Below are 72,089 nucleotides of genomic sequence, written 5' to 3'. Positions count from 1 at the left end.
ATTAAAAAAACCCAAAAATCTTTGCTTTTAAAACAATCGCTTTAAAAACGACAAATTTTAAATTTTGTCGAGGGACGGACTAGGTAAACATACCGAAACTACCTAAAGTAAAATGAAACAATATTTTAAAAATTTATTCATTTAAATTATTTTAATAAACAAAGGGTTTTAAAATATATATATATATATATATATATATATATATATATATATATATATATATATATATATATATATATATATATATATATATATATATATATATATATAATAAAAATATTATGTTTGTAATTTATCTTATGTACAAAACAGGGTAAAACAGCGCACTTTTAAAGACTGACATTAAGTTTAGCAAAAGCTACTAATTTTGACGACAAGACGCAAATCACCCTAATCACCCTCATGAAATTATAATTAAAGGCTGATTTCATGCAAATGAGGGCATTGCATGATCTCAAGTGTGGGGAAGGGTTATAAATTCTCTCGGGTTTACACTTAGTTTAATTGCCAAATTTTGTGAAAATTTGAAAAATTTTCAACTAAATGAATTCAAAATCATGTTTATACATATTTATGAACGATAAAACTAGGTGTTAATGCTGAAATTATTGTTACCTCGGAGAGAACGTAAATGGAGAAACAAGCCAAAACGTTAGAATTCATTTAAAATGGAATAGAGGAGAATAAAAAGGCAAAGAAAAAAATAAATAAAAGCTATGTGTGGGAAGAATGCACTAAGTTCTTTAAAACAGATATCACATATTTTTGTACAAGATTATTGCAGGTACTTTTGCTTTGGACTAAACTAATCAGTTTTACCCGAGTTACTGTAATATATTTGAAAGAAAAATGGATCTACACGATGAATCAATTCCATCATTAAAAGGAAGTAAAGTCTTCCAAAAAAGACACGCGCTTCTTGATTTAGGTCAGGAAGTTGTCGTCCAGACCAGCTGTAGGTTGACGAAAAATCTAGAAAAGTCATCTCCAAAATCAGCAGGAAATTCACGGACCTCAGCATCAAACAGGGTCGCCAAGTGGTCAGACTTATCCTAACGATGAGAGGATCTATCTCGTAAAATGGGAAGGGTGTCGTGCAAATTAGCTTGATAAGACTAATGAATCATATCCCCAGAAAGGATAATCTCCTTAAAGATTAAAAATCAGCTTTTAAGCCTGATATTACTCAATCCTTGAGATTGACTTTAAAGATTGAGAATTACAAACTCATGGAATTCGATGATATCTAAACTCGAGCTTGAACGAGAGAATATTTTTGATCAAATTAAAACCGATTTGTTTTCTGAAAACCTATTTTCAATGCGTTCATTACCATTGAACGTAAATTCCTAGAAATTCATCTGGAATCCATTAGGTCACCTGAACCAAATCGGGTGTCAACCGTAAGAACGGTGGTTGCATAGCATGGTCGAAGATAGGACCTTGTTCCAGACCGAAAAACTATAGGGTGATCTTTAATATTTCTCCTACAAAGGATAGTAATTGCATCCGACAAGTTTTTGACCATAATTAAATGAATGTCATTAGACAATGCCTTAACAGTTGCTTGTTCATTGCTTTCTTTTACAATCGGACGGTAGTTTACTGAAAGGTAATATACAGAACAAGTATACTGGACGTGTTGCTTTCCTAATACAAGGATTAGCAAGTGAGTGACACAAAACCGTAAGTTTTGAGCTATAATTTGAAAATATGAAACTCACGCAACCCACAAAAACATTTTGCAAACACCAGTGAAGGGTTATTCCGGAAAACTTATCTAGGGTAAAAGCTAGAATGAATTTTCAAAAGATCAAATGTTTTCATAAAGATCCAATTTTCTTAAAGGATCTAAATTTTCATAGTCATGTGGGACTGTAAACCACATCGTTACTACCATTGTTTATACCGCCGTACCAAAATCACTGATGTATAAAGTGTGATAATAAAAAGTGATTCGAGTGAAGTGTGATTTAATTTCAAGTTCTGTAATGCTTGAGGACAATCAACGTTCAAGTGTGGGGATATTTGATAGTGCTCTAAATGAACATATATTTAGTCGCAATATCATCCCAATATGTAAAGTTTTTAGTTGTAATTGTTCTATTTTTAAGTTGTAATCGTTTAAATAAATAAATGCGAAGACGAAGCACGAAGATTGAAGAATTAAAGAAAAAGTGCCACTAAAACTGGAAAAGGGTCCTTAAAGCCATAGTGCACTCAAAAGCGTCCTAAAAAGTGAGTTAAAAGACTTGCGCGGATTTTGAGAGTTAAGGAAAATAATTTTTTGTGCAAATTACAAGCCGCGGAACGCAAAGTACAAGATATTTACGTATACAAAAGGACGTTCGAAAATCCGGAACCGAGACATAAACCGAGCATCAACACGTGAGACAACGGACCTAAAATTATAAGTCTACTATGCACAAGAATATAATATAATTATATATTATATTATATATTATAATAATTCAGCAGCCGCCCATGTTTTAATTGCAATGTGAGCTGGATTTACCTTCCATGCGATCGCATGGTAACAAGGCATCAAAGCCATGCGATCGCATGGCCCTGAAAAGTTGGCCAAGTGCTATAAAAGGCGACGTTTTCTGCCGAATGAATTACACTCTTTCACTCTTATTCCTCTGTAAGAAATATATATATTTATATTTATAATATTAAGTTTAATTTAAGTTTAATAATAATTGGGTTAATTTAAGAAATGTTTTAAGGTTTTGTAAGTCGGAACTCTGTCCGTGTAACGCTACGCGATAAATAATCACTGTAAGCTATGTTCTTCCTTTTTAAATTAATGTATCATAACTAAGTTATTATTATGCTTATTTGAGCCTAAGTAATCATGATGTTAGACTAAATATTAAGATGGGGTTATTGGATTTTGTACCATAATTAAGGTTTGGACAAAAGACCAACACTTGTGAACATTGGACTATTGACTATTAATAGGTGGGGGTATTGTCTAATCGAATGACAACTCATGGGAACCTGTCGAACCTATCTTCAAATTAGTTAATCTAATAATTATTAAAATGATTATGTATGTCCTATTTAGTGACATTTATACGACATCTTTTACGATCATTTAATTAATTATTCGGGTTGGGTAATTGATTATTCATTCTGATCAAGTGGGTAATTAATATTCATATCTCATTAAAACAGGGGTGGATTACATACAAGGATAATTGGTGTAATTGTTAACAAAGTAATAAAACCTTGGATTATACGCAGTCGATAACCTGGTGTAATCATTAAACAAAGTATTAAAACCTTGTTACAGTTCGAATCCCTAATTAGTTGGAATATTTGACTTCGGAAATAAGGTTAATTTGACGAGCATTATATAATTATGACCGATGGACTATTATGGATAAAAACCAGATAGGTATCAAATAAATCCAGGACAAAGGACAATTAACCCAGATAAATAAATTAAAATCAAAACGTCAAACATCATGATTACGGAAGTTTAAATAAGCATAATTCCTTTATTTTATATCTCATAGTACTTTTAATTATCACAATTTTATTTACCGTCATTTTATTTATCGCACTTTAATTTATCGCAATTTTATTTATCGTTATTTACTTTACGCTTTAAATTAAGTTATATTTATTTTTAATATTTTACATTAGGTTTTAATTGTGACTTAAGACATAAAATCGACAAACCCGTCATTAAACGATAAAACCCCCTTTTTATAATAATAATACTACTTATATATATATATTTATATACAAATATAGTTTAAAATAAAATATAGCGTTAAACTTGGCTAGTTCCCTGTGGACGAACTGGACTTACTAAAAACTACACTACTCTACGATTAGGTACACTGCCTATAGTGTTGTAGCAAGGTTTAGGTATATCCACTCTAATAATAAATAAATAACTGGTGTAAAATTGTATCGTATTTAATAGTATTTCGCAATAAAAATATAACTATTTTGTGCTACACCTCGCACACATCAAAAAGATAACGTGACACAAAGGTCGTTACAAAGCTATTATTCAAAATAACATAAGTTGCGAATGCAAAATAAAAGTTCCATGATTGAGACATCTCTAAGTAATGCAGCGGAAGTCTAACACAGCGAGTCTGTAACAGCAAGTCTATGACACCAAGACAGCAAGTCTAACAACGGAAGCAACAACGTCTAAGCACCTGAGAAATACACGCTTAAAAGGTCAACACGAATGTTGGTGAGCTATAGTTTGTATTCAGTAATGTAATGTAGACCACGAGATTTCGTATTCAAAACAGTATGAAAAGTATATACTTATCCGTGGGCACTCGGTAACTAACTTAACGTAATAATATTACCCCCTAAAAGTACACTTGGCGAGTGCGTATGTCCTCGAAGTATTAAACACCCGTTAAATGCTAGCGCGACTAGCCCGAGTGGGGATGTCAAACCCTATGGATCCATATCTAAGATTCGCGTCTATCGGTTCAAAAACCAATATTTAAACGTTACCGTGCTAAGGGAAAAGTTTATGCCGTTATATAACCCACACATATGTAAAGTTTAAGTACTCGTGTCAAGTAAGTAAAACATAAAAAACGCATGTATTCTCAATCCCAAAAATAGTAAAGTAGAAAAAGGGAAGCTATAACTCACAGTGAATAAGCAGTAAAAGTCGATATGAAAGGTATGCAAGTAGTAAGTCGGTCCGAAAGGTCGTCAACCTAAGTCAAAGGTTACTAAGTTAGTATATTGTCCCAAAAGGTTTAAAAGTATGTAAGTAAAGTCCTAAGAATCATCATCGTCATCATCATTCGTAAAAGATAAAGTAAGTTTTAATCAAGAATAGAGATCGAAACAAAAGGCTGACTTCAGACAGCTGCTACGACCTCTATACAAATCGAAAAGACGTGTGGTCAGTGGCCAAGACTCCGTATGTGAGTCCTCTAACCGCTTTCTAATTTTCAGAACCTAACTCGATGTCGTTTGACCGTGGCGACGGTTCAAGCGCGAATAGATCAGAATTTTCAGCACGTCGTTACAAAGGCGTAGTGATTTTCGGAAGGCTATAAATCCTAAACCGTATATCGGATTTAAGCGAGGCCTAAACGAAAAGTCATCTAATCGAAACGAAATATCTAAAAATAAATTTTTCAGAAGTCTAGGAGTCTGATCAGACCCCGAAAAACAGCAAACAAGTGCTCCGGTGGGTTTCTTGGTGCTTGATGCTCATCACGGTTCTCATCCTTGATGCGTGTAAGCTTCAAGTGTACAAATCTTTGATGTTTTAGCATCACTTTGACCAAGTTTCAACCATCAACACACAACTAAGAGTAAAAGCTATCATTCTACAAGTTTTGAACATCAAGGGTGACACTTTATTGCATAAACACAATAAAGCTTCAACCTTTGTCCTTTTTACACAAGTTTTTGCATCTTCATGATGAAGACTTGATCTTTATCATCACAACAATCACAAAAAGGTTCCAAGTAAGTGAGATCTACAATGATAATTTAGATATCAAGTATTAAGAAAATCCTAAGCTAGAAAGCTTGGATCTTTACAAGATTAATGAGACCATAAGCTAGAAAGCTAAGATCTAGTAAAAGTAATGAGACCATAAGCTAAAAAGCTAAGATCTTTAACAAAAATAATGAAACCCTAAGCTAGAAAGCTTGAATCTTTAATGTTTTTGAAGACCCTTAAAGCAAAAGACTAGATCTTCAAGTTACATGAAGATCATAAACACAAGTTTTGATCTTTTTAGCAAAATAAAGGAATCATAAGCTAGAAAACTTAGATTCAACAAGTAAATGAAGATTCAAAGCTAAAAAGCTTGAATCTTTCATGTTCTTGAAGGATTCAAACCAAAGTTTGAATCAACAAGATATAACAAGATCAAGAAGCTAAAAAGCTTGATCCCTTAATGATGATGATGATGATGATGATGTTGACAATGAGAAGAGAAGAAGAAGAAGAAGAAAATTTAAAACTTACACTTTTTAGAGTGAGAAAGACTAGAGAGAGAATTAGAGAGTAAGTGTGTGTAAATTGTGAATGAGATCAAGTGTAAAATGGGTGAGGTTTACTTGGTATTTATAGGGTGGATGGTGGTGGTGGCCATGGACATGGGAAGAGGACAAGGGGGACACCTTTTTGCTTTTTGGTTAGTGGTGGTCTAAAATTGGTGCTTATGTTGGGATCCTATGCAACAATTGTGATTATGGTTAACAAAAATGCTAGTATGTTCTCTCTAATAAATGAGTTTTTGTCTTACATTTATATGGGTCACTAACTTATTAAAATTGGGCTAATTAAATAGTCCACTAGCTAGAGTAGGGTGGGCTAAAGTCCAACAAGGTAGAAAGTCCAACAAGACTAACTAGTGAGCATAAGTAAATTACTAAACGTAATTAAGCAACCAATAAACCAAGTAATTGTCATTGGAAAATAACAATTAGTATTACGTAGTCATAATATTCCAATTATGACCAAAGTTAAACGTGTATCAAAATACATAGCTCGTTTTAAACGTCAAGTGACACTAATGGTCATAAAAGCATTCAGGGATCAAGTTAAGTAACTACGTACTTAATAACACCTTGTAAGGTATTAACGAAAGTAATTAATCATGAACTAAGATCCCAGAATATAATCTAACACAGTACGCACAAATACACAGTTTCGAGAAAGTAACAAGCACAAATACAAGTCGAAAAAGTCAGGTCGTTACAATACTATTGGGCGATAACCTACAGCGAAGACTGACCACATCGACTCCAACCTTTCTGCCAGAGAAGAACTTCCGTCGTGAAGGCCACCCGACGTATATGGGTCAACCGTACACATTAGAACCGTTCAAACTTCTAACCGCTAATGAAGCAACAGAAGACTCGAGAAAGGAGATAAAAGCATACCGACGATTCGCCTAGTGTTTAATTTCTCCAATTGAGCCTAACTTAACGAAAACACTCTCCAACATATTTCTGTTAACTTCTTTCTCAAGTCGACCAATAAAAATCGTCAAACCATTAGGATCAATCTCCTCATGATCTCCGTTGTTCGCAGCTACACCACCGCCGTCCACCCCATTTCCTTCACCGGAAAGACCAACACCAATCGGAGATCGTACCGAAAAGTAGTCATTGTTTAAAGAAGGATTGTTAAGATCCTCATATCTGAAAGTGGAACGACAATTGGGTATTGGATTTGAAAAAACTGAATTTTGAAAGATGGGATCAGTTGTAGTTAACATCTGAGAATTTGAGAAGAAATGTGTATAAATATTAAAAGGAAAAGGTGGAATAGGAATTAAAGAGCAAGATGGAAGGGATTTACTGAAAGTTTTAAAAATCTGACCGGGAGAAAGGATGGAAATTAATGGTGGTTTGAGGTGGAAACATAGGTGAGTAAGGGAGGAAAGGAAAAGTTTTGAAAAATTCGGTCAAAGAGATCCATTACAGGGCAAAAAAGTGGAGCTGTACGGAGAGCAAATTTTGAAATGGGGGATGATTCTCACACACACTTTTTTGATCCTCACACACCAATTGAGTATTATTAGAAGAGTAAAAAGTTAAAATAGGTGTGTGAGGATCAAAAAAGTGTGTGTGAGAATCATCCCCCTTTTGAAATATACTCTATATAGTGCAGTAATAATAAATAGAAAATTTTGGCTTTTCAAAAGAAAAAAAACAATAAATAGAATACGTTATTCCATCAAAAAATAAGAATTCTTACCTTGGTATGTATTTTCGATAGTAGAGAATAGAAAATGGTATTGATTAAATATAATGATTGCGGCACCACATATATACGACATAAGTGAGTATGTAAAATTATTTTGGAATGGATATATTTGATGAGTTTAAGGGTTTAAAATGGGTTTATACAAAATTATTTTTCTAAGTGGGTACCATGGGCGTCTTTGAGCATAGGCAAGATAGGCAATCGTTTAGGGCCCAATAGAATATTATTAATTAAAGTATAATTGTAATTTTAAATAGTTAAATACATTATATGTGAAAAAATAGATAAATTTAATGTAACAACCCAAACCATCCAACGACAAAACCACGTGAAAACAGCAAAATAAAAATAAATAAAAAATTCCTGAACAGCATGTGGCGCGGCGCGCCATATAGGCCGCGCGGCGCGCCAAAGTGGACTGTCCGAAAAGTTCTTAAATGCGAAAATGTTCGACTAGTTCCCGACGTATTTAGACAAAACGCTTTTAACCGCATGTTCAATATATGATAACTAGCGCGTTCCATTAATAAAATTTAGTTTACGAAGCGGGGCCCACATCGACCCAAATTACCCTTTAAGTATCGAAATACAATTTTCGACCATAAGACTTTTAATACAAAACAAAGCCGAGCATGACGATTGGGGATACGCTACCCAATCCTAATAAATCCAAAAGCAAGCCTTCTACGCAAACTATGCAAGTCCTCTAATCCTCGCGCTCACCCGAGCCACCATCCGCATGCAATCTATAAAAAGAGTCAACAACGAGAGGGTAAGCTAACGCTTAGTGAATGATAATATACTACATACATATATATGTATAAAATGGACACGCCACAAAATAACAAATACCGCATACCGAGGCATCCATATATAAGGTACTACACTAAGCATACCGTACGATCTCTAAGCAACGTGCTAAAGATACAACAACAATATAAGTTCACCAACGACGATGTGAACAACGCCAAATAGCTACACCCGGAGGGTTAGCTACAACACAACAATACATTAATATATAACAATATAAACGAACAAGGTTAACACCTTAACCCAATACCGAGAACCAAATACCACAATGAAGATTGGCCGAACTACACGAGCCTTAGTAATCCGAAACCACACGAGATTACTATCTTCACAACATCGAGGTTGGCCGAACTACACGAGCCTTAGTAATCCGAAACCACACGAGATTACTACCTCAATAAGATGACCGAACTACACGAGTCACCATGAATCCGAACTACACGAGATTCATTTTGATAAGATGACCGAACTACACGCGTCATCGTGAATCCGAACTACACGCGATTCACTTCTCCAACTCAAAACCCTTCGCCATTGGGGTTATATCATCCACATCACAACCACGTGTGATAGTGTACACACAAAACGTGTACCTCGCCAAGGATGGTCAGCCAAACGCACAACCGTGCCAATTGGGCTTATACAAAAGTCCATCAAGTCCACCTACATGTGAAGTGAGCTCTATAGCCGAGAATCACTCCACCCGACCCGCACCCATCCTACACATACATATGTACATAGGATAATATCACTCACCTTGAAGTCTTGAAGAGTGCTTCCAAGTAAACCGCCACTCGCCAATGGAAAATACCTATTCCATTATCACAATTACAACAATACACTTAGAGTGGATTTACAAATCAACCCAATTCGTCACTTAGTGCAATTGCGACCCAAATGCACTTCCAAGCACAAACCGTGCCCAAAACTAACCAATAATCACTAACACAAGTGAGAATGGTCATAATACGCCAATTAAACCCGAACTCAAGTATTAAACACGTGTCATACCCATTTTGACACTTAAACCCTAATTTTGACCCATAAGGTCAAAATCTCACCATTTACAAGTTTTGACACCAAAACACTTTTAACTTGGTTTTATACTTCAACTTAATCCATTTCAAGTTTATAAACCTCATTAAATCGCCAAATGGGTCATAATCACCACCAAACCCTAATTTGACCCAAAGTCACAATTAGTCAACCAAATAACCTTAAATGGGTTTCTCTACTTCCATAATCACTAACTTAAGTGATTAAACTCAATTTCAAGTCCTAAACATGGCCAATTAGTTCACCAACCCAAAATCCACCAACAATTAACAATAAACCCAATTACTAGCTTCACTAAACCCATTTCATCACCTAAAAGGGTTTTACCACAAACTAACTCAAAACACTAACTTGAATATCAAATCAAATAGATGAAATTCGGAGTTTGAGCTTACCAATACTACCACAACGTAGCTAGGAACGAAAGGAACAACTTTAGAACTCGAGCTTTTGATCCAAACGGCCTCCTTCTTCTCCAAAACCCCAAATCTCTCTCTAGAATCTCTCTCTCTCTCTAGATAGTTGGGAGTGATGGATGGATGTGAAAATGATCCAAAACTGATCCAAACCAGCTAATATGGCTCACAAATCCGGCCCCAAGTGAAATTACCAAATTACCCTTCATTTAAAATAATTAAAAACAAAGGATTCTGTCAGCGCGATTCGGCGCGGCGCGCACCAGACCCGCGCGGCGCGCAAGTAGTCAGTTTCAGGTTCTTTTGCTTTTTAACTAAATATAAATATTAAACGAAGCCCGTTCTCGTATGTCTTTTATAAACAAGTATACAAAATAAATATTCGGGTCTTACAACTCTCCCCCACTTAAACTCGATCACGTCCTCGTGATCCTCGTCACTTAACCAAACAGACCCCACTTACGGTCCTAGACATAAGTTCCAACCCGACTTTCCTAGGCAACTATTCTCATTGAAGCACCTTTAACACTAAAATCGTCATCCGCGATTTTCTTAATCCACAATCCGAGCACTAAAACCATGCTCCTTCCCTAACATCGGGAAAACTCAACCAATCTCGTACCGAGATATAAATCCCTTAGCGTACTATTACCGAGTACAACGCTAAAAGCACCCAAGTCCCAACCTAAGGTCAACAACCCGAACCGATGAAGACCGATCCAAACGAATCCTTACGGATAACACCACTCAATAGACATCCCTTGTAGTGCGCAATACGACCAATACGCAACTACCGTAACATCATAATCCAACGGTTAAAAACCGATAGCGCCCAAACGACTATGGAAACGCAAATCCCAAGGTGTACGAAATCAACCATCGTCACACCCGTAACCAACATGTGAGCGAAACACGGATATCGCCTCACTAATCCCACAACATGGTCCTCACGACCCCACCATCGACGTATAAAACGACCGATAGTTCCCGTAACATGGTCCTTATGACCCTACCATTGGTGTATCAAACAACCAATAGATCACACGACACGAAGGCTGGCCGAAAACACACGCGTCCTAGTGAATCCGAACTACACGCGACTCACTACCTTCACCACAACAACAATCGGGAATGGCCGAACTACACGCGCCATAGTGAATCCGAACTACACGAGAGTCACTATCCCGGAGGAATGACCGAACTACACGAGTCATTTGTGAATCCGAACTACACGAGATTCACTCCTCAATACAATGACCGAAACCACACGAGTCATTCGTGAATCCGAACTACACGAGATTCACTCCTCAATACAATGACCGAAACCACACAAGTCATTCGTGAATCCGAACTACACGAGATTCACTTCCATAACATCGAGGTTGGCCGAACTACACGAGCCTTAGTAATCCGAAACCACACGAGATTACTACCTCAATAAGATGACCGAACTACACGAGTCACCATGAATCCGAACTACACGAGATTCATTTAGTTAAGATGACCGAAACCACACGCGTCATCGTGAATCCGAAACCACACGCGATTCACAATCTCAACATAGGAATGGTACTCGCATTTCCCACCGGTACTTCGCATTTCCCGATAGTGTTACACCATACCGACATAACACTACTCCCTTGATGAAGTCAGCGGACCCCGAAGGTCATGCTCCACCAATCACAACACCGGATGAAGTCAGCGGACCCGAAGATCATGCTTCACCGATATAACATCACGCTCATGATGAAGTCAGCGGACCCCGAAGGTCATGCTCCACCAATCACGTATTCCCATGATGAAGTCAGCGGACCCTAAAGATCATGCTTCATCAAACAACCATACCATAATCGAGCAAGAACCACCTATACCAAACATAGGTACCAAACAATAATTCTCCACAAGAGAACCCGACACACACCTCCCTTAACCGGAGGATTTCACCTTGCTCGCCAAACACGTCCATTATCTCTCTACGAGATTTACCACGTTACCACCTCAGTGATGATTTAAATCCAAACCATAAGTACAATTTATCCGAAATTGTACTCTACCACAAATCGACCCAACCAGGTCTCGACAGCATTTTCCGGATCTACCAATAGCATCATCCGAAATCTCACACTAAAACTTCCTCGTGCGGGAGCGTAACTCCCCCACTTAGAACCACGTTCCATATCCACAACTCGTACAACCGTACAATGCTACCATAGGTAGACTTTACCAACAATTGGGCTCACACGACCCATTACCACATCTTGCTCCAACCTTGAGCACACGAAGGATTTTAACCAACCCTTAAACACTTTGTACGAAAAGTGTACCGCAACACAATCGGAGTCGAACACCACGCTAGTAGGTATAAAAGAGGCACCTAATGTCGCGTCATAAAGACTCCATTACCAACACACATCGAGATTTAAAACACTCGATCTCAAGGGTTCCAACCAACCGACGAACCACATGATTCGTCACTTCAACATCAAAGCGAACACGCGCTTAACAACCAAACACCAAAACCATTTCCGTGGCTTGGTAGAAACGTTTCCCAAATACTAAGGAATGCTTGGTTGCACCAAGTCTTACGCCCTTCACCCGTCAATCAATCATCAACATAGGGTACTTCCATTAGGAACGTCACCCATTGCATAACGTGCACAACAAAGGCACGCAACTCAAACTCAAACGGCATTTAATAAATAATCAAAAGACATATTTATCAAAATTAAACGTACCTTAACGTCTCCTGGCCGCACCCGTCCCCGCTAACTTGGGACATTCCGACTTACGATGTCCTTCTTTTTGGCAATTGAAGCACAACATACCATCACCCCTTGGTACCGAACATTCCCAAGACTTGTGACCCCTCACGCCACAATTGTAACATCTAGCCGCACTAGAATCTGACATACCCGCTCGCGTACCACCCGTGCTAACACTCGGACCCTTAGCCCTCTTACTCGGAGCACCATAAGAAACAACCCTTCGCTCACTTGAAGGTTCACCATTTTTCGATCGTGAATACGACTCGAAACCTCTAGCCAAGTCGAATAATTCCGAAAACGATTTCGCTTGACCCCGACTAATTTTACTTTTCAAGTCATCATTTAAGGTCCGATAGAAATCTCCCATCAACAAACGATCATTCCCCAAATACTCTGGACAAAAACGAGCCTTCGCCATGAAGGTCGTCTTGAGAGTACTCAAATCCATAGATCCTTGTCGCAAATTTCGTAACTCATTACGCAATTCCCACAAATCGGCCGAAGTCCGGAACTCCTCGAAGAATTCCTCCTTAAAGTCGTCCCACGATAAAGCCATAAACGTCTCGCCACCGACAAGATCAATCTTACCATCCAACCAATCCCTTGCCCTACCCCGCAACAAACTCGTAGCGAGTCTCGTCTTTCTCTCGGGAGGGCAATCAATAGTACGGAAACACCCTTCGACATCCGAAATCCAAGTTGTGCTTACCAAAGGATCCGGCTTTCCGTCATACATCGGGGGTTTAGTCCTCATGAAGCTCTTAAGATAACGCTCCATTTCACCACTACTTTGAAGTTCGGAATACCTCCTTTCCATTCTTTCTTCTAACGCACCCATTCGCTCCGCAACGGCGGCCGCAACTCTAGTGTTAAACTCCACGTCATTCGCCTCGGTCTCGTTTCGCGTCGTCATTCTAAAGGATGCAAAACGATTAGTCCATGAACGTGTAAAACCGTACGCACGACACATCCCCATCTTGCTAAACACTCATCGTACATCACTTGTTAGACACGATTTGCACCCTTAATAAGGTTTGCAAGTTCTTATTACGCACACATGCCGCATCGACTCGTTAGTACAACGACCGTCTCGCTCGATGATATACACAAACACAACCAAAATTCTATGCGGTACAAACACACGCGAGAATTATTATCACAACACAACAACATATTAATAATATCCGCATTACTAATATAAACGTTAGTCAACCTATAGCCAAGGCACTAACCAAACCCATTCCGACCCGTAATCCTACAAGTCCCGCAACAATTTAAGCACGCACAAGTCTAAGTCTAGGCACCTATCTCAAGTCACCTAAATCCCTTAGACCATGCTCTGATACCACTTGTAACAACCCAAACCATCCAATGACAAAACCACGTGAAAACAGCAAAATAAAAATAAATAAAAAAATTCCTGAACAGCATGTGGCGCGGCGCGCCATATAGGCCGCGCGGCGCGCCAAAGTGGACTGTCCGAAAAGTTCTTAAATGCGAAAATGTTCGACTAGTTCCCGACGTATTTAGACAAAACGCTTTTAACCGCATGTTCAATATATGATAACTAGCGCGTTCCATTAATAAAATTTAGTTTACAAAGCGGGGCCCACATCGACCCAAATTACCCTTTAAGTATCGAAATACAATTTTCGACCATAAGACTTTTAATACAAAACAAAGCCGAGCATGACAATTGGGGATACGCTACCCAATCCTAATAAATCCAAAAGCAAGCCTTCTACGCAAACTATGCAAGTCCTCTAATCCTCGCGCTCACCCGAGCCACCATCCGCATGCAATCTATAAAAAGAGTCAACAACGAGAGGGTAAGCTAACGCTTAGTGAATGATAATATACTACATACATATATATGTATAAAATGGACACGCCACAAAATAACAAATACCGCATACCGAGGCATCCATATATAAGGTACTACACTAAGCATACCGTACGATCTCTAAGCAACGTGCTAAAGATACAACAACAATATAAGTTCACCAACGACGATGTGAACAACGCCAAATAGCTACACCCGGAGGGTTAGCTACAACACAACAATACATTAATATATAACAATATAAACGAACAAGGTTAACACCTTAACCCAATACCGAGAACCAAATACCACAATGAAGATTGGCCGAACTACACGAGCCTTAGTAATCTGAAACCACACGAGATTACTATCTTCACAACATCGAGGTTGGCCGAACTACACGAGCCTTAGTAATCCGAAACCACACGAGATTACTACCTCAATAAGATGACCGAACTACACGAGTCACCATGAATCCGAACTACACGAGATTCATTTTGATAAGATGACCGAACTACACGCGTCATCGTGAATCCGAACTACACGCGATTCACTTCTCCAACTCAAAACCCTTCGCCATTGGGGTTATATCATCCACATCACAACCACGTGTGATAGTGTACACACAAAACGTGTACCTCGCCAAGGATGGTCAACCAAACGCACAACCGTGCCAATTGGGCTTATACAAAAGTCCATCAAGTCCACCTACATGTGAAGTGAGCTCTATAGCCGAGAATCACTCCACCCGACCCGCACCCATCCTACACATACATATGTACATAGGATAATATCACTCACCTTGAAGTCTTGAAGAGTGCTTCCAAGTAAACCGCCACTCGCCAATGGAAAATACCTATTCCATTATCACAATTACAACAATACACTTAGAGTGGATTTACAAATCAACCCAATTCGTCACTTAGTGCAATTGCGACCCAAATGCACTTCCAAGCACAAACCGTGCCCAAAACTAACCAATAATCACTAACACAAGTGAGAATGGTCCTAATACGCCAATTAAACCCGAACTCAAGTGTTAAACACGTGTCATACCCATTTTGACACTTAAACCCTAATTTTGACCCATAAGGTCAAAATCTCACCATTTACAAGTTTTGACACCAAAACACTTTTAACTTGGTTTTATACTTCAACTTAATCCATTTCAAGTTTATAAACCTCATTAAATCGCCAAATGGGTCATAATCACCACCAAACCCTAATTTGACCCAAAGTCACAATTAGTCAACCAAATAACCTTAAATGGGTTTCACTACTTCCATAATCACTAACTTAAGTGATTAAACTCAATTTCAAGTCCTAAACATGGCCAGTTAGTTCACCAACCCAAAATCCACCAACAATTAACAATAAACCCAATTACTAGCTTCACTAAACCCATTTCATCACCTAAAAGGGTTTTACCACAAACTAACTCAAAACTCTAACTTGAATATCAAATCAAATAGATGAAATTCGGAGTTTGAGCTTACCAATACTACCACAACATAGCTAGGAACGAAAGGAACAACTTTAGAACTCGAGCTTTTGATCCAAACGGCCTCCTTCTTCTCCAAAACCCCAAATCTCTCTCTAGAATCTCTCTCTCTCTAGATAGTTGGGAGTGATGGATGGATGTGAAAATGATCCAAAACTGATCCAAACCAGCTAATATGGCTCACAAATCCGGCCCCAAGTGAAATTACCAAATTACCCTTCATTTAAAATAATTAAAAACAAAGGATTATGTCAGCGCGATTCGGCGCGGCGCGCACCAGACCCGCGCGGCGCGCAAGTAGTCAGTTTCAGGTTCTTTTGCTTTTTAACTAAATATAAATATTAAACGAAGCCCGTTCTCGTATGTCTTTTATAAACAAGTATACAAAATAAATATTCGGGTCTTACATTTAAGTGTTATCTTTCTATTGTTGACGTAGTGTGCACATCATAACACAAATCTATACTACCGCTTATATACAGGCCTATGAGGTCACACACTTTTATATGGAAAACGAAAGTAAAGGATATATGGCTAGATTTTGGTTACATAAAGAGTATGATAAAGAAATAAAATCAACCGTCATCCTTTTCATGTATCAATTCATTCATTTGTTAAATTCAAAAGAAAGTTGTTTTCTCTCTTCATTTGCTAAATTCAAAAGAAAGTTGTTTTCTCTCTTCATGTGAGTCAGAAAGAAAAAAAAGAAGCCATTAGGTTTTGTTCCTTGTTTGCTTTTCAACGTTATAAACAATACTGTATTTAGTATTGTTTCGGGTTATATACGGACTAGCATCCGATTGGTGTTGTTTGACGTGTTTGTGGATCAACTATAGAGATATTCATACACTTTTAATATTTGTTTCATCCTAGACGTGGACAATTGTTTCTACCGTTCTTGCATCGCTCGCTAAAGGTATATCTAAACTCCGCTTTGTGAACAAATTAATTGACAATTATTAGTGTTGTAATTGGATCTTGTTGGGAACCGTTAATCGTGTGAATATTTAATTGAAAGTTTTATTAAAATAAAAATATGTTTATTTTATCGTTCCACTGCGTTTATAAAAATTAAAAGTACACACGATTTTCCTTCAGTGTAATTAGAGCCGCTTTTACACCGTTTTAATTGTCGCGTGATCATTCTTTAGATATAGCTTTGTGGTGTATTGGTGAAAGTTAAAACCTTTTTGGTTTTTAAAGTCAACTCTGTTGATTTAGACTTAACCTCATGACGCACAAATATGATTGAAAGATTATCACTATTTTAAATTGTAGTTTAATTATTATGGCTTGAATTATTATTATATAATTGTTGATTGTTTTATTTCATGGTTATACACATGCATTGTAACCATGGACAAGCCATATATAGGTTTTAATAATGTAGTTATTAAAATTGTGATTGCATACATAGCCCGTTATGCCCCGTATGTGTTTGATTTTGTGTGATTGTTTTGATTGTTGGTCATGGCATTTTAAAGCCATCTTGGTTATTGATTTATTGAGAGGCCATGAAGCCAAAGTTGTATTGTATTTATTTTCAATTTCATAGTTTTCTAATTTGGTTTATTTCAAATTGTAAAAGTATTAAGTCGGTTGTATTTTTAAATTTAAATTAATGTAACAAGATAAAGATTGAAGATAAAGATGCAACATGGAGATTAGCTTAGAAGATGACGAATGGATCAAGTTAACAACAATGGTGTTCGACATAAGTTTTCACTTGGTTCTTGAATCAAGTGAGATCTATGGTATTGTCCTTAGTTTGACCTCTTGATCCCATGTCGGCTCATGGGATCAAGCATAGGATTTTGGGCTAGGCTATATATGTGTGTGATGCATGATTGTGTTTTATATTCGCATTTATATATAAAATTGTTGATTATAGCATATGCTAAATGTTTTTGATGGAAACGTTAAATAAAACACGTAACGAGTTTAAATTAAAATTGATGATTTTGATAGTTAACCTCTAGCGAGTTTAGAATTGATGATTTTAAAACTCAAATAATATATATGGGCGACATTTTTTAAAAGTGTTTTAAAACGATACACGTTTGTGTATTTGTTATTTTTATATGCTATAAATTAAATAACAAAAAGGCGTACAAACATAATCGACATATATAATTGGTTAAATGATAATAGTGTAACGAATCTTGTGTGCATGCATTATTCGTTTACACAAACTTTTTCAAAATACCCATCAAATTTAAGTCATGACATCCAATGAGCTTGCAACACTCCTCGTTATTTTTTTGATCTAGTGAGACTAGGCTGAATTATAGCCACGGGGTGGATTTTTTGATCTAGTGAGACTAGCGTGAATTTCTAATGTTTCCAAATTGGATGACTTAATCGTATTCACGGTGAGACCTGAGTTCGAGGCAAGGATGGGACAAACATGCCAGTAGATAATAGTGGTTTGTTGGACTACATATATCTCTAGGTCCCATAAAGATCTAAGAGTTTCACTTGTTATGCAATTGGTACCCGCTACCTACCAATAGACTCCATAACTGCTAGCTGATCAACAGAAGTGGCTATGGAATCTCTATGTGGATCTTAGGCTTTCGTAAATTAATTGTTTTTAAAAAAATAAAAAATAAAAACTTGGGTAGTTAAAGCACAATATCGAAAATACTAAATTGAATCTTATATCTGTTGTAGATGTTAAATAATATAAATGTAAACCAAAACACAGTTCCATCTTTGTTGGAGAACGATAAACTCAATGTTCAAACTTCCAAGACTGACACTGCAACCTGAGAACTGTTCTCAAGCATAAATGAAAGTTGAACAAAATTTAGAACCCTTATCCGTTCTTCCTGCTGTGCTAGTTGCTGCTACTCAGCAAAATGCTTATCAGATGTTGTTGGATGATCAGGAAGAAATAGGATGGAAGGATGAAAAAGAATAGGGAGAATATCATATATCCCCTTACTAAACATTAAAATTACCTATTTCCCCTACTAAATACCATATTATCATATATCCCCAACTTAAACTCAGGTATATTTATACAGTTATATACTTTTTCTAGTGATTCCTGGATCTTTGTTAACCGGTTGGGGCCTTCACACCTGTAACAATATGAAAGGAATGAGAATAAGTAATAGACTGAAGAAAGGGACACTGGATTTACGAGTGAGCAATGGAAATCAAGCTTCGGTGGAAGCTATTGGTCACCATGAGTTTACTCTTCCAAGTGATCTTATTGTTTTGTTGGAACAATATTATTATGCTTCTAGTATTATGAGCAATATAGTTTGAAAGATGTTGGTTTTGAACTTGCATTTACGCACTTTGGTTTTTAGTTTATAAGGATAATTTTTTTTTATCTTAATGCCTATCCATGTGATGGTGTTTTTGAATTTGATATACATTGTGTGAGTTCAAATGATAAATTATGTGTATATCTGTACCGCCAAATAATTCAAGCAAGACTTGAATAAAACCTATTAATGACATTGTTGTCTCAGTCATATAAACAAGGCATTTCAAAACTTTATTCTAATGGATTTTTGGAATCATCTGGCTATGAGTCATTTGATGGAATCATTTCAAAACTTTATTTTTGGATTTTTGGAAAAATGCTTGCGCTGGTCCTGCCTACGTAAGGGACGTCTTCTCTAGCTCCCGCGCGGCAGAAGCCTGTTTGGCGACATGCTAGCTATTATTAACCGAAGGGCGACGTACATTGGTTTGTCCTAGCCCCACCCGCGCAGAACTAGAGATCTGTAAGTCATGACTATACCGACCATTTCCATTTGTAATTCGATCAATTTCTTCAATTATTTGTTTGTAAAGTTTTGTAAATCTTGAATTTCTCTTATATGTGGGGCTATTTGTCTACATTATTTCATTTTTGGGGTCTTAACTGCAATATTTACAAAACTTGAAGGTTTGAATACCATTTCCAAAATGTCACGATTCCGTGATCATTCTCCCCCAAACCAAAACTTGACGGAATTGATTACTTTGATCGCCGGCGAAACAAGCAAGCAAATAACTCCGATGGAAAAAGGAGCTCAGCAGTACATCTGGGAAGGTGAAATTCCGTTGCAAATTCATCTTCACGATTCCGAAGTCACTACACTACCACCGCCATTACCTGCTCTGGTATCCTTCTTTTCTCTCTATACTACTCCATTCATCTACTTTCATTTGTTGATTTCGGTATATGTGTATATATATGCACACACACACACACACACATACGCACACTGCTTTATATGTATACAAAACCTAATTAATCCTGGTAAGACTTAGTGTTAACGCTAGTTGTGTATTGAGGGTTTATCGACTTGCATTGTGAAATCGAAGTTTAATTTCAGTGATTTTAATGTAGATGTAAGGCTGTAACAACATATACATATATGTATTGTATCAATTTTTCACTTGAAATGGAATTTGTTTCGGTGTGACTTTGACCTAGATATGGATCTAGTTTTGTATTGTTGGATTAGTTTGTCTAACTTAGGAAATAGTTGATATGGATGTCTAGTATTAGCTTATTGTGAGATATGTAGTATGTTGCTGAATATTGATCGTTTTAATTTGAATATATGTTTGTAAGTAAAGAATGAGCACAAAAATGTTACGAACTTGATGAACGAAAACGAACAATATCTAGCAGACTAGGGTGTTTTAGACCTTGTGAAAATTATAGATCACACTTAAGGCGACATGGTTGGGAATTTTAGATGTGATCTGCTACCAGAGTTTGATCATTTTCAGTTAATGTTTTGGTAGGGAAACTGTGTTTATTTTTTGAAAAAGCACTAATAATTAATTCTTTTGTTTCTGTAAGTTCAGATAATGGCTCCCAGAATAGGGTACCTACCTTTGTTATCTTCAAAACTCAAGCCGTTCTTCAGTGGTGCACTTCCACCTGGAGTTGATACTATCTGGTTTGACTACAAAGGATTACCTCTTAAATGGTATAACATTTCTTTATGATATTGATGTAGAATTAAGTTTATGTATGCATATGAGTATTATTCTCCTTATCTTCAATACTTTAGCATTCTGTATTATCATGTGAGGGAGCAAAACATGATAATATGTATGTGGATTAATCTAGTTGAAGCAAAGTATACCAGTATATGATGATGTTGAAATAGAAACCTATAATCTACGTGATAAAAGTTTTGGTGCCTAATTTATAGAAGCTATTTGATGGTGCAAGGTGCATTGCTCAGAAATCTAGTTATTAAAGAACTGAACTTTTGTGTCATGTTATAATCAACCCTAGGTATGAAAAAGAGAGACCTTTATGTCTCTTATCAATGAGACTGTATAATCATTTTAAATTACCATGATATCATGTGGTAAATAGTAATTAGTAATACTGTATGAATCCATAAGGGCTAAGACTTTATATAATACACCTTAAAATAGGAGGTTCCTTACCCTTGGAACTTAAAAGAAATTGAGAAAATGTTGTTTTATGTAACTTAAGGTCGTCACATGATGCTCTTAGAATAATGAACCTTTTTAATTCTAATAAATCTTGGATTAGTTATTTATAGCCCAATTGATGAGCATCATGTACCAAGAGCGCCATGTTGACTGATGCAAACTAATAACATTGTGCTGATCATGTAACTACTTTTCAAATGCTAGAATTAGCATTAACGGTCTAAGTGGACCTAATCAGATGGTTCTTTAGGCTGATTAGTCATTTATAACCCAAAAACTAATATATTACTTGTAGTCCGTACCCATTTTAATCGCCATATATTTTTTAATAGTTGTAGTCATTATTTTTATCCTAGCCTATTAGGAAGACTTGTTCAAGCACAATAACCCACCAAAAGTACCATGCAACCATGTAATTGTACGATCAGAAAAGTAATTGTAGTATTGTTGCTAAGATAAACTAGATTTTCTAAATGCTTGCCAATCTTTGTTTCTACTGAAGAAATATTTGAAGAATCGCGTCCAAGTTCTGTGTGTGGTTTATAAGAGAAAGAATTTAGATGAGACATTTTATGTTAAACAGATTCTATTTTAAGATACATAATTAATAATTAATTATAACCTTTTTGATGCCTACTTTCTTTTAGCCTGTTTGCAAAATTAACTGTTTTTTCTTTTTAGATTTGACATAATACGACTTTTCAGGTATATACCTACAGGGGTCCTTTTTGACCTTCTTTGTGCTGAACCAGAAAGACCTTGGAATTTGACGGTATATATATCTTAATATATCTTTATTTTTGTGATCTTAAGTGTTTTGAGTGTTGATTACAAATTGGTTTGCAATCTAAAACCACACATACAACATTTGGTATCATTGTGACATTATTAAGATAATTTGTGTAGAATTCGTTTATATCTGATGACTTGAATACTCTATAGATTCGAACATTTGTGCGTTTGATAACACAAATCATATATTTTTCATTTGCAGGTACATTATAGAGGATACCCTGGAAATGTATTAATTCCTTGGGACGGAGAAGATAGTGTAAAATGGAGCTATATCAATTCATTAAAGGAGGTTTGTAAATGACTGATTATTCAATATAGTTTTGTTACCTTCTTTAATAATACCAATGATCAACATCATACAATCATTATTTCATTAATAATTTCTTCAGGCTGCATATATAATTCATGGAAGCAGTAAGAATGTTATGAACATGTCTCACCCTGATCAAGTTGACTTGTGGGGCTCTGTTATGGACGGTAAGCCAGTAAAAAATATAAATGTGTAAGGAACATTTGTCATGTTTCAAATGTTAATTTAAACTTTGGTACTAAATTGTTTGCACTTAGCAGGTAAACTGGAGACATACAACCACATTTCATCTAAGCTCAAACTTGGAGTAGTTTCAGATGAATTTTCTGAAAAAATTAAACCATCTCCTTCGAAAGCTCACCATAGTCTTAATGATACAGAGGCAAATGCAGCTCTGAAAACAAGTAAGATTTTTGTTTTATTAAAACATGTTTTGATCTCTTATTGTTGGGACATTTTAACTTCTATTATCAAGTATATTTTACAAATTTGTGTTGTCAAAGGATGAGTAGCTTCTTATGAAATGGTGTTCTCGTTAATTCTTGTATCGGCTCTTGCTAGGTAGAATTCCCGTTCGCTTGTATCTACGGACTTTCAATGAAGATTTTGATGACTTAGAAGAAGCACCATTTATTGATAACTGGGACCAACTCTCATACATAAACCGGCCTGTTGAGATTAATGAACAAGGTAGGCTGAAACTGCTTTATCTTTCATTATTAATGGGTTAAAATTGACTTTTTTATTGAGTGTTTTATTTACTGTTTTATAGCAGGAAAGTATTTTACCTTGCTTGATGCAGTAAAATCAGTTTTACCAGAATTTTATCCTGATTCTTTGAATACTATCAAATCAGAAGTCAAGAATGAACAGAGTGTTGAGCCAGAAGAGGAAGGTGTAGAGACCCGACGTCTACCAGGTCAACCTGTGATCAAACTGCTTCGGATTCAAGGAATTGAACCCAAAATGGAAATTCCTTTTTCTTGGGTGGTCAACAACTTAATGAACCCGGATTACTTTCTTTATATATGTTTGTACATCAAGGCTCCAAAATTAGTTGGTACATAACACGTGTCACTATTATATAGAAGTGTCCTATGTTATTCGGGTTTATACATCTTACCAGTTTAGTAGCATTTTCCTCTTAACTCATTCAGTAAAAAAGTTTACGTGTTTCTTATCAGGTTTACTGATTTGATATAGAATTTAATCTAATGTGTGAAAGTAAAAACATGGAAACTTAAAAAGTTGACATGTTACTACATCTGCAGCTTGTACTGATGTTGAATTGTTTGTTGGAAATCATACTGAATGTGTAGTCTTTTAAGCTGATGACAAAGAAGACCAAGATGTAATTCGGGTTTGTTTCTTACACCCATTTGAACCAATATTCTGGCATTATTTCATATATCTAGTTTGACCTTGAATGTCAATTTGCAACAGTTGAGTTTTAAGTAGTACTTCGTAAATTAGAATACATTCTCGTGTATAAGTTGTTTATGTACAAATTTATCGTACAGTGAGTATCCCTCGGCAAGTTTTCTTCTCGTCAAATTGCAATGACACAATTTGTATGTGGGAAAACCAAAGCTTCTTGTGTCGCGTTACAATGACTCTTCAGTACCGTTTCTCCTATTTAAACAGAAAGCTGTCTGCTTTTCACGAAGCTTTCTGCTTTTGGTTTTGTGGATATATTACTCATAGGTGTAACGTCGTGGTTCCCTGTGTACAAGAAGTATGGTGATTTTAAGGTAGAAGATACTACCTGGAATTGGAAGCATGGATCACACAATCATGGGCTACAGAAACTGAGAAATATGTTTGGTGTTGAATAAATCAAGGTTATTTGTTTGTGAATGCAGGTTTTATATGATAAAATGTTGCAAGTCATAGCCGATACGGAGTATCTCTTAAATGACAATAGATGATAGAGATAAACATTAATTAGAAGATTAAGTGTTTTCAAATCATGTTGAGAGCACTCATGTTTAGTTTGAATGAGAAATACGTTCAAAGTTTGATATCCTGTTGAGTGACTATACCTCTTAATTTTTGTTAAAATGTTGAACAGTTAAAACTTGAATGTTGAGTGACTTTGGGCTTTTTTGAAGGTCTTGAGAAGGAAGGTTTGCTCCCTACCCCCGTCCCGGGTATTAGGATTGGTAGCTTTTTGACAAAGGTTTCATCATATGCGATAGAAAATCGAGGGGACAAGAAATTTAATCGATTGAAGGTTGACGGTGTGGTTGTTAAGCCGATCATTAAGACTCGAAAAGGTAAAGGTAAAGGTAAAACAATTGTCGGGTAGTGTTTGAGCGGTTTTGTTGTTATTGGGTTGTTTGTAGTTTTTTGGTTCGATTTGGTAAACTATATTGGTTCTTGTATTTGTTGTTTTCCGTGATCGTTTTGTGATCCGGTTTCTCAAGGCTCGTGCTTAGTTTGCTTAGGCTCTTTGTCTAGTGATAGGGTTCGTTTATTGCTTCCGAGCCTTGGAATGCGTTTGGTTTGTTTGTATCTTTGTTCGTCTCTTTAATGAAAAGACTTCGTTTTATGTTATCGTGATTTTTGCCTAAAAAAAAAAAAAAAAAAACTAGTCAAAACACCCTATTATCACCAACGCCATCTCTAACCAATTGATGATAAACTAACACGATACACACGTGAATTAAAACCAGAACACGGGCTTTACAGATCCAATCCAATCGAATCGAATAATATATAATATAAAGATGAAAAATATCATGAGAAATATATAATATAAAGATGAAAAATATCGTGAAAAAAGCGGTAGTGATGAACTTTTTTTTCCCTTTAGTTTGTGATATTAGAGAAATATATTCACTTTCTGCACGTAAACACACTCTTAGAGGACTCCCAACGGGCTCCGCCCTCGTAATGTCATCACCACCCCCCTCGAGGGCGCCGATGACATTCATCCCGCCGTCGGCCGCCCTCGTTCCTCTCTCCTGGTTCCGTTCTGGTGAATGTCTTGGCTATAATATTTTGAGAACGTATAATACATTTATTATTGAATATATTTATTTGTTTCAAACGGCTATAATGCCGTTGGAACTTTTTTTTTTCCAACCCCCACTATATATACCTCTTTACCATTACACTACCACTTCATACAATCTCTACTTTTATTTCACAATATTTATTCAATTCCATTAAAAATGCCTAAAAAAAATATTGATAGTCTTACGAAAGATGCGTTAGATATTGCAAGTTCTAATTTCAATATTGTCGCATTCGATCTACTTGCTCAAATAGATAAAGACGAAGAGGAAGAAGTCAATCAACCAATTCCAAGGGCGCCTCGAAGATTTATTCATAGAGACCGAGAGGGAACCGCGATGCGTTTATGGAATGATTATTTTTCCGAGAATCCAACTTTTCCCGAAGATTATTTTCGTCGCCGTTATAGGATGAGTCGACCATTGTTTATACGCATATGCCAAGGTATAATGAATTACTCTCAAGAACCTATTCCCGATTATTTTTTATATTTTCATCAAAAGCGGGATACTACCGGGTTGTTGGGTTTTAATGTTTTTCAAAAATGTACATCCACAATACGCCAATTAGCATACGGTACTGCACCTGATGCTTTTGACGAGCACTTACATATGGGCCAACAAACATCATATGATTGTTTGAATAATTTTTGTAAGAGCGTGATTCACTTGTACGGTTCGGAGTATATGAGAAAACCGACTCCACAAGACGTAGCACGTCTTATATCCGCACATGCGGAATTACATGGTTTTCCGGGAATGTTGGGTAGCTTAGATTGTATGCATTGGGCTTGGAAAAATTGTCCATATAAATATAAAGTTCATTATACTAGAGGCGATCATGGATATCCAACAATCATGTTAGAAGCTGTGGCATCTTATAATCTATGGATTTGGCATGCTTATTTTGGACCCGCTGGTTCAAACAACGACATCAATGTCCTAAATCAATCTGATTTATTTAATGAGTTACTTCAAGACACGGCTCCACCGTGTAATTTTTCAGTTAGTGGTTGTAATTTCAATAAAGGTTACTACCTAACCGATGGGATATATCCGGATTGGGCGACACTAGTTAAGTCTTTCAAAAGTCCACCTGACCCAAAATCGGCAAAATTTAAAAAATATCAAGAATCTGCTCAGAAAGATATTGAACGGGCATTCAGTGTACTTCAAGGTCGATGGCAAATAATAAAAAACCCGTGCCGACAATTCTATGTCGAAAGAATCCGAAGAATTATGTACGCTTGTGTTATTTTGCATAATATGATCACCGAAGACAATGGACATGCAATGTGTTCACTAGAAGAGAATTACAAGCCAGCTCGTCGTCCACATCGCTCAATCCAGGAAAGGGTTGAAGCACACATGCGCATTAATAAAGAACTGCGAGATTCGTCCATTCATCATCTACTATGACAAAAGCTCATCGAACACATTTGGAATCTTCCGGCTAATTTCCGTGTTCGGCACGTTCCACATGCCCGAGCCGCTCCACAAGCTGGAACTTCCAACACCGCCGAAGATGTTGAAGAAAGCGAGGACGAAAGCGACGATGAACATGAAAATGAAGACGTGGACAAAGATGACGCATAGTTTCATAAGTTTTAATTTATGTTTAGTTAATGTAACTTTTGATTATGTATTTTTTTTAAATAAATGTAACCGTATTAATGTTATTTAATAAAAGTGTTGTTCAAAAAAATATATATTCGAAAAAATGGATTTTAATAATTATATTCGAAATAATAATAATAATAATAATAATAACAACAATAATAATAATAATAATAATAACAATAATAATAATAATAATAATAAATATTAATAAAAAATATGTGGGGCCATGTGATGGGGAGGAAGGATGTCATGGTTGGTAGTTGTGTGTGATGAAGAGGAAGTGAAAAATAATTGGAGAGAGAAAGCTGATGTGGCGGTGTGTCCTGGGAAGGAAGTACGTCATGGTTGGGAGTGATCTTAGGAACCCAAACCAAAAATAAAACATCAGCAACAAAAATCCAATACTTAATATGAGTAAACACAACTAGTTAACAAAGTGATCATATGAACTAGATCTTTTTAAAAGGTAGTCATTTAGTTGATTTCACTCTCCTTATTCTTTTGATCTTATATATTGGATTCTACAAAAGAGTAGAAAAAGTTGGTCTAAGGTTACTACAGTTTTTGGTGTAACATTGAAGAGTCAAAGAACGAGTCAATTAGTCAAACCACCACTGCCATGTTCTACCAGTTGTTAAGTAAATCGAATTTTCTGACTGAATTTGGAAACGATCATGAAACTTCAATTCGTTCTTAATCTTAATAAAACATTTACATTTTTCTGCAATTTAAAAGTACCGTAAAAGATCCCAAAACGACAGAAAGAAACATCATTAAAATTTGCTTGTTCTTTATCACTTGCTAAATTGAAGTCCAATGACTAAATGTACTAATTGTTGTCATAAATATAGAGCATTAGTTATATACATTACACAATATTAACATAAGAGAGGGTAAAAAAATCACAGAACTGAAAATTATGTCCCTACCCAACTGTTCATCTCCTTCCTTCCAACCAAGCTACCCTAACATAGACTAGTCAAAAAGCAAATAACATAAGAGAGGGTAAAAAAATCACAGAACTGAAAATTATGTCCCTACCCAACTGTTCATCTCCTTCCTTCCAACCAAGCTACCCTAACTCAATTCCAATTCATCAACAACCTTTCACCCCCAAATTCAACATCAAAACCATCTATATCGGCCAATTACCTAATTCCATTTCCCATTCTATCATAAACAAATCGTTTAACCGGTACGGCACCATCCAAGGTATTTCATGGATTCAAACTCGAAGTTTTGCTTTTGTAAAATTTGAGAACCGTGAGCAAGCTGCTGCAGCAATATTTAGGATGAACGGCACCATTTTTCAAGGTAGAAAAATTGTTGTCGATTTTGCCAAAACAGAGCTCGAAGTTAGAAGTGCAAAACAACAAACATTCGGACATGATATTCCGATCAGAAAACAAGAAGTTTGGCTACACAATTACAACGATATCTTTCCCAACCAAACCTTATCAGTTATGATCATTGATAAGATACCCATCCAAAAAGAGAAGCTAATGTTATGGATGAGAAAACGAGAGGTCCTGGTAACTTCGATTTCTTTGTGGGGTACATATGGCGTCATTGTCCATTGTAAGGATTTAGACAGCTTCTTGAATATCAACTCTGGTCCAACCCTGGATGATGAAGAATTTCTAAAGGTTCAACCCATGGAAGAGGGAAAGGGTAAATTTTCAAGGTTTGTTTGGCTAGAGTTAAAAGGCATCCCTTTCGATCGAGCATGTAGGGATAACATTATGATTGTGGCTAAAACCATCGGGGACGTTATCTTTATAGCTTCCAGAGAGCATGAGCTTCATCAAACCGAATCCCTCATCGTGTTTGTGGAGGTCATAGAACCTAAACGTATTGCCAGGTATGTCGATACCAAATTGTCAAATTCTAATTCTTGTCAAGTGTGGGTGGAAGAATACATTGGGATTCCCACTATCGATAATAACCTTGTTGATGAAGAGTTCTTAAAATCCCACAATGATTCAATCACAACAACTACAAAAGGTCCTGTTTTTAAGTCTTTAGAAAGTATGGATCAACCTGATCGCTCATCAGAACAGCAGCTGGAAGAGGGTGAGTTGCTAGATGGGGGGGAAAATTCAAATTCGAATAGTGACCAGCTTGATGTCCCAACTACCCAAGTCGAAAGTCAAACATTGGTTGATGGGGATTTGGTTAACAAGGTAGTATCTGCTTCTTTGGGTGCAACAAAAGAAAAAGGTACTTACTATAGTGATGTTTATGGAACAACCATCGGTCAACTAAACATTTTCAAGGATAAAATAATCAATGAACCATCAAGTAATTCAGTGTGTGGGGACAAGGATGTACTTAATTCTGAGTTATCCTATTCGGAAGTTTTAAAGTGTACTGGGAAGTTGAATATTTCAAATACAGTACCTAAATCCCCATCACCTTTTAACCCTAACCCCATAGCATTGCATAAATGTACATCATCAACTTCCACCAATATTCCAGTCAACTCATTTAACACTAATGCCCATGATAACCCCCTACCCACTGATTCAACCTTAATTGAAACCAATTTACTAAACGATTTTGACGATTGTGGGGAAAGGGATTGTAGAGCGTCTTGCGCCCTCACTCGCAAAAATATCCAAAAAGATAAAGAGCAACATGTTAACGGTTCTTCTTCATCACCCCCGAAAAGTCCCGTTAAATTAAATAAAACTAAAGCAAAGAAGATGGCTTTGAACGAGGAAATCATTGATGCATCGGTGTTGTATGATATCGATGAAAATATTGATGGTGAAGAGGTAACAGTTGACCCAGATAATGCAAAATTTCTAAAAAACAATGCCAAGTTCAATGTTTCTAAAAATGTTTCTAAAAAAGAGCAAAATGAAACTGATTTTCGAAAGTTTGGAGAGCTAATGAAAGGCATCGAAGGTGAGGGGCTAGAAGCATTCAAAAAGAAAGCATGAGGGTGGCCTCGTGGATTACACGGGGTCGTGGGTTTTAAGTCACGAGCCAATAAAGTTGGTGCAATGGCAAACTTTCATCATCTCCAATTTATAGCAATTCATGTTATACAGGTTAAGGAAGTGACTCAACCAATCATTGTATGAAACTTGAAAACACTCGATGTATGAACACGTGCTAGTGAGTGCAAACGGTAATAATTTTTTCAATGGCTAGCAATTCAAAGTTGCATTCCGGTTAGATAAGTTCTTCGGCATCGTCATATCAAGTCAAATGTATTCCTATAAGCTTCTACTTCTAAGTTAAATTATGGTCATAAAGCTTATGTTGAGTCGTCAATTCGAAGATTTTGCTCAAGGTTGCTAAGACATCGATTAGGCAAGCAATGGGTTATCTTCAATCTTCACTGATGTGTTTTATCATTTATATGTTTTGTCAAGCTCATTCTTGTATTGTTCTTCGATCATCATTTTGTTGATCGCTTTATTAATATATTGTTCTTTTTTCGCCAAAAAAAAAAAAAAAAAAAAATTTACACAATATTTAAATATTTAGGGAATGTATAATGTATTGAATCAAGCTTAAAATGTGCTTTATGGCAATTGTTAGACAAATTAATTAATGCTTCAAATTGTCATTATTTAAACCAAATTAATCTTTTTATAAGTAGTCATTTTTTATAAACCTTTTTCTTTTGGTTTCATTTTTAGTTTGTGGACTATGCGATCCAGTACATGATTCTCTAACAGCAGTTAAAAAGAGATCTAGCCGGCTCAGCTAACTAACTTTTTGCAATGAAACAAACTTGTTTGTGGCAAAAACAAAGCCTCTATTTGTGGTATTGGTTAAATACATATTTCCTATATAAATGTAATCAGGTTTATTGCTTTTGAATCATAAAAACACACATAGAAAACAGACCTGATCATCAGATGGCAAAGGAAAATATAAAGCTTTTGAGTCTGTGGTCTTGTCCCTATTGCTGGAGAGTAAAGGTCGCGTTGGCCGAAAAAGATATTGATTATGAAGAAATCTTAGAGCATGAACTAATGAACGGAAAAAGTGAGTTACTACTCGAATCCAACCCAGTGCACAAACAAGTGCCAGTCCTGTTGCACAACGATAAGCCCATTTCCGAGTCCACTAACATTGTCACGTACATTGATGAAGTTTGGCTTGCCAAATCCTTTTTTCCCACTTGTGAATATGAGAAATCGCAAGCGAGATTCTGGGGTGACTACATTGACCGCAAGGTATACGTATCTATATTATTATATTATTGTTGTTTTATGAGCTGAACAATTGTGTGAATAATTAAACTTTACTAATATAACCCTCCACGCGAGGTAACCGAGAAAACAGTTAATAATAAATTTTAATAAGGACCCAAACGAAAATTCACATTTATTCGAATGTTTTCCAATAAGATACGTCTTATCCAATAAGTCTCAAACAAACAACTCTTAATATCTTTTCATATTAAGCTCCAGACTATTAAGGCAATTAAGTCAAAAATAAACACGAAGGTGTTAAAAAGGGGAGATACACTAAGAATTTTGGGTTGGATCACAATTACATTTTCATTTTCTCACATTAACTAGAACCACATTACAATTAAAAGTGTAGCAAAAGATATAGCTAATTGTACTTTTGTGTAAACTTAAACAACTTAACAAACTCATCTTATTTCTTTCTATTTATGTATGGTAGGTCTATCCAGCAGGTCGTGCCGTTTGGAGCTCAAAAGAAGATGAAGTAGAGGCCGCTACGAAAGAGTTTCTTGATATCTTGATGCATTTGGATGCAACTTTGGGTGACAAAGATTATTTCAACGGCGACACTTTTGGTTTCGTGGACATATTGCTCATAGCGTTAACCTCATGGTTCCCTGCTTACGAGAAATACGGTGGCTTCAAGTTGGCTGATCACTACCCAAAGTTGGCAGCATGGATCACACGCTCATGGGCTAGAAAAACTGTTTCCGAATCGTTGGCCAACCCTGAAATGATCATGAACTTTTGTGTTAGAATTAGGAAGCTGTATGGTCTTGAATAAGTTAAATCAGATTATAGATTTATAGTAGTCTCCAAATCCTTATGGTTATAAGACTATATCTTGTGGAGTTATGGGTCATAGTTGATTACATCTACTAATGGAAAGAGAATAAAGTTGAAATAATAAAAAGGTTTACAAATTATGTTTGAGAGCATTATTGTTAACTTTGCTGGATAAACAATTTCAATTTCTTTCCTTTTTTTTTGAATTTTTGATTTAATTTACCATGTAATGTGGTTTGATCAAGATATATATCTTTTTGATATATATTAAAACCTTTCACTATGGTGACAACAATTTAAATTGTTTTATTATAATGGTGATGATAATAATTACACAATCAATTTTACTTGTTCCATCATGTTTTCATGGTTTTTTCTCAAAATACCCTTTGAATAATTATAACAAAAAACTTTAAGAATTTTTCGCAAACCTATCATTAAAGGCATTTTAGTAAATCTTGGTGAAACAACTAAAAGTAAAGTTGGAAATATCAATCTCTTTATTACAATAGACCAGAACGGCTTTATGGGGCCGTTGTTGTCTAAAATGTTGCCATGTTGTGGGAGCACACCACGAAAGCCACAACGAAGAAGCAACCAATAAGGTTTTTTTTTTAAATACAATATTAATTAACACAATACCAATTATATTTTACCCGCAACATCACAACTCCACAATAATACATATAACATAACGCCCCCTAAATCCCACAACGATGCCACGTCTGCAAAAATCCCGCCTACAGCACCACAACAATTACATCCACCGTAGTGAATGGTCTAAGATGCCCGAAATAGGTAAGACAACATATAAAAAAGTATTATTCATTTCATTGTTTGGACCTTAAGATGGTCTTATTCGACAACAGAGCAAGAAGATTCGGTCTAACGTTACTAATGATGTAACAAAGTCAGTTTTTCACTTAACTTTTTCATAAAACAAACTCATATGAGGCAAAACGGCAAAACCAAAGTTTCTCTTGTAGCATTAACTACAATTAACTCCAATGTGACATCTCCTATTTAATCAAAGAGCTTTCACGCATAATTTCTCAATCATAAAAAGAAGACGCACGGAAAATTAATTAAATACCTGAAATGGAAAAGGAAAATGTGAAGCTTTTGAGTATGTGGGCTAGTCCTGTTTGTATGAGAGTAAAGGTTGCATTGGCTGAGAAAGATATTGCTTATGAAGAGATTTTAGAGGATGATTTGAAGAACGGAAAGAGTGAGTTATTGCTTAAATCGAACCCTGTCCATAAACAAGTCCCTGTGCTGTTGCACAACGATAAGCCCATTGCCGAGTCCACCAACATTATCACCTACATTGATCAAGTTTGGCCCGCCAAGCCCTTTTTTCCTAGTTGTGAATATGAAAGATCACGAGCGAGATTCTTGGCTGACTACATTGACCGCAAGGTAAATCTTTCTCTGGATTTGGACACACACTTTCAAACTTTAATCTTTATGGATTAAAGGTGACTTTAAAGTTTTCATCCTGTCTGAGCCAATGTTAATCTTCAGTATCCCTTAACTTCACCTGTCTGATTCATCAGAGCTTAAAATGAATAGGCCCTTAAGGAAAAAAAACAAAATAAAACAAAATAAAATAAACTTAAAGAGAACAGACTCAAATAACTAACTGGTAAATGATCAACATTGTAACTTCTAGTAGTAACAGAATTGCCTGCAAGCCCTTCAACTTGTACCTTTGTAACCAAAGGATCACTGGTCTAGCGGTATCGAGTGCCTCTGTAACCATGAGGTTATTGGTTCAAGTACAAGTACAGGAGTGGACTTTATGCGTTTGCAAAAACTTCGTGTTTGTGTGTGAGTTGTCTTTCTTAAAATACTTTTAACCTTGTAGTATTCATATTCATATATGCTTAAATATAAGGAACTATTATCATGCATCTCTATATATGCATATGCTAGGTCTACCCAGCAGGTCGCGCCATACGGGGCTCGCCAGAAGATCAAGTAGAGGCCGCTAAGAAGGAGTTCCTCGACATCTTGATGTACTTGGATGGAACTTTGGGCGAAAAAGACAACTTCAACGGTGACACGTTTGGGTTTGTGGACATATCGCTCATAGGTCTGACTTCATGGTTTCCTGCATATGAGAAGTATGGTGGGTTTAAATTGGAGGATCACTACCCAAAGTTGGCAGCATGGATCACTCGATCATGGGCTAGAGAAACTGTTTCCGTATCTTTAGCCAACCCTGAAAAGATATTGAACTTTGTTATGGAGATTAGGAAGATTTATGGTCTTGAATAAATCAAGATTATTTGTTTGTAAATGATGTTAAGGTTTCTAAAATGGGTAAGAGATGATAGAGAATAAAATGGAGTCAGCATGATAATGGTATTAAAATGATGTTTGAGAGCATTCATGTTGTAATTTGAGTTCAATATTTGCTTTTGTGTTCAATATTTTCCTTTATTATATAAACAAAAATAAATAAATAAATAAATAAATAAATAGGAGATGAATATGCATTACATTACACTATTACCGTAAATGAGGAACCAATACACTTCCACCACATCACCCTTTTTCATTGTTATTCTGTACGGGTTTATTTTTTATTTTTTTATTTTTATTTTTATTTTTTTTTAATAAAAACCTCACCTTATTATGGTACCTTCTTCCCCAAATCACACATTCACACCCTAAATCAAAGACCTGAAACAATAAAGTCGACCCATGCATCGCCATCTTCATCAAACAATTTACACAGAAGGATTTACAGGTGAATGTCGAAAAATCAACGCGATAAATTTCATAAGTGCATCCTGAATGCCCAAAGCTTTCCAGCCGAATACCACTGATCAACGACTGGAGGGTTTTCCCTTCGTAACCTGGCCGCTTAAGGCGATTAAAAGCTCGATTTGAGGTTTCTCCGATTGATATTTCGGTTTCTATGGATTAATTAATGACAGGGGTTTCCCGCCGAAAAATCCATCGTCGTTAACACCAGTAAATCTATATTGGTACGTTGTTATTTTTCATTTTGTTGTTAATGTAAAAGCAAACTGATTGAGTGTGTAAAATTGATTGAGTGTGGTTCGGTGGATTAAAAGGAAATTTTTTTTGTTGTGTTCACAAGGTGTTTGTAAAAATGTCTAAATGAGGTTTTTTTTGGAATCAATGATCCGTTTATCTACTGTCATCAATCGCTGACGGTTATCGAGCAACAGTCTACAACAACAGTTACATAACAATTGTTTTTTGTGATGTAGATTGTACATAATTAGTATACATTGATCTTCTTTTTGTATTTAGCAATATAATGGTACGTAATGTACATATGAAAATAAACTGTCACACTAATGTATGATTTTGTGTATTGTTGCCCTTTTTAGCTTTCTATAGAAGCGGATGTGATGTTAATATTAGGTATCTATGTTCACAAACTTATATTGATCACTGATTGTTTTTATGTCAAATTTTGAAGCGAAATTAAAGAAAGGAATAAGAAAAATCAAGGTTGAAAATAAAGCAAAGAAAGTTAAGGTAGTATGGAATCTGAAAGTCTCATGGAAGAGTGGTAACCTAGCTAAGGCTGAAAAGGAACCTAAGCTCAGAGGTAACTTGATAATGTTCTATTTTGATTTGGGTTTGGTCTTCTGATACAGGCCGAATTTTTTTAGCGTGTTAAATCAAAGGTGTAAGTTTTGCTTTGTTTGGCTTTTAATTTAGATTCTTATTTGATATTTGATGCTTCTATGTTCGGATTCATTTGGAACTATGCATTTTCATGGTACTACTATTGCTTTCTTGATCCTTTATAACTGAGTGATTATAGATTAAAATGATAGGTCTTATAACAGGAACAATCTATTTCAGCTGCCATACACCAGTGGTAAACAAACTTTGTATCAGTTCCTTCGACTTCAGGTTCTATTGATCAATTGCATAATTGTGAATTTCATCTTTTAATATTTTTATCACTTTCAACAGAAAATTTTCTTCAGCAAAAAGCTTTTCTTGATGTTGTTGAAGGAAAGTTGCTAAACGAAGAGTATGATCTTAAATCTGTTAGTTTTTCTTCTATACATGAACTTATATTTGTCATTTTCATTTGATGAACACAAAACTGAAGTAATGACTAGGATTTGGTCAGTTTGTTGGTGGTTTAATATTTTATATAGTATGTTGATCTATTTTCTGATTGCTTAAAGATTAACGAGTGATTGTTTTTTTGTTTGTACATTGCAGTTAGTTTAGCATAAATTCTGAAAGAAGATGTGCTAGGTGAACGATGCTATTGATATAGGATACACGAGATATTTGAAGTATTGTTATGACCTGATCTATTTGCTGTGAACTGTCAATTTATAGTCACTATGTAGATGATAATCACTTCAAGGATGGATAATTCACTAATCGAAAGAAGGTACTTATAATAGATTGCTTTTATGGTGAGATTAAGGCCTTTTGTCTTTGTCCTAAAATGGTTAAAGTGTTATATGTTAGCGGGGTTTTTTTTTTTTTTTTTTTTTTTTTTTTTTTTTTTTTTTTTTTTAATTTAGTGGTTTTTACATTTAGGGTGTGTTTGATTGCATCTGAATGGGACCATTCAGCACTGAGTGCTGAATCGGTCAGCATTCAGAGCGTTTGATTTGGGTCACTGAATGGAAGGTGGCACTGAACCAAGCTCTGAACCGTTCATATTTAATAACCTTTCTATACCATTCAGTGGCCACATATTTCCCTCACTACCCTTTTATTTTTCATTGTCTTCCCACCTCTTCAACCATCTGCAGCTCTATTCCACCAGGTAATATCATCTTCATCATCAATAAACTTCAACTTTAAAATCCTTTTTTTATCATCTTCCTCAACAATAAAACTTCAACCACGTTTGATTTCTTTTTTTATTATAAAATCCTTTTTTATCTTCATCATCAATATATCTTGTTTCTACCAAAATTAACCAACGTAAACATACCAACAATCCATACAAAGCTATATCTTTCTTACATGATTTTAGGGATTTCTTATAACAATAAAATTTAGGGTTTAAACTCTGTTCTTATGTCTTTTTTATTTATAATTATAATTTTAGCGACTTCAAATAGGGCTCTCCGGAGTATTTTGCTTCCTGTTTGCCTAACTAGCTACAGCAAGATTGCAATTTGGTGGAGATTCGATGTTAAAGTGCTTTAATTTTAATTTTTTGTTGATAGCAAAGTGTTCACTGATGAACCTACTCTTCAAGCTCATGTGAAATTACACATAGATTTTAGGGTGAGTTTAAGTTTTGGAAATTTTAATGGGTATTGCTGTTGTTTTTTTTTTTACTATTGTGTTATGAATGTTTAGATATTATTGTTGTTTAATGAGTATTGCTTTTTGTTTTCTTTTAATATCATTTTATGAATTATGAATGTATATATAGACAAGGTTAATGTGGTAATTTTGTGTCATTCAGATTGTTGATTCAGAACTCTTATTAAACAGTGAATTTTCATTCAGAACGATACTCATTCAGAGCATTTGAATGATTCAGAGCTCTGAATTATTCAGTGCTAAATCATTCAGTTTTATCAAACGCACCCTTAGTGTTATATGTCAGGTGGGTTTAAATTTTGAAAAGCTGTAGCAAGACATGAAACAAGGTAAAAAAATTTTTGGTTCAAGTCAATTTATGGATCTTAGTTAAAAATATGTAGTACTATTATTGCTGACCCATGAGCCATTTGTATAAAAAAAATGGGCCAACAAGTCGTTTTATAAAAATTATATAGAAATAGAATTATGTGCAACTACAAATTGGTTGATGTCATAGCTAATCTGTAACCCTATTAATTTTTTTTTTTCCTTTTTTTTTTTAAAACATAAAATGAGTATAAAGTGTGGATATTATAGGGTCTTCTGTTACATGTTTTTTAACTTGAAACTAACCCATATTTAGTATAAGCTATGTGAACATAGTAATCTTGACCCATTTACTAATTACTTGAAAAAATTACGTCAGTGGTACATGTGGTTTGTTAACTTTTGCATTGTAACACCTAAACTATTATTTTTGCGTGATTAGTACCTGAGTTTTGGTTAACTATCACCATTGGCACCCCTGACTAACGTCCGTCACATGAGATCTGTTAACCCCTCACATGTGCAACGCATGTGAGGGTATTTTCATCTCTGCACACTATTTGTTACATATAAAAGGCATGCTTTATAACTCAATGGACAAAACTATCAGATACAAAATCAAAACATCCCCAAATAACATAAAACCCTAATCGATTATAACCCCAAATCACCATAAACCCTAATCCATTAAATCCCCAATTCACCAATAAACCCTAATTGAAGCTCATAATCACCCGTAACAGGTATAATAGACAAAAATGGTAGCAAATAAAACTTCACCTTCAATTTAGCCTCGTCACTATGATCATAATCAACCTTATATGCAGTCCCTTCAATTGATACTCTCTTGTTATCACTGGTCCAAGTTTCATTCACAACATTAACAGTGTCATCTTCTTTAATGTGTAAGTAGCCCTTGTGTTGGTCGCATTTTTTGGCTGCGTTTTGGATGGGAACGAAGCTTTTTCGTACCATCTTCCCATCTATCTTGCTAAATCAACTCCCTTTGCAACTTCCATATCTTTTTTTGCCATGATTGGATGTTAGTGTTTGAATGTTTGTAAGGAGAGATGGTTGGGCGTTATGTAATTGAGAAGTATAGGAGATAAGGAAAGATATCAGATGTAACATAACAGGAAGTTAATTTGTAGCCTCACACCTTTGTCTTAAAATTGTGGAAATTACTTTATAAAGAGTAATTGAGATTCTTATCATTTTCTGTTTATCTCCTTTTGTTGTATTCTCATTATTATTAGTTTAATATTAGTTTTATTAGATTATTACGAATTTATAAAAGGGAGGTCAGGAGGTATGATGTCAGTTTGGAGGGAAGATATGTTCTCTTAGTTTGATTTTTTGCTACGCTCAATCCTTAGTCACGATTCTCGAATCCTCTCCAATGTAGGTCAATGCGCTTATTATAAACGTATACGGTCCCCATCAAGATAGTGAAAAACAGGTGCCATGGATTCTGATATTCTCGTTTGTTTCAAGATGGATGGGTCCTATTTGCGTGTTAGGTGATTTTAATGCATCTCTAAGTCTCTAACATGTGAAGAAAGCCTTGATGAAACTATCAACTTAGGTGGTATAGCAAATTTCAGCGATTACTCATTTTCTCTCTATGTGCAAATATAAGTGGGTTATTGTAGAAGAACTATGGACCTTAGATCAAACGTATTAACCTAGATTAACGACGGAAACGATAACTAGGGCGAGTCGAATACTTAATTAACTATCGGGATCAATCTAACCAACAAATAGTTGATATAATCGATGCCTAGAGCCTTGTATTCGGTTGGGGATTGGTCTGGGACGATAAACACAGAGTGATACGACGGCTAAAGGGTTTGTGGTGTGTAACCTTACAATGAACCACAAAACCCGTATATATATATATATATCTTCAGTGACCATCGGCCGGTGGTCTGTGACCTACGGCCGATGGTGAGAGTCCCTCGACCGATGGTCCCTACCATCGGTCGATGGTCTGAGCAGCCAACCAACTGCTCTTAACCATTTCACGACATTATACTAAGCAATTCAAATACAAAGTATTAATGACGATGTTCATACATGACTGAAATACGAAATACAAAACTAATAGAACTTATTACATAATAGAACTCGGGATTATGCACCAACAAACTCCCCCTAAGACCTAGTTCTATTTCAAAAATCTTCAGTCATCATTTACTTCATTCGTACGGATCGATTACCATGTTGTTCAAGTAGCACAGCTTAGCTACTTTCACATACTGTTCAGCCTGTACCCTGTTCTCACGACGATAGAGCATACGGCTGTAATACAATGTGAAAATATCAGCCTCGGTACAGTTTCTTAACCAAATCGGATCCAACACACGAATGCAATCAATATCATCTTCTTTCAGCTTATCCAAAACAATCACAGCTTCTTCAGAACGATCATCATAAAACCACCATCTGAATCTCTGACTCCAATTCTGCGGTAACTTCCTTAAAGGTACCTTCTTCATAGTCTTTGCTCGCTTATACTTCACAATCCTTCGAGATTCACCAGTTCTAGGATTAACTTTGAAACTAATCCTAGGAAATTGTGGTCTAAAACCTTCCCAATTCTTTGAATTAAAAGCAATTCGAATCTTCTTCACCAGCAACGAAGATCGATCACCAAATCCACAATATAGCATTCTTAACCTGGCAATCTGCATTAGCTCAAAATACGGCAGTGATTTGAATTCGTGACCATGTTTAATATAATCAAAACCAAACTCTCTCTTAATCGCAAACATGTTGAATTCTTCAATGTACGCCCAGGCAAGAATTCTTCCTTTCGCACTCTTTCTCAAATTAATCATCTTCAAATACTTTGGCTCAAGCTTCGGTTTCTCACAGTACTTTCTGATTCTCAATATATCACGCCAATCAGCTTCTAACTTCTCGACAACTTCATCATTATACTTAACCGGCAAGAAACCTCCAGGCAAAACCTCTGTCCTTTCCTTCTCTTTACACATTCTATTCAAAATCTCATCATCAGTTCTAAACAACTCCTCAAAACCCGGAAGATCTTCATTCTTATCATTTTGATATGTAGGAAAATCTTCATGAGTAACATCCTTAACTAAATCATCAACATCCCGATCATCAAGATCTTCAGAAATCTCAGGCCCAAAAGAATCATCCTCTGATGGAGGATCATCGGACTGTGCGTCAGCAGCTTTAGCTTCTTCTTGCTCTAGACGCACCATTTCGTCCAGCTCAGCTCTAGTGAAGTTGTGAGGGATCTCTCCCTCTTCTAAATCATCATAAACAACAGAATGCTTGAGCTCATCCTGGTTAGAAAAGAAATCACTAAAACTATAATCAATTTTAAGAGGAATTACTGACAGTGCTGTAGCTTTGGAGGAACCAGGTGCCTCCACCATTTGATTATCAGTTTCTCCCTCAGGCAATTCAATCAAATCAAACTTTTCTTCCCAAGCTGTAACCTTTGCTAAAGCAGATTCAGCCAACTTTCTAGCTTGAGAAGCCTCTCTTTTCGCATCAGTCAATAACAACGACTGATCACCAACCTTCTTCTGAAGCAATTCAACTTGCATACTTAACCGAGTAACGTCCTCGGACTTCACACGATTCTCTTCCTTCAAATTCTCAATCTTCTCATCCATCTCCTTTCTCAACCTCAAGTTGTCAGCCATCGCTTGAATATATAAATCATTCAGATTCTGAAGAGTAGATGAGCCAACACCTCCTTCTGCCCCTGTACGTGGTGGAGCACTAGGAATTGGAGTAGAAACCGTCTCCTGTGACACTTGTTGAGCTATAGGTGGTGATTGATGAGTCGATTGGGTTTGTTGTATCGGTTGTTGTTGTTTTTGTCCTTGAGTTTGAGTGGGCGGTGTTCCTTGGGTAGCACCAGTAGCAGATCTACTAGCATCTTTATAAACCAACTTGAACCTTCTTTTCAATTTTAGCTTAGTTGAAACCTGAGAACTCTCATCTTCAACCATTCTTCTTTTTGATCCCCTTGAAGCTTCTTCACCAACATCAGGATTAATATCACCAATCTCATCAACTAAACCTTCTGCACCTGAACCACCTGCAGCTTGAGTATTCACAGGTTGATCAACTTCTTCATCACTGTTAGCTACCTCAAAATCAGGCTCTCGATCAGATAAACTGTTTTCGTTTCTCCACTTCTTTCCTGGTGGACACCGATAATCCTCTCGAGCAAGGTGTCACACCAGCTTGCCATCACTAGCACTTTTCTTCTGATTCAATCGGTTGAACGTAAGATCTGTCATGTGTTTCAAATCAATGGCATCTTTCCTCAATCTTGGCAAATCAACAGTTTGCTGGTTGATCATAATTTGTAAGAACCTTGGATAAATCAAATATAACTTGCTCGTCACATTCTACACCAGTAGATCAAAAATGACCCCGGAGAAATTAAAATCAGCTTTTAAGACTAAAGCAGCAAACATTCCTTGATAGATTTCACTCAGTTCATCAAACCCTCCTTGCAACGGACTTAAACACCTCAGCACAACAAGTGACAAATATCTATACGGTGGTGTGAATCCACTTCTTTTAATCGTTGCTCTCGTAATATCACCAGAATACTTGCATCTTAACACACATCCAGTAATCTTTGTCTTTGACAACTTCTTCGGCATATTCTCATCATCCTCAAACAAGAAAGTGTTTCGAATTGTATCTTCAGAAATCTGAATCTCCTGACCACTACTTATAATTACCTTCCTGTCATCTACAGTCTCAACTCTTGCACGTTCCCAGAACTCTCTCTGATGTGAGTAATATGCTGTACAGGGCATAGAGATAGCTGCAAATACTCTTGAACGTTTCAGAAACTCAATTACCCCTTGTACTTACCAGCATTAGGACCTTTCTCATTTAGACATGCAGTGAGATTAGAGCCACTGTTAGCTTTCAATCCTGGAAGATCAATAGAAAACGGACCTCCCAATGAATCAGTATCGGATTCATGTGCAATGTTTTCTGGATCAGCTTGAACACCTGACATTATGAAAATAACTGCAAACACAATTCAAATCAGCATCATAAAGACAATATCACAGTATGATCATCACAGAAGATATTACATTATAAAGACTAATAGATCAGGATCTCAGTTACACGATTACATGTCCGAAGTAGAATTAATACAGACATAGAATAGTGTATTAATGCTAACAAGCTAGCATTATCAAATTACATAACATGTTGAAACTAACAAACACATGAACATAAATTCAGAATCAATAATCCCATAATGGAATCCTCTGGCACTAGCTTTTCCTCATATTGAATTACACCAAGTTTCTCAAACAAGGTATATAGTAAAGCTGCGTATGGAAATGGTTCTTCCATCTCAAGAAGATCTTTCATCACATGAATGAGAAAATGGCCCATATTCACTTGAATACCTTCTAACAGGCAATACAAAAGCATAGCTTCAGTACCAGACAACAAATTATCTCCTTCTTTCCTAAAGGTCACATTCCTTTTGATGATTCTCAAATGTATCTCATGTTGTTGTGACACCTCGTCATCACTGATTTCTACCCTACCAGCATTAACTACTTTCCCTGACTTGCATAACCTTGCAACTATGTCAGATAGTCAGAATCTGTTGGGAATCTTTCGTATATCTTTGCTAGGATACAAAATTTTAACCCTAGTGTACGGGACATTCAATAGGTTTGAAAATTCCTCCATAGTCCACTTAAACTGATGGTCAAATAGACCTGAGTGCACAAACTTCTTCTTCCCATCTTCTAAGGCAACATTGGCATAAAATTCCCACAACAAATCAGGACAAAAGTAATCCCCAATGTCTAAAAAAGCTTGACATCCAATTTGTTCCCAAAGACTATAGGTCTGTCGAGTAGCAATGACCTTTTGTTCCACTAAGATGGGTCGTCCACTAGCTAGAATTCTCCTACGGTCAATGTTAAACATCCATTGCCCAACAAAGGATCCACCTGACATCCTAATACAGACTACAAGCACTAGCATTAGATAAGTGATAATGCTCCAAATGAACATATATTTAGTAACAATATCCTCCCAATATGTAAATTATTTAGTTGTAATCGTCCTATTGTAAGTTGTAATCGTTTATATTAAATAAGTGCGAAGACAAAAGGCGAAAACGACAATTTGAAGACGCAAATGACCAAAAAGCTCAAATATACAAGATACAATCCAAGCGGTTCAATTTATTGGTAAGAAACGTCTAAAAATGACAAAAGTACAAGTTGCGGAACGCAAAGTACAAGATATTAAATAGTACGAAAGGACGTTTGAAAATCCGGAACCGGGACCTGAGCCAACTATCAACGCCCGACGCAACGGACCAAAAATTATGAGTCAGTTATGCACAAGAATATAATATAATATTTAAATAATTATATAAATTATTTATATATTATATATATTTAAATAAAACGTCGACAAGCAAATGGCCAAAAATTGGTGAGCTGGATTCCTGACCTCCGCACTGGCGGAGCTTTAAAGCATAGAACCTCCGCACTCGCGGAGCACACCAGGATCAAAATTTCCTATAAAAGGCACGAGCTTGCTGCCGAGTTCAACACCAAAAATCAATCTCTCTCTCTGATATATTATATATATATATATATATATATATATATATATATATATATATATATATATATATATAAAATATAAATTAGTTTAGTTTTATATTAGATTAGTTTAGTTAATGTAACGGTTAATTACGGGTTTTAAAGTCGGAGCTCTGTCTGTGTAACACTACGCGATAAATAATCAATGTAAGCTATGTTCTCCTTTTTAAATTAATGTTTCGTACTTAAGTTATTATTATGCTTATTTAATACCGAAGTAATCATGATGTTAGGCTAAATATTTAAATTTGGGTAATTGGGCTTTGTACCATAATTGGGGTTTGGACAAAGAACGACACTTGTGGAAATTAGACTATGGGCTATTAATGGGCTTTATATTTGTTTAACTAAATGATAGTTTGTTAATTTTAATATAAAGAATTACAGTTAATTTTAATATAAAGAATTACAATTGGACGTCCCTATAAATAACCATACACACTCGATCGGACACGATGGGCGGGATATTTATATGTACGAATAATCGTTCATTTAACCGGACACGGGAATGGATTAATAGTCTATGGAATTATTAAAACAGGGGTAAAATTATGTACAAGGACACTTGGCATAATTGATAACAAAGTATTAAAACCTTGGGTTACACGCAGTCGATATCCTGGTGTAATTATTAAACAAAGTATTAAGACCTTGTTACAGTTTAAGTCCCCAATTAGTTGGAATATTTGACTTCGGGTATAAGGATAATTTGACGAGGACACTCGCACTTTATATTTATGACTGATGGACTGTTATGGACAAAGACCAGACGGACATATTAAATAATCCAGGACAAAGGACAATTAACCCATGGGCATAAAACTAAAATCAACGCGTCAAACATCATGATTATGGAAGTTTAAATAAACATAATTCCTTTATTTTCATATTTAATTGCACTTCTAATTATCGCACTTTTATTTATTGTCATTGTATTTAATTGCACTTCTAATTATCGCACTTTTATTTATTGTCATTGTATTTAATTGCACTTTTAATTATCGCACTTTTTAATTATCGCAATTTTATTTCATCGCACTTTTATTTATTGCAATTTCATTATCATTATTTACTTTATGCTTTAAATTAAGTTGTATTTATTTTTAATATTTTACATTAGGTTTTAACTGCGACTAAAGTTTTAAAATCGACAAACCGGTCATTAAACGGTAAAAACCCCCCTTTATAATAATAATATTACTTATATATATTTGTATTTTTATAAATTAAAACTAATATAGCGTTAAGCTTTGTTTAAAAGATTCCCTGTGGAACGAACCGGACTTACTAAAACCTACACTACTGTACGATTAGGTACACTGCCTATAAGTGTTGTAGCAAGGTTTAAGTATATCCATTCTATAAATAAATAAATATCTTGTGTAAAATTGTATTGTATTTAATAGTTTTTTCTAGTAAAAATATAAGCTATTTCATATACACCTCGCACGACATCAAGTATTTTTGGCGCCGCTGCCGGGGAACTTAAACGCCGAAAGCGCAACGCTAATGGTATAAAAAAATATATAATTTTGTAAAAGTTTTTATTAAGTTCTTCGTATAAAAATATAAGTTTTTAAAAATATAAAAATATAAAAATACAAAAAGAGTTTGTTAAAAAAATATATAAATTTAAAAAGTATTTTTATTTTTGAGTTTAAATATAAGTATTTTATTGTTTTATAGAAATATTTATTTATATATATATATATATATATATATATATATATATATATATATATATATATATATATATATATATATATATATATATATATATATATTTATATTTTAGAAAAACAGAAAAAAAAAACTGAACCTGTAAAAATCGACCCCTTTTTGAGCTGAAATTGAACCCTCTGCGACTCGCGGAGGTATTGAACTGGGTTCATCCGCACTCGCGGAGGTCTTCTGACACGTCTGACCAGAACCCTAATTCGCATTAATTACGGAGTATTAAATTTTATTATTATTATTAAATCTTAACTAGGGTTAAATATTTTATTAATTAGTTTTAAATTTAGTTTTATTATTTAATTTGTAATTTAAGTTATATTTAGTTTTAATAAATTATATAAATTAATAATTTTATAAAATAAATAATATAAAAATAATATTTTAATAAAAATTGTAATTTTTACAACTTTTAGTTTATTTTTATATTTTGTTCCTTTTTATTTGTTTTTAGCGTAATATTTGTATTTTTCGCTCATATTTAGTTTTAAGACATAGTTTTTGCCATAGTTATTTTTACTTCTAGATTTTTAGACTTTGCCGTAAAATCCCTTAAGTGCCTTTTCTTTAGACTAAGATTTAGGTGCTTTAGAATTTTGCGACACCATTTTAAAATTTCAGTACTTTTTAAGTTATTACCGTTTTGGATATAGAATTCCTTTTAAGCTTTAATACCTTTAGACATAACTTTAAATATTTAGTTTTTAGAATACTAAGTTTCGACGCTTTATTTTCTTATTTTTATTTTTCGACTGTTTGTTTTTCGACATTTATTTTTCGACCTTTTATTTTTTTTCAACGTTTTTCGACGCGCTCTTTTTCTTTCTTATTTCTCGACGCTCTAGTTTTTAGGACTTAGAATTTTTTCTATTTCTTCTCTAAAATTTTAAAACGAAAAATTATTTTAAGCGGTTAAATTGATAGACATCCAAATTTTCTGCTTCGTAGTAATAGTTGGATTTGTTAGTGGCTGAGTTGTGAGCTTCCGATTTAAAGGGTTCTGGCTCCCTGCTGCATCTATTGGCTATTCGAAACGTGGGCAAAAGCAGAAAAGTCTATTAATTTGATAACTTATATAATTTTTATTTTTATAACTAATAGGATAATTAAGTAAATGCACCACATTGTAGCTAAAATTTGGTAAAAAAAAAGCGCATTATGGAAAATCTAGAGAATATTTTGGAAACTCTTTATGACATCCGAAATCAATTTAATCAATACTCTCAAACGGGTGTTGATAACAATTCGTTCGGTCAATCTTTGATCACGAATGACGAAACAATAACTGGTTGTAAAATCTGTGGAGATTATCACTCAACACGGGAATGTTTTTATTACGTTTCTATGGAAAATTACGCACCCATAGAATCTGAATGGAATGATTATGAGGAATACAATTCAAATTGGGATTATTCCCAAGAATATATCCAAACTCAACAACCAGAAGACGAGGAAAATTATGTGCCTGAAAATTCTTTAGATTATATGAAAATCAAACTCGAAGAACTTGATGCTCAAAATGAACAAATGAGAGAGCTTGTAAATCGGCAAGCTGAAACCCTATCAGATTACACACCTGTTGATCTGAGGAGTCGTGTGCAAGAAAATCTCATATCATCGAATTTTGATGAATACGAGAGCTCCAAAATCACCAATTATCCCGATGATACTTTTTATTCAGCTTTACCAATTTCACAACATATCGACACATTAGCCTCAACCGACGAAATCATCGATCCATCAAGGGATGAAGAAGAAATAAGGGTGACAAATTGGTACTCTTGGGAAAATGATAACATTGAAAATTCTACCCCCGAGACCAAAATGGTGGGACCGATAAGTACCATTAATGAAGAAGAATTTGCTTCGATCCCGAAATTCACCATTCCACAACCTTCCAACCCAATATTCTCATTAGACGAGTCATCTACTGAAGATGAACTACAAGCTGTAATAGATATTGACACCTCGAATTTCACCCAATTGGGTAATAGAGGTGAAAACTTTGATCCAGAGAATAAACGGAAGGAAATGTTAGGAATTGTCCACCCTATAGAAATATGTATATCGGTGTATATCAATCCATTTGACCAAGAACCAGAAAAGAGACATATCCATTTACTAAAAGCTACACTTAAAAAAGAATTAAGTAGTGATGATCGGGTGGTTCTAAACTTTAAACCCATTAATATATTATACACCACCCGAGATGTAAATAACTGGCTCACTATTTTAATTCGTGGAACTTATTCTACCGACTTCACATGTCGTCAACTAAGTTTGGGGAAGTCTAACCCCACTTAACGTTAAATTAGGGGTTCGGGTTAGTGCATAACTCGTTAATAAAAATGCATGATGAGTTAGGGTAAAAGACGTATTTTCAAATATTAGATAACAGTTCAGAAAAGCAACTGTTTTTGAAGAAAAACATGTGTGATAAAACAAGAAGGAATGAACGATGAGGCACGCCATCTATCATTCGACGAGTTTTGTAATTACAAACTGGGTATTTTCAATCACTTTTCTACACTAATCACCCTCATGAATTTATAATTAGAGTCTGATTTCATGCAAATGAGGGCATTGCATGATCTCAAGTGTGGGGAAGGGTTATAAATTCTCTCGAGTTTATACTTGGTTTATTTTCTAAATTTTGTGAAAATTTTAAAAAAATTTCAACTAAATGAATTCAAAATCATGTTTATACATATTTATGAACGATGAAAACTAGGTGTTAATACCGAAATTATCGTTACCTCAAAAAGGACATAAATTGAGAAACAACTAAAACGCTTGAATTTATTTATTAAGATTTAAAAAGACGCATGAAAAAAGCCAAGTGTGGGGAGAATGTACCAAGTTATTCAATTAAAAACTATCTATCACATGTTTCTGTAAAGTTATTGCAGGTGCTTTTGTTTTGGACTAAATTAATTGTTTTACCCGATTTATTGTAATACTTTTGAAAGAAAGATGGATCTACATGATGAATCAATTCCATCATTAAAAGAAGTAAAGTCTTCCGTAAAAGACACGCGCTTCTTGATTTAGGTCAAGAAGTTGTCGTCCAGACCAGCTGTAGGTTGACGAAAAATCTAGAAAAGTCATCTCTAAAATCAGCAGGAAATCCACGGACCTCAGCATCAAACAGGGTGGCCATGTGGTCAGACTTATCCTAACCATGAGAGGATCTGTCTTGTAAAATGGAGAGGGCGCCGTGCAAATTAGCTTGATAAGACTAATGAATCAGACCCCCAGAAAGGATAATCTCCTTAAAGATTAAAAATCAGCTTTTAAGCCTGATATTACTCAATCCTTGAGATTGACCTTAAAGATTGAGAATTCAAACTCATGGAATTCGATGATATCTAAACTCGAGCTTGAACGAGAAAATATTTTGATCAAAAATTACAAACCGATTTGTTTTCTGAAAACCTATTTTCAATGCGTTCATTACCATTGAACGTAAAATCCTAGGAATTCACCTTGAATTCATTAGGTCACCTGAACCAAATCGGGTGTCTACCGTAAGAACAGTGGTTGCATAGCATGGTCGAAGACAGGACCTTGTGCCAGACCGAAAAATCATAGGGTGAGCTTTACTATTGCTCCTACAAAGGATAGTAATAGCATCCGACACGTTTTTGGACCATAATCAAATGCATGTCATTAGACATTGCCTTAACAGTTGCTTGTTCATCACTTTCCTTTACAACCGGACGGTAGTTTGCCGAAAGGTAATATACGGGACAAGTAAACTGGACGTGTTGCTTTCCTAATACAAGGTTAGCAAGTGGGTGACACAAAACCATAAGTTTTGAGCTAAAATTTTCAAATCTGAAACCCACAAAACCCACAAAAACAATTTGCAAACACCGGTGAAGGGTTATTCCAGAAAACCTGTCTAGGGTAAAATCTAGAATAAATTTTCAAAAGATCAAATGTTTTCATAAAGATCCAATTTCCTTAAAGGATCTAAATTTTCATAGTCATGTGGGACTGTAAACCACATCGTTACTATCATTGTTTATACCGCCGTATCAAAATCACTGATGTATAAAGTGTGAGAATAAAAAAAGTGATTCGAGTGAAGTATGATTTAATTTCAAGTTCTGTATTGCTTGAGGACAAGCAACGTTCAAGTGTGGGGATATTTGATAGTGCTCCAAATGAACATATATTTAGTAACAATATCCTCCCAATATGTAAATTATTTAGTTGTAATTGTCCTATTGTAAGTTGTAATCGTTTATATTAAATAAGTGCGAAGACAAAAGGCGAAAACGACAATTTGAAGACGCAAATGACCAAAAAGCTCAAATGTACAAGATACAATCCAAGTGGTTCAATTTATTGGTAAGAAACGTCTAAAAATGACAAAAGTACAAGTTGCGGAACGCAAAGTACAAGATATTAAATAGTACGAAAGGACGTTCGAAAATCCGAAACCGGGACCTGAGCCAACTATCAACGCCCGACGCAACGGACCAAAAATTATGAGTCAACTATGCACAAGAATATAATATAATATTTAAATAATTATATAAATTATTTATATATTATATATATTTAAATAAAACGTCGACAAGCAAATGGCCAAAAATTGGTGAGCTGGATTCCTGACCTCCGCACTCGCGGAGCACACCAGGATCAAAATTTCCTATAAAAGGCACGAGCTTGCTGCCGAGTTCAACACCAAAAATCAATCTCTCTCTCTCTAATATATAATATATATATATATATATATATATATATATATATATATATATATATATATATATATATATATATATATAATATAAATTAGTTTAGTTTTATATTAGATTAGTTTAGTTAATGTAACGGTTAATTACGGGTTTTAAAGTCGGAGCTCTGTCTGTGTAACACTACGCGATAAATAATTAATGTAAGCTATGTTCTCCTTTTTAAATTAATGTTTCGTACTTAAGTTATTATTATGATTATTTAATACCGAAGTAATCATGATGTTGGGCTAAATATTTAAATTTGGGTAATTGGGCTTTGTACCATAATTGGGGTTTGGACAAAAGAACGACACTTGTAGAAATTAGACTATGGGCTATTAATGGGCTTTATATTTGTTTAACTAAATGATAGTTTGTTAATTTTAATATAAAGAATTACAATTGGACGTCCCTAAAAATAACCATACACACTCGATCGGACACGATGGGCGGGATATTTATATGTACGAATAATCGTTCATTTAACCGAACACGGGAATGGATTAATAGTCTATGGAATTATTAAAACAGGGGTGAAATTATGTACAAGGACACTTGGCATAATTGATAACAAAGTATTAAAACCTTGGGTTACACGCAGTCGATATCCTGGTGTAATTATTAAACAAAGTATTAAGACCTTGTTACAGTTTAAGTCCCCAATTAGTTGGAATATTTGACTTCGGGTATAAGGATAATTTGACGAGGACACTCGCACTTTATATTTATGACTGATGGACTGTTATGGACAAAAACCAGACGGACATATTAAATAATCCAGGACAAAGGACAATTAACCCATGGGCATAAAACTAAAATCAACGCGTCAAACATCATGATTATGGAAGTTTAAATAAGCATAATTCCTTTATTTTCATATTTAATTGCACTTCTAATTATCGCACTTTTATTTATTGTCATTGTATTTAATTGCACTTCTAATTATCGCACTTTTATTTATTGTCATTGTATTTAATTGCACTTTTAATTATCGCACTTTTTAATTATCGCAATTTTATTTCATCGCACTTTTATTTATTGCAATTTCATTATCATTATTTACTTTATGCTTTAAATTAAGTTGTATTTATTTTTAATATTTTACATTAGGTTTTAACTGCGACTAAAGTTTTAAAATCGACAAACCGGTCATTAAACGGTAAAAACCCCCCTTTATAATAATAATATTACTTATATATATTTGTATTTTTATAAATTAAAACTAATATAGCGTTAAGATTTGTTTAAAAGATTCCCTGTGGAACGAACCGGACTTACTAAAAACTACACTACTGTACGATTAGGTACACTGCCTATAAGTGTTGTAGCAAGGTTTAAGTATATCCATTCTATAAATAAATAAATATCTTGTGTAAAATTGTATTGTATTTAATAGTTTTTCCTAGTAAAAATATAAGCTATTTCATATACACCTCGCACGACATCAATAAGCACAGCAGAAATTACCAGAGACCAAAAGAATTCATTCAAATATAACATAAAAAAATGACCATCGGTTCAATCAAGTGATCATCGGTCGATGGACTGGACCATCGGTCCGATGGTCTAGACCTACGGCAGTTGGTCTAAAGCACATCTACAAACTGATCAATTTAGGACCTACGACCGAGTGAGTTGTCATCCGGCTGAGTGTGAGACACCATCGGTCGATGGTCAGAGACCATCGGCCGGAGGTAGTTCATCAGATCTGTTTGATTAAAAACCCCAATTCGACCAATCTATGGTTTCTGGTTTGGATTTTGGTCACAATAGCAGCTAAAGAAGCCGATAAACATATATATATATCATCAATTTCAACAGATAGTTAACAAAAATCACTCGATTGGCATGTTAACCTTCGAACACAAATTAAACGATTCAGAACAAATGGAAACGAATTAGATTACCTCGATTATGGCGCTGGAATCACGATAAAAAGATGTACAATTCACACGGACCAAAACTCCTTTCACTTAACTTGAAAAACTAGGGTAAAATCAATCAAACTTGCACAAAGTGACTGACCCGTTTGACTCTGGGTCCTTTTATACCCTGTCAGAGACCATCGGCCGACGGTCTAATCCTTCGGCCAGAGGGTCTTGACACTCGGTCGAGTGTCTTTATCCATCGGCCGAATGTAATTACAGTCGGCCGGTGGTCTGGGCTTTTGAAAAACTTTAAAACTTAACCCTTTTCATATTCAAACTATACTTCTTTTATCACATTTACTCCCCCTGGGACTGATCTCCACAGTATAAGTCAAACACGCTTTGTTCCTTTAAGCTCCAAACACTTTAATTAAATTTAATGAAAAACATAGGATCCTTTCAAAGTAGACCTTTTCGAGAACTGAGTTGTTTGGCTTAAACCATAAACAGAAATGCTCATGCAAATAATCTTATGAATGCAAACAATTTCAGATATGCATGCACATGCAAAAACACAAAGCAAATAACTGTACCAGACCCAGTGTGTCATGATTAGCAATATTATAACAGACGTAATCAGTAACATTTAACCTTTTATATCTGTAGTGAATTAACTTCTAACATCAGTTTCATTAAACATTAACATTAACAAATGCATGATGTTATCGACATAAGAACAAGAAAAACTGCTTATCATGAATCACACTTCAAGGAGTATAGCACATCTTTTTGTGAGTTGATATATCAAATTGATTAAATCATTTGATTCGGGGATCAGAACTGAACTATATTGACAAGTTATTCACAGTTCATTCATTAACTTATTTGATAAAACATATACAGAACAACTTTCTAATATATCATTAAACATTTATCAACTTTCACCATAGACTTCGATGATCACGTTATATTAATTACCTTAACACTTTTCAATGTTAGACTTTGATCACAAAGTCAGTCATCATTTGAGATCGCACGATGTTTCAGGTAGAACAATTGAGCACAACATGTTGACGCTGTCCTCTTATCACATCAATGTACTTTCAATTTGATTGAACAGAACCATCTCACGATGTTTCTAGCAACCCTGTCAGCCATGATCTTCTACCTTAAACTTACACTTTTCGTTTCAGATAACCTTGTGAATCTCAAATTTGTTGCATACTTTGAAAAGACGCATACCGGCCGCTATAAACCCCATACTTAAACGGAAATCGTATGATGTATGATGTTGGATGGATGGTAGTGATATATATATTTGAGTGATGGAACGCTAAGATATCCTCCAGAAGATATTCCCTCTATCCAGGTCAATAGGCATAATCCCATACCACAGACAAAAGACTGAATGATTTAAGTTCTCTATATTTGATGATCTGATAAATTCTCCCCCTCGGATGTAGATAACTAAAGTGTTCATAATAATTCTCCGATTGGAATATATGTTGTCGCAGACATAGAAAACCGAGGAATCTCTGAAGCTTTGTTCAATTCTTGATCCATGATTCTCTTGCAGCTAGGTGGCGCATCAAATTATTTACAACTTTAAATGAATAAACATAAACATACCATAACTTGCAATTTTTTTTTTTTTTTTTTTTGATGTTGCCTTTTCTCCATAAATAAAACAAACAAAATAAATAAGTGAATACAACTATACATGATGATGATGCAACACTGTCTTTAACTTTATAGTAACTGCACGGAAAACCAATCTTCTGATATTGAAATCTAGAACCCGATGACATTGCAATATACAAATCATTCTGTGTCTGTGATACAAGACTGCACTTCTCAACCCTTCAAGAGAAAACACCTCCCTTTGGGTATCCGATATGTACGTTGTTGGATTTCGGTCCAAGTAATGAAGGTAAATAGAAACAGGTATGCATCCTAGACAAAGTATGCTCACCTTGGGGACTCACAAAATTATCCTTTTGCTACCGAGTATAAATCGTAGTAGGGGAGACCTCAACCGTCTGTTGAGTTTCTGAACAACCATTTCTCAGTACATATTCAGTGATAAGTAGTTGACTACCCTCAACCGCTGTAAACCTTTCCATGATTTCCTTATCATGATATTTACGCTTTGTTCGTGTGATCATCTCTATCTAGAATTAGGCCAATAAAGTCTACTAACACATTATCAATCATTCTATATTACGTTTATTTCATAACTTACATGTCAGTTCAGTATTTTAATCACATCCCACAAACATAACAAGTAACTCATTTTCAGGTTTTTTTTTTATTATGGATTTTCCATTTTTCAATTTTTATTTGTTTTTCGGTTTTTTTATTTTTTTTTATTTTCTCTGTACAAAAGCATAGATTTATCTAAAAACATAAGCAAACATGCAGAAATATCAGGAAAAACTAATCTATCATGCAAATGAAAAGTAAACATGCAAATGATCTACAAACTACCATGCAAAACTATACAAACTCTACAAGCTGTTTCTTAACAATTCACAACTCTGTCTCAGGCTTAGGTTCCTCTGTGTCAGGAACCTCAGTTTCAGGAACCACATCTTTAAACAACTTAATACCTATATCTGTTAACAGAAATTCAAAGCGTGGTTTATCAAAAGCTTTTGTGAAGATATCAGCCCTTTGGGCTGTAGTGTCTATTTGCACTACATCTATCAACTTTTTCTCATAGCAATCTCTAATGAAATGGTATTTAATCCCTATATGTTTCGTTTTAGAATGGTTAACGGGATTTTTAGTGACAGCTATGGCAGCAGTATTATCAACATAAATAGGAGTGTTAGAGATTTGCAAACCGTAGTCACGTAGTTGCTGTTGAATCCAGATTACCTGTGATGTACAGCTGGCCGCGACAGTATATTCAGCTTCACAAGTGGACTGAGCCACTACTGTCTGCTTCTAACAGTGCCAAGTAACTAATTTGCTACCAAGAAATTGACACCCTCCTGATGTTGATTTGAAATCTTTCTTACAACCTCCATAGTCTGAATCACTGTATGCTGTGAGATCAAACCCATCCTCACACGGATACCATAACCCTAAGCTAGGAGTATCTTTCAGATACCTCATAATCTTCTTAACCACAAACATATGATGAACATTAGGATTTGCCTGATAACGAGCACACAGGCAAACCGCAAACATAATATCTGGTCGAGAAGCTGTAAGGTACATTAGAGAACCTATGATCGCCCTGTACAAAGTAGGATCCACTGGAGCACCCTCACAATCGGGTGAGATCCCATGATTAACCGACAACGAAGTCTTAGCTGGTCTCTCTGTATCTGCCTGAAAGCGCTTTAGGATATCAGCAACATACTTAGTCTGATGCAAGAAGATGCCTTTATCCATTTGAGCTACCTGCAAACCTAAGAAAAACTTTATAGTTCCCATGGAACTCATTTTAAACTTCCGTTGCATAACCTTCTCAAATTCATCAACCATACTCTGATCTGTAGACCCGAAGATAATATCATCAACATAGACATGCACTAACATAAGGTGTTGTCCCTTCTTTTTGATGAAAAGTGTCTGATCAATGACACCTCTCCGAAAACCATTCTCTATCATGTAATTGGACAACGTAGCATACCATGCTCTAGGAGCTTGGTGAAGACCATACAGTGCCTTTTCTAGTCGATAAACCTTTTCTGGAAAATGTAGATCTTCAAAACCAGGTGGTTGTTCAACAAACACTCTTTCATTGATCTCGCAGTACAAAAATGCACTTTTAACATTCATCTGAAAAACTTTAAACCCCATGAACGATGCAAAAGCCAAGAAAATTCTGATTGCTTCCAGTCGTGCAACCGGAGCAAAAACCTCATCATAGTCAATTTCAGGGATCTGTTGATATCCCTTTACCACCAATCTAGCTTTGTTTCTGATAACGATACCCTGTTCATCCTTCTTGTTCTTCAAAACCCATCGAAGACCATAGGGTACACAACCATGCGGTGGATTGACTAGCTTTTAAACCTTTAAGTGTTTGAATTGTAACAGCTCCTCTTGTATTGCACTAACCCACTCGTCAAACTTCAATGCCTCATAAGCATCTTTAGGTTCAATTTGACACACATAACATGAGTGAGCATGCACAAATATTCTTCCTGTCTTATTCAACGTTGAATAAAAAGCTGTTGCCACATTCGCACTCTCTGTCTGAACATCTTCCGCTACTGTTGAACTTACACTAGTCACGGGAACCTCTGATGTAGTTGGAACTTCAGATGTAGAGGATGCATTAGACTTCCCTAGAGGAATACTAATGTGAGGAATGCCTCTTGAATCCACATAATAATCATCAAGTCGTTTAGGTGGCAGAATCACACGATTGGATCTACGTACACCTCCTGCTTCAGTTGGCGGTTCAGTCACTGTTACAGTTGGTGGTTGATTATATAGAGGACTAAGATGTTCCTCAGTCAGTTGTGTTCTACTAACTTCCTCATCATCTTCAAGCTCACTATCTTCATCTGTATATACTATCCCATCCTCATTTGAATCAAAATCACCTCTAACACTCTGCGGACCTGGTTGCAAGCTAGAAACTGGATTCTGAACCTGCACTGGAGTAGGGATAACATTTTCAGAAGTGTTTTGAGAATCAAACAATATCAAAGTCAGAACTTCTTCATCTGTAGCGTCTGGCGGAAGATTGAAGGAATCAAATAACTTATCATATTCAAACTGCCATGCGAATCCTTTACTGACACGAGGTGGAGCATTGCGTTGAATATCAACCCCATAACGTTCTTCCACACACTTGGACTCAGTATTATACACCCGTTTGTTCGGATTCCCATATCCCAAGAAGATACCAGAGATCACCTTTGAATTAAATTTTCCTCCAGCGTCTCGTACCAGAATAGTACAAGGTGCACCAAAGGGTTCAAAATGTTTAATGTTTGGCTTTCTCTTGTGTAACAGTTCATAACATGTTTTACCATGTCTCTTCACCACTAGAACTCTGTTCGTCACGTAGCATGCAGTACTCACGGCTTCACCCCTGAAAACAATTGGAAGACATGAATCTGCTAGCATTGTTCTTGCAGTCTAAATTAGAGTCCTGTTCTTTCTTTTAGCAACACCGTTTGATTGAGGTGTATAAGTAGGACTGAACTGTTGTTGTATCCCCTTCTCATTACAGAATAGCAGCATCTGATTGTTCTTAAATTCCGTACCATTATCAGTACGAATCTTTCTAACCTTCAACTTATACAAACTTTTGAGCTTCAGAATCAAAACTTTAATATGATCGAAAGTATCTGACTTGTGTTTCAACATTACGACCCACGAAAACCGGGAATACTCATCTGTAACCACCAAGCAGTAAGACTCTCCGGTGAGAGTTTTACAGTTAACTGGACCAAAGAGATCCATGTGTAACAGTTCCAAAGGAATATTAACAGAATGATGCTTTTTGGTAGTATGTGACTTTCTAGTCTGCTTCCTGTAGCGACCCAACAAAATCGTCATTGACGGCGCCGTCTACTTAGGTCCCGTTACGTGGTCATAAGTCTTTAAAACAACGTTTTACCAAAAGTATGTCGCATTCATTTCAAAAGTAAAGATGTTTCAAAGTTTACAAGGTAGTTCGACAACTAGTTACATAACAAAGTTTAAAGTACAATTTAAACATATGCGACACAAATGAAAGTAGCCAAAAGACGCTCCACGCATGCATGTTTACTCGACATCCAAGCAAGTATCAAAAGTAATGAGCGGAAGCATGTATCACACAAATGTTCAAGGACCTGAGAAAAACATAGAAATCTGTCAACGAAAACGTTGGTGAAATCATAGGTTTGAGTAAGTAAGTACAAGTGAACCACAAGATTTGCAACAATGATATAATAGTAATACATTCCAAAAGTTTGTTTCACGAGCACCCAATTATCAATGCTTAACATTCCTTCCATAGAACCCCATCACAATAGTGTTAGAACATACACTGTTTCTCGAAAATATATTTCATTCGTAAACGGTAGCGAACCGTTTGAATGAGGGTTTGTCAAACCCATATGGCCATCTAACATAAGTTCTCGCTTACACCCGGCAAGTGTAACTAATGATAATCGAATTGAGGATTTTTTTGTTCAAACTCGTATGTAGAATGTTTGTTTTCCTGTACTTGTGTTCACTTAGTAAAAAGAAACGTTTATGTTTTCTCATCCCAAATGTAAGTGCAAAAGAGTAAAAGTGGGACTATGATCTCACCTTATGTGCACGAGTAATTAGTACTTCAACAAGTAATGTGTGCAAAGAACAATGCTAGTCTTGACCTAAACAAATAGGTTTATATCAATATCGGTAAACACGATAGGTCAAAGTGTTCAATTAGTCCTATGGCTCGTTAAGACTCGATCATAATAGCATGTGAATCAAATTGTCATGTTTCATGCAAGGTACAAGTATAAAAGCATGTTAGAACGATTGCACAAACATTTGGTTAAGTTTGATTAAAAGTCAACTTAGGTCGGGTTAAAGTCAACGAAAAAGTCAACACATTCGGGTCGGGTCCCGAACTATTTTTCTGAGGTTTTTAATCATATATGAGCATGTTAGAACAAGTTACATGTGAATCGGAGGTCCATAGTATAGCAAACATTTTCCGTAAAATGACCAGCGAAGACAGAAGGTTGCCAGTGTATCTGGACGGCGTCCAGATTGTCTGGACGGCGTCCAGATTGTCTGGACGGCGTCCAGCTTTGAAGGCTGAGACGGCGTCCAAAGATCTGGATGGCGTCCAGCTTTGAAAACTGGGACGGCGTCCAAGGATCTGGACGGCGTCCAGGTCCGTATTCAAGTCTGATGCAGAAAACTCCTAAGTGCACGAACCAAAAACCAAACTAACACATTTTATGATCCGCAAACAACCAAAACATGTATCTTATATCATCAGAAAGGTATTTTGACGAGGAAAACGAATAGGCACATTTCAACAAGTAATTCAACACTTACAACAACCCAAAACTGCATTAAACGTTCATAATCAAAGGTTCAAGTTCTAAAAGCGCATTTCATGATTCGGGCAACCAATTTACATGTATGATATGCCGTTTCGAAGGTAATCAAACACACATTGCAACAAAACACTTATCAACAATATTTCATAGCATTTGATACATCAAAAGTTCATATAAAGCTTATCAAACCCTAACCAAAATCTCAAAACCAATAATCATGTTAATGTAAGGTTTTCATGTCAATCAACACACCAAAACGAAGCTAATGAAGTAACTAACACTTTGAACACACAACCATTAACATCTAAACAAATTTCATCATCCAAAATCAAAGATTTAACAAGCTCTTTTTCAAGTTCATGCTAGTTATGTCAATTCACAAGATCGAGCATACAAATTACATATACGACATCACAATGAGCCATAGACACTAATTAAAACACCTTTAAGTCAAGAACACTAAGATTATGAAATTTAGAGTTTTTAGAAAGTTACCCAATCGAGATGAAATTAGTATCAAAATGTAGAGAATGAAGAGAGGATTCCAAATATGTAATTTATTTTGATGTTAGCCTCCAAAATCGGATTTAGATGATGAATTAAGGATTAAATGTTGAGAGGATTTGGAAGTAGTAAAAGATGAGAATGAAAATGAATGGATGAAAGGGGTTTGACCCTTTGACCTAGTCAAGGGTTTGATCCCTTGTCAAGTTTAGTCCTCAACTTTCGTTCGGGTGCGTGAATTACCTAAACGAGATAATTTAAAACGCGTATTAACGGGAGATGTTATAGTCATATAACGGACTTTAAATAATTAAACGGAAAAGTAAACGGAAAAAGGCGGGATGTTACATTACCTACTCCTTAAAAGAAATTTCGTCCCAAAATTTAAGTAGGCGTAGTAGTCGTTGTTTCTTCCTCGAAATCTTGCGTTTCCGGAACCGGGAATAAGTGAGGGTATTTCCTTTGCATTTGATCTTGCCTTTCCCAAGTAAACTCGGGTCCCCTTTTGGCGTTCCACCGGACTTTAACAATCGGAATTCGGCTTTGTTTCAAAGTCTTGATGGAGGTGTCCACAATTTCAACCGGTTCCTCCACAAAATGAAGTTTGTCATCAATAGTAAGTTCCTCGAGAGGAATGACGATATCGGGTTCGGCAAGGCACTTTTTCAAGTTAGATACATGGAAAGTAGGATGAACGGAGTTCAATTGAGGCGGAAGATCTAAACGATAAGCAACGTTTCCAATACGCTCCAAGATTTCGAAAGGACCAATATACCGCGGATTTAATTTCCCCCGTTTTCCAAAATGAATTACACCTTTTCAAGGTGCAACTTTTAACATTACTCGGTCGCCGACTTAAAATTCGAGATCGTTGCGTCGTTTGTCGGTATAGCTCTTTTGACGACTCCGGGCCGTCTGAAGCCTATCTCGGATTTGTACGATCTTCTCGGTGCTTTCGTGAATGAGTTTGGGTCCGGTGATTTGCACGTCGCCTACCTCAGCCCAACAAAGAGGTGAACGACATTTTCGGCCATATAGCGCTTCAAAAGGTGCGGCTTTAATACTCGCGTGATAACTATTGTTGTAAGAGAACTCGGCGAGAGGTAAGTGCTTGTCCCAAGCTTTTCCAAAATCAACCACGCAAGCTTGTAACATGTCCTCCAAGGTTTGAATGGTGCGTTCGCTTTGCCCATCGGTTTGGGGATGATATGCGGTGCTCATGTCTAAACGCGTTCCAACGCTTCTTGCAAGGTACGCCAAAACCTAGAAACAAAACGGCCATCTCGGTCGGAGATGATCGATAAAGGTACACCGTGTCGGGCTACGATTTCCTTGATGTAAAGTTGTGCAAGTTTCTCCATTTTGTCGGTCTCCTTCATGGCGAGAAAGTGTGCGGATTTGGTGAGACGGTCAACAATAACCCAAATGGTATCATAACCGCCCGTCATTTTTGGTAGTTTGGTGACAAAATCCATCGTTATCCTTTCCCACTTCCATTGCGGGATCTCGGGTTGTTGAAGTAGTCCGGACGATCTTTGGTGTTCGGCTTTGACTTTGGAACAGGTCAAACACTTGGAAACATAAGTAGCTACGTCCCTTTTGATGTTCGGCCACCAATATTGTTGTTTAAGGTCGTGGTACATCTTATTGGCACTGGGGTGAATCGAGTATCGTGACTTATGGGCTTCATCTAAAATAAGGCTTCGTAGGTCCCCATAACTAGGCACCCAAATCCTTCCGGCGTAATATCGGAGTCCGGTCTTCCTAATTTCAAATCGAGAGACGAGAATGTTTAAGAGCTCGTGTGAAACGTTTTCATCCTTGAGAGCCTCATCTTGGGCTACCCGAATTTGGCTATTAAGGTTGGTGTGGATGGAGATGTTTAAGGCTCGGACACGAAGAGGCACCGCTCTTTCTTTTCGACTTAAGGCATCGGCTACTACATTTGCCTTCCCGGGATGGTAACGAAGCTCGCAATCGTAATCGTTTAAGGTTTCAATCCACCTTCGTTGTCTCATGCTTAGTTGCTTTTGGTCGAAGATGTGTTGGAGACTTTTGTGATCGGTAAAGATAGTACTCTTGGTTCCATAAAGATAGTGTCTCCACATTTTAAGTGCAAAGACAACGGCTCCGAGTTCGAGATCATGTGTCGTGTAGTTTCGTTCATGAATTTTGAGTTGTCGAGAAGCATAAGAAATGACTTTCGTTCGTTGCATCAACACACACCCAAAACCATGTTTCGAGGTGTCGCCATACACAACAAAATCGTCATTGCCTTCGGGAAGTGACAAGATAGGAGCGGTGGTTAGCTTTTTTTCAAGATTTGAAATGCGGATTCTTGTTCGATCGCCCAATTGAATTTCTTTCCCTTGTGAGTTAAAGCGGTTAGAGGACGAGCAACCAAGGAGAAATCCTTGATGAATCTACGGTAGTATCCGGCGAGACCCAAGAATTGACGAATGTGAGTAGGAGTAGTAGGAGTCTCCCATTTACTAATGGCTTCGATTTTCATTGGATCGACTTTAATACCTTGGTCACTTACAACATGACCAAGAAATTGAACTTCCTTTAACCAAAATTCACACTTGGAGAATTTGGCATAGAGTCGTTCCTGTCTTAAAAGTTCAAGCACCAGTTGGAGGTGTTCCTCGTGTTCTTCTTCGCTTTTAGAATAAACCAAAATATCATCGATGAACACGATAACGAATTTGTCAAGATACGGTTTGCACACGCGGTTCATAAGATCCATGAACACCGCCGGTGTGTTAGTGAGACCAAATGGCATTACAAGAAATTCATAGCTACCATAACGAGTTCAGAAAGCGGTTTTGGAGACATCTTCCCCCTTAACCCTTAATTGATGATAGCCCGAGCGGAGATCGATTTTTGAATATACACAAGACCCTTGTAGTTGAGCAAAGAGGTTATCGATGCGAGGAAGAGGATATCAGTTCTTAACCGTCAATTTGTTTAGTTCACGATAATCAATTCACATTCGTAGGGATCCGTCTTTCTTTTTAACAAACAAAATCGGAGCGCCCCATGGTGAATGGCTAGGTTGGATAAAACCACGGTCAAGTAGTTCTTGGATTTGACTTTGCAATTCTTGCATTTCGGATGGAGCAAGTCTATATGGTGCACGAGCTACGGGTGCGGCTCCCGGAATAAGATCGATTTGGAATTCTACCGGTCGATGAGGTGGAAGACCCGGCAATTCGTAGGGAAATACATCGGAATAGTCACTAACAATTGGCACATCATAGATGTGCTTCTCATCGGACTCGACTTTCTTAACGTGAGCAAGGATCGCAAAACAACCCTTACGGAGTAGTTTTCTAACTTTAAGGCACGAAACGAGGTTGAGTCCGGTGCAACTCTTATCGCCATAAACAATCAAAGGTTCACCATTCTCGATAGGAATTCGGATTGCGTTAAGATCACAAAGGATGTGAGATTTCATTTTGGCTAGCCAATTCATACCGATTATTACATCGAAGCTTCCTAGTTCCATGGGTATCAAGTCAATTTCAAATTCATTACCCAAAATGTTTAATGTGCACCCCCGGTAATATGTATCGGCACTCAATAGTTTCCCGTTGGCCACTTCAATGGTATAAGTGGTATCTAGTGGGAGTGGTGGAGTGCTAAAAGAATGAATCAAAGTCTTGGATACAAAGCATTTATCGGCACCTGAATCGAATAAACAAGTAACATAAGTTTTGTTGAGAAGAAACGTACCCGTGACTAATTCATTGTCATCTCGGGCTTCCTCGGTGTTGATGTTGAAAGCTCGGCCGCGCGTATTGGGGTTATCTTTCCTCTTCGGGCATGCATTTCTATAATGGCCCGTTTGGCCACATTTATAACAAGTGCCCATTTTTGGTGCACTGGGCCCCTTTCGAGCGATGGGGGCAACACTTTTACACTCATTGGCCTTATGACCAACTCCTTGGCACCGGTGGCAAATTAACTTGCCACATTCACCAAAGTGATGTTTGTTGCATTTGTTGCAAAGAGGTAGGTTCCCGGCATAACCCTTCTTGCCATCGGAGGTGTAAGGCTTCTTAGCAAAGTTGTTGTTGCTTGTTTGGGGGGCTTCCCACTTTCTTTTGTTGTTACCCGACTTATCCTCGGCTTTAGGTGCCGGCACTACAATTTCGTCCACCGTTTCTATCAATTTGCGGGCCATGTTCAAAGCTTCTTGATGATTAGTGGGTTTGGATGACATTACTCCGTGTTTGATACTCTTTGGAAGACCATCCATGTAAAGTTCAACCCTTAAAGCTTCGGGGTTCACAAGATTTGGGCACATCAAGGCTAGTTCGGAAAATCGTTGATTATAAGCCTTGAGATCATTTCCGATCGCCTTTAAAGTTCTTAGCTCTTGTTCGAGCCTTCGGGTTTCTTCACGAGGGAAATATTCGACAATCATCTTTTCCCTCAAGTCGGCCCAAGAGAGGGCGTGAGCTTCATCGGTACCCACCGATTGTACATAGGTGTTCCACCATGTGAGGGCGACACCGGCGAAAGTGTGAGTGGAGTATTTGACCTTATCTTGGTCCCGACAACCGCTTATGCTAAAGACGGCCTCCGTTTGTTCGAACCATCAAGTGAGAGTAACCGGTCCCCCGGTCCCATCAAAAGTATGAGGTTTGCACCCCATGAAGGCTTTATAGGAGCATCCCTCGCTTGAGTTACCGGCTCCTTGATTGTTGTTGTTGTTGTTGTGGTTGTTGTTATTGTTGGAGGAGTGATCGGCCATGGCCGCTTCCACGGCGGTGGCTATCATTCGTTGTAGAGCTTGTTCGGGAGTCTCATGGCGTGGCACACGATGAGGAGGCATTATTCCTTCAAAACACAAGAATACCGTTGATTAGTATTTTCAATAATACTAATCATGATATGGAATAAGGATAGAGAAAAAAAATTTCCTTGACTCGCCTTAAATTCTTTATGCCACAATATCGGAACGTTCATATGAGTCACCGTAATATAATCCCGGAAATTATATTACCCTGATTCATATGTGCATTCGACATCATTTCATATAGTCAAGGTGGCGCGTCAATCAAATTAAACAACGTGAGGTTAAGATGAAACAAGAGTAGATATAAGTAGAAACGTTCGAGTATAATGCACAAGTAGTCAAGTAATTCCTACTTCAAGTCTATATGCCAGTTGTAGTCTAGACTCACTAATGTACCCTATGACTCGGGGTTGACACCAATGAACTCTAAATCCCTACAACCAACGCTCTGATACCATCTGTAGCGACCCGATAAAATCGTCATTGACGGCGCCTTCTACTTAGGTCCCGTTACGTGGTCATAAGTCTTTAAAACAACGTTTTACAAAGTATGTTGCATTCATTTCAAAAGTAAAGATGTTTCAAAGTTTACAAGGTAGTTCGACAACTAGTTACATAACAAAGTTTAAAGTACAATTTAAACATATGCGACACAAATGAAAGTAGCCAAAAGACGCTCCACGCATGCATGTTTACTCGACATCCAAGCAAGTATCAAAAGTAATGAGCGAAAGCATGTATCACACAAATGTTCAAGGACCTGAGAAAAACATAGAAATCTGTCAACGAAAACGTTGGTGAAATCATAGGTTTGAGTAAGTAAGTACAAGTGAACCACAAGATTTGCAACAATGATATAATAGTAATACATTCCAAAAGTTTGTTTCACGAGCACCCAATTATCAATGCTTAACATTCCTTCCATAGAACCCCATCACAATAGTGTTAGAACATACACTGTTTCTCGAAAATATATTTCATTCGTAAACGGTAGCGAACCGTTTGAATGAGGGTTTGTCAAACCCATATGGCCATATAACATAAGTTCTCGCTTACACCCGGCAAGTGTAACTAATGATAATCGAATTGAGGATTTTTTTGTTCAAACTCGTATGTAGAATGTTTGTTTTCCTGTACTTGTGTTCACTTAGTAAAAAGAAACGTTTATGTTTTCTCATCCCAAATGTAAGTGCAAAAGAGTAAAAGTGGGACTATGATCTCACCTTGTGTGCACGAGTAATTAGTACTTCAACAAGTAATGTGTGCAAAGAACAATGCTAGTCTTGACCTAAACAAATAGGGTTATATCAATATCGGTAAACACGATAGGTCAAAGTGTTCAATTAGTCCTATGGCTCGTTAAGACTCGATCATAATAGCATGTGAATCAAATTGTCATGTTTCATGCAAGGTACAAGTATAAAAGCATATTAGAACGATTGCACAAACATTTGGTTAAGTTTGATTAAAAGTCAACTTAGGTCAGGTCAAAGTCAACGAAAAAGTCAACACGTTCGGGTCGGGTCCCGAACTATTTTTCTGAGGTTTTTAATCATATATGAGCATGTTAGAACAAGTTACATGTGAATCGGAGGTCCATAGTATAGCAAACATTTTCCGTAAAATGACCAGCGAAGACAGAAGCTTGCCAGTGTATCTGGACGGCGTCCAGATTGTCTGGACGGCGTCCAGCTTTGAAGGCTGAGACAGCGTCCAAAGATCTGGACGGCGTCCAGCTTTGAAAACTGGGATGGCGTCCAAGGATCTGGACGGCGTCCAGGTCCGTATTCAAGTCTGATGCAGAAAACTCCTAAGTGCACGAACCAAAAACCAAACTAACACATTTTATGATCCGCAAACAACCAAAACATGTATCTTATATCATCGGAAAGGTATTTTGACGAGGAAAACGAATAGACACATTTCAACGAGTAGTTCAACACTTACAACAACCCAAAACTGCATTAAACGTTCATAATCAAAGGTTCAAGTTCTAAAAACGCATTTCATGATTCGGGCAACCAATTTACATGTATGATATGCCGTTTCGAAGGTAATCAAACACACATTGCAACAAAACACTTATCAACAATATTTCATAGCATTTGATACATCAAAAGTTCATATAAAGCTTATCAAACCCTAACCAAAATCTCAAAACCAATAATCATGTTAATGTAAGGTTTTCATGTCAATCAACACACCAAAACGAAGCTAATGAACTAACACTTTGAACACACAACCATTAACATCTAAACACATTTCATCATCCAAAATTAAAGATTTAACAAGCTCTTTTTCAAGTTCATGCTAGTTATGTCAATTCACAAGATCGAGCATACAAATTACATATACGACATCACAATGAGCCATAGACACTAATTAACACACCTTTAAGTCAAGAACACTAAGATTATGAAATTTAGAGTTTTTAGAAAGTTACCCAATCGAGATAAAATTAGTATCAAAACGTAGAGAATGAAGAGAGGATTCCAAATATGTAATTTATTTTGATGTTAGCCTCCAAAATCGGATTTAGATGATGAATTAAGGATTGAATGTTGAGAGGATTTGGAAGTAGTAAAAGATGAGAATGAAAATGAATGGATGAAAGGGGTTTGACCCTTGACCTAGTCAAGGGTTTGATCCCTTGTCAAGTTTAGTCCCTCAACTTTCGTTCGGGTGCGTGAATTACCTAAACGAGATAATTTAAAACGCGTATTAACGGGAGATGTTATAGTCATATAACGGACTTTAAATAATTAAACGGAAAAGTAAACGGAAAAAGGCGGGATGTTACACTTCCCCTGTTTACACGGAATACATACTTCAGGAATATGAAAACTCTTAACATTCACACCATTAACTAATCCATTGTGAACTAGATTATTCATCTTCCTTAGACTCAGATGACCCATACGCTTGTGCAAAATAATCGACTCCTGTTCAGTAGCTTTAGAAACAAAGGCCTGATGGCCTGAAGCTGCCTTAACATGAGCCTTACGCATATCAAGGATATAGAGATCCTTGCACCTTGGAGCTGTCATCAGAATCATGTCTTCCGGAATTACAAACTTTTTTCTCAAAATATAACAAAACTTATCATCAAAAGCAATTGAATACTTTTTGTCAGCGACTTGTGAAACTGAAAGCAGATTGTTTGACATCTGCTCTACATAATTAACTTTATCAAAGTTGACGTTCTCATTAGAAATAACACCCTGAGCAGTAATAAATCCTCCTTCACTACCTGCAAAAGAAACTGGTCCTCCATCTACTGTTTTCACATTAGACAGCAAAGACAAGTTCCCTGTCATGTGCCTGGATGCCCCACTATCAACAATCCAAGTACTGCAGCGTGGATTGTAGGCGACCTGCACATTAAAGTAAGAGGATTAGTTAGAAAGGGCCACCCATGCCCTAATGGCAGTGGGTTTCCCATCAACACCAACAACTGGCAACTCCACCCATTGTCCTTTAGATCCAGAAGGACCTTCAGGATGTTGAACACTCTTAACTTCCGATTTAGGTTTCCAAACTGTGTTATTCGGTAATGGTTTTCTATAATAATCATTAGTTTGAAAAACCTTTTTATCATTTGTTTGCACTGAAAAAGAATTAAACACTGGTGAAGGTGTAACAGATATCTCATTAAGCTTTGTGATAACACATTCAAGCCTCTCAATTTTCTGTTCATAACCAATGCATTTAGAACAATTAAAAACTGAGTCAATACATACCTTATCATTTCCGGGCGTGTTAGCCATGAATGCATAGTCATTTCTTCCAACCTGAGAATCTGCATCTGATTCTGACTCTGAGCTCGTACTATCCGAGTAATCAGCCTCATAACCTCCTCTACTCTCACCTTGATCTCCACAAACTGGACTCTGAACAGTAACAATCTTCTCATCATCACTCTTAAGATCATAGTTGAGCAAATGTTCCAGCTCCTCTCTGAACCAAGTACCAACATGACAACTCATCACTTCTTCTTCATCAGACGAGTCAGTAGTAAACTCAAAATCTGATAAGTCCTGAGCTTTAAGAAACTTATCATATAACCTATCCTTAATCCTCTTCCTGAAGCAAAGTTTCATCAGCTCTTCTGCTCTCTTCAACCTAGCATCACATTTGCACACATAGCATGTGCAATTCGGATTATCCTTACCCGTACAACCTGCATTTTTCCGAACAATTCTTTCCTCTTCAATTTCTGATTCACCTTTACCTACAAACACAACATTAGCCTTTTGCGTATCTACCGAGATGGACCAGTCACATACTTCATCCGCATACGTTGTAGTCAAAGCCTTGGATTGAACAGAACCCGAAGATTCTTTCTCTACAATTACATGTTGTGGTGTAACTGAGATGGTTGTCTGGTGAAAAGGATCATGAAAACCAGGCTTGGGTGGTCTCATGCAAGTCTTCTTAAAATGACCATATTCATCACAATTGTAGCACCTAACCTTTGACATATCAAAACCAAATTTCGAATCTCGATTCAAACTCAACGATCTTTGTCCTGTTTTCTTCAAGTACTTTCTAGCACGTCTCACAATACTACCCATACAGTAAAGTATATCCATTCTCTCAAGCTCGTCCTCATCAATCTGATCATAGTCTTCATTATCAAGATGACTATTAAGCACCTGTCCACCAATCATATCGTTGTATGAGTTAACAACAATAGCTGCTAATGCCATATCTTCCTGAATAGATTCTCGAGATCTTTTCTTGATATTCTCAGTGTGAAACACAGGAGTTTGAGTCTGAGTCTGAGTCCGTTGAATCGGAGAATCCTCAATCATCTTAATTGTAGAATTTTGAGCTTGTAATTTAGCATTAAAGTAGCCTGACTGAGACGATGGTGCAAACATTTGTGAAGCATTGGATGATATGTATGCTGTCTGTAGTGGAGCATGAGTACCAGAAGACGAAGCTAAAGATGATGCAGCAGCTGCTACAGAACCAAGTCTCTTTCTCTTTGCTTCATCTTGAATGTCCTTCTCCATCAACTTCGACGTAAAAGCTGTTAGTGTCAACGGACGACCTGATGAGCTGTACCTGTTCTGAATCTTTTCAATCTCATGATCCCACTTTTCTGGAAGACCATCTTTCAACACCCTTACTGCCTTTTCATCAGGCACCTCAATCCCATAATCTGCCATCTCCGCAACCAATAATCGATATCTTTCCAAAGTCTGTCCTAGAGATTATGAGGGAAGAGCCGCAAACACCCTCCATTCATCCTTCAAAACCTTACCCTTAGTCGCACGATAAGTAGCTGTACCCTCTGTTGCTGATTGAAGAGCCAACCAGATAGTATACGATGTTTTGTTTCAGTTCTTAAATTGCTGAAATATCTCCTTAGATAACGCTTGGGTTAGCTGAGCATAACATCTACACTCAAGATTGTACTCTTCACGCTCTGTGAGACTAAACTGTGAAGTTTCTTTGGGTTCACCATCTGCTCCGCATGGCCATACATACGGATTCTCAATACATTCCCAAAGTCTAGAGTCAACTTCGTTTAAGTAAATAACAAACCTAACTTTTCAGTCCAAGAAATTCTAAAGGTTGTCAAGTCTAGGTACTTTATTCGCTGATCCAGATTCACTTTCATTAAGTAACAGTTTTTGTAGTCCAGGTGCAATTACTAATGCGCTGTATTCATTTGTCATTTGTTCATTAGTGTCAGACATTTTGACTGATTAAGATTGATTAAGAATACTTAAGTGCAATTAAAAGATTTTGTCTCAAAAGTGGATCGGCCGAAGGACGAGACGATCGGTCGGAGGACGGTGACAATCGGTCGGAGGTCTAAAACTGACGGCCGATGGTGAAAACTCAGTAGCTCAATCTTAGAGTAAGGACCTTCGGTCGATGGAAGAGTCAGTCGGCCGATGATAACAGATGATCGGCCGATGGATAAAAGACGAACGGCCGATGGTTAAGACAAACGGTTCTAAGTTATGAAAGACTGTCCTCCGGTTCACTGCTAGACGATCGGTTGATTGTGTTTGACGTACGGTCGAGGGTCGTGACGAACGGTCGATGGTCGAGGACGACCAGTCGAGGGTAGTTCTTACGAATTCAGGGCAGAAAAAACTAGGGTTTTTCGACAAAAACTTCAATCTTGATCAAATTTGACGTTCTAGACTTAAACAAAACCGATAGAAACCTCAGAAAAACACCCTTGAACAAAAATAGACTCGAAAACACAAGATTTAAACGTAAAAATTTCAACTTTTGATTGAAAACCTGTTTTGACCAAAACCCTAAAACAAGAAAACTATAAAATCGACTCAAAAACGTTTGGATCAGCAACTCTACGCTCTGATACCACTTTGTAGAAGAACTATGGACCTTAGATCAAACGTATTAACCTAGATTAATGGCGGAAACGATAACTAGGGCGAGTCGAATACTTAATTGTAACGACCCGTCAAAATCGCTATTGACGCGGCACGTTAATCATTGATTCCACAGTGAGGTTTTGACCTCTATATGATACGTTTTGATAAAATATTGCATTCATTAAAATAAGTGACTTTCTAAACATAGAAAGTCATAAACATGTGGGCGAGTGCTTAGGTATAAGCAAAACCCCGAAATACATAAGTCTTTAATTTACAGGTTGACATCACAGTCCAATTATTTATTACACAACGCAGTTTTATTTTGAATGCAATAAACTTTGTACAAAGCATGAGAGACTCCATGCAGGCAACAAGCACATCACAGCGGAAGCATTCTAAGGACCTGAGAATAAAACATGCTAAAAAGTCAACACGAATGTTGGTGAGTTATAGGTTTAATTGCTCGAGTCATAAACATATATAAAGATAGACCACAAGGTTTCATCAAAAGTT

At 36.3% G+C, this 72,089-nt stretch overlaps 4 protein-coding genes across 6 annotated transcripts; all 4 read left to right on the top strand.

Annotated features, from left to right (window-relative positions):
- The first annotated feature begins 20,095 nt into the window (after positions 1-20,095).
- LOC139856960 (autophagy protein 5-like) lies at positions 20,096-23,803 on the top strand. Of its 3 annotated transcripts, none has more exons than XM_071845673.1 (8): positions 20,096-20,227; positions 20,919-21,048; positions 22,235-22,301; positions 22,524-22,613; positions 22,714-22,801; positions 22,895-23,038; positions 23,196-23,324; positions 23,407-23,803. In XM_071845673.1, exons 2-8 carry the CDS (start codon positions 20,927-20,929, stop codon positions 23,700-23,702), a joined length of 936 nt encoding a protein of 311 aa, XP_071701774.1. In that variant the 5' UTR covers positions 20,096-20,227; positions 20,919-20,926; the 3' UTR covers positions 23,703-23,803. The 3 variants fall into 3 exon arrangements, with proteins under 3 accessions (XP_071701774.1, XP_071701773.1, XP_071701772.1); XM_071845672.1 differs by having other exon boundaries at positions 20,102-20,227; positions 20,924-21,048; positions 23,410-23,803; XM_071845671.1 differs by having other exon boundaries at positions 20,102-20,227; positions 20,924-21,048.
- A 2,007-nt stretch (positions 23,804-25,810) lies between these two features.
- Positions 25,811-27,070, top strand: LOC139859531 (uncharacterized). The gene has a single exon (XM_071848310.1). The coding sequence runs from the start codon at positions 25,811-25,813 to the stop codon at positions 27,068-27,070; it is 1,260 nt and encodes a 419-aa protein (XP_071704411.1).
- A 4,076-nt stretch (positions 27,071-31,146) lies between these two features.
- On the top strand, positions 31,147-32,269 carry LOC139856978 (glutathione S-transferase U19-like). The gene is made up of 2 exons (XM_071845687.1): positions 31,147-31,467; positions 31,925-32,269. The coding sequence occupies exons 1-2, from the start codon at positions 31,147-31,149 to the stop codon at positions 32,267-32,269; spliced, it is 666 nt and encodes a 221-aa protein (XP_071701788.1).
- Positions 32,270-33,369: 1,100 nt separating this feature from the next.
- LOC139856979 (glutathione S-transferase U25-like) lies at positions 33,370-34,551 on the top strand. Its single transcript, XM_071845688.1, has 2 exons — positions 33,370-33,690; positions 34,207-34,551. Exons 1-2 carry the CDS (start codon positions 33,370-33,372, stop codon positions 34,549-34,551), a joined length of 666 nt encoding a protein of 221 aa, XP_071701789.1.
- The last annotated feature ends 37,538 nt before the right edge of the window (positions 34,552-72,089 follow it).

This window comes from Rutidosis leptorrhynchoides, chromosome 7 (genome assembly GCF_046630445.1).
Source record: "Rutidosis leptorrhynchoides isolate AG116_Rl617_1_P2 chromosome 7, CSIRO_AGI_Rlap_v1, whole genome shotgun sequence".
Taxonomy (NCBI): domain Eukaryota; kingdom Viridiplantae; phylum Streptophyta; class Magnoliopsida; order Asterales; family Asteraceae; genus Rutidosis; species Rutidosis leptorrhynchoides.
Note: the sequence above shows the minus strand (reverse complement) of the source record. Positions and strands in the feature narration are given on the sequence as shown.

What these genes read in the sequence shown, in the direction of transcription:
- LOC139856979 (XM_071845688.1), top strand. Translation starts at nt 33,370, where the DNA reads ATGGAAAAGGAAAATGTGAAGCTTTTGAGTATGTGGGCTAGTCCTGTT. An exon ending in CTGACTACATTGACCGCAAG is followed by an intron (nt 33,691 to 34,206) that starts GTAAATCTTTCT and finishes TGCATATGCTAG; the next exon opens with GTCTACCCAGCAGGTCGCGC.
- LOC139856978 (XM_071845687.1), top strand. Translation starts at nt 31,147, where the DNA reads ATGGCAAAGGAAAATATAAAGCTTTTGAGTCTGTGGTCTTGTCCCTAT. An exon ending in GTGACTACATTGACCGCAAG is followed by an intron (nt 31,468 to 31,924) that starts GTATACGTATCT and finishes TATGTATGGTAG; the next exon opens with GTCTATCCAGCAGGTCGTGC.
- LOC139856960 (XM_071845671.1), top strand. Translation starts at nt 20,123, where the DNA reads ATGGAAAAAGGAGCTCAGCAGTACATCTGGGAAGGTGAAATTCCGTTG. An exon ending in CACCGCCATTACCTGCTCTG is followed by an intron (nt 20,228 to 20,923) that starts GTATCCTTCTTT and finishes CTGTAAGTTCAG; the next exon opens with ATAATGGCTCCCAGAATAGG. An exon ending in AAAGACCTTGGAATTTGACG is followed by an intron (nt 22,302 to 22,523) that starts GTATATATATCT and finishes TTTCATTTGCAG; the next exon opens with GTACATTATAGAGGATACCC.
- LOC139859531 (XM_071848310.1), top strand. Translation starts at nt 25,811, where the DNA reads ATGCCTAAAAAAAATATTGATAGTCTTACGAAAGATGCGTTAGATATT.